The sequence below is a fragment of the Chenopodium album genome, chromosome 22 (assembly GCF_948465745.1).
Source record: "Chenopodium album chromosome 22, dcCheAlbu1.1, whole genome shotgun sequence".
In the NCBI taxonomy this organism is placed as follows: Eukaryota; Viridiplantae; Streptophyta; class Magnoliopsida; order Caryophyllales; family Amaranthaceae; genus Chenopodium; species Chenopodium album.
The window spans coordinates 28,939,847-29,011,510 of NC_137855.1; the positions used below are offsets into that span (position 1 = coordinate 28,939,847).

General features: G+C 40.0%; 1 protein-coding gene and 1 non-coding gene across 2 annotated transcripts; one reads left to right on the top strand and one right to left on the bottom strand.

Moving 5' to 3' along the window:
* Nucleotides 1-5,192: 5,192 nt before the first annotated feature.
* LOC145604506 (translation initiation factor IF-2, chloroplastic-like) lies at nt 5,193-19,513 on the bottom strand. The gene is made up of 12 exons (XM_081660392.1): nt 17,591-19,513; nt 17,466-17,498; nt 16,913-17,026; nt 16,553-16,702; nt 16,199-16,297; nt 15,486-15,548; nt 14,395-14,550; nt 14,251-14,316; nt 13,670-13,906; nt 10,721-10,996; nt 6,267-6,455; nt 5,193-5,712 (listed from the first exon to the last, which is right to left on the bottom strand). The coding sequence occupies exons 1-12, from the start codon at nt 19,082-19,084 to the stop codon at nt 5,551-5,553; spliced, it is 3,039 nt and encodes a 1,012-aa protein (XP_081516518.1). The 5' UTR covers nt 19,085-19,513; the 3' UTR covers nt 5,193-5,550.
* Nucleotides 19,514-40,870: 21,357 nt separating this feature from the next.
* LOC145606360 (small nucleolar RNA R71) lies at nt 40,871-40,976 on the top strand. The gene has a single exon (XR_014105259.1). It is a non-coding gene; the product is annotated as a small nucleolar RNA R71 (small nucleolar RNA).
* The last annotated feature ends 30,688 nt before the right edge of the window (nt 40,977-71,664 follow it).

Consider the following 71,664-nt stretch of genomic DNA (forward strand, 5'->3'; position numbering starts at 1 on the left):
TCATTTATAGATTTTAGATATGTTCGTTTAGTGAAAGGGTTTTGGTTTTGGACCGAGTCTAGTGTTTTGCTCATATCTTTATCGTTTTAAATCGAAATTGGGCTTATGATATACCGTTGAAAAGCTTAATGAAAGGCCTACCCAACCAAATAATATTTGGATCAAAATTATAGGGCCACAAAATCAGTTTAGCTCGGTTTTGTGATGTGGACACAAAAAGAGGAAAATAAGTTACAATTTGGGGAAATGCGCTAAGAATTGGGTTGGTTTATGAAATGTATTGAATAGAAATATGGATTAAGCACTCCAAAGATTAAATACTCAACCCGACCAATATTTGCGGTGAAAGGTTGCTCATCATCGGGTTTGGTTTTGGAAAGACATTTTTAGGTGTATACAGTTGGACACTTTAATTTTATGTATTTTATTTAATGTCCTTAATATTTATTTTTATTATGTTATTTATACATTTATTAAATAAAAACCCTCCCTTACAAGCCACCCCTTCTCCCTACCAAATCCCTTTTCCCCCACCTTTTGGACCTTCGGCAACCCCCTGCCGGCACCCCAGCCTCCTCTCCTACGCAGGCGACACCAACCCCTGCCTCCCTACCTCTCCTTCCCCTTTTCCCGACTCCTACCCACCACGTAATAATCAGCCGCACGAGTCACCGCCACGCGACTCGCTGTCGAAACTCAAATAAAAAAACGCCACGATGATAATGATTTCTTCGGCGACGATGATGATTTCCCCCTATGAAATCACAATAACCAATCATCGATACTCCAGCAAGTGAAAACCCTAACTCCGACAACGCTTCAATCACCATTACTCCAATTTTAGATTTCATTGGTGGTTTGAGGGGAGGGAAATGGGGTTTCGGTGATGGTGGTTTGAGGGAGAGGAGGGTGACGCTAACGGAGGTAAGAAAGGCCGGCGGGCCGGCGAGGTGATTGGGCTGGCGCCGCCGGGGGCTTGGGCCTTTGGGGAGAAGAGCTGTTGGTGGGGAACAAGAAGTGGCTGGTGGTGACTAGTGAGGGGGGGAAGGGTTTTTTAAAAAAAAATTTAATAATTTTATTGTTATTAATTAAAATTAATCTGTTTGAGTTAACTATTACTAAAGCTTTAATTATATGTTAATTAAACAATTTATCAAAAAAATAAAAAATGTTAACTGGTTAATTAGTTTCTAGGTAAAATAACCTGTTTATAGCGGATGCTTTCTGTAGGCGTCGCTCGAAGTGCGCCTACGTTAAGCATGTGTGAATATGCTTGGCACTCATAGGAAGTGGGAATTGACATATACAATTAGGGACAACGATTAGGGACAAGGAAAGTAGGGAGCTGCCAACAAGTTTTTAAGGAACTTGTAAACCGTTCACGGATCATTATAGGGCAACCACGAAAAGGGACAACGATAGGCAACAACGATTGACCCGTGAAGGTTACACTTCATTCATAATCCATGAGATTACTAACTCCATATGGTTCGAAACCATGAAAGGAGGATCGGGGATGATGGTACGAAGTGAGTCATGGAGTAGTCACATTCGCCCGTATTGGCCTCTACTCGATTCTTATAGTGAAAAGTAATTCTTGCGATCTCAAAGGCATGCAAACAAAGATTCAATTTGCTCCATACTATTATTATGCTAAATTGGATGAATATTAATGCAACATATAGTTCTAATTATTAGTGATCACTTGATTAAATAACAAGATTAAAGGAACCTAAACCGGTTGTCCAAATTATCTTATTAAGCGTTATATTCAATTACATATTCCCTTTAACATGCAATACTGTGATCATAATAACAATAGAATAAACATTAATATTGGAAGCAATTCAACAATAATAGCGTTAGTCAAATCAAATAATAATAAACCCTAATCATGATACTAGCAACATAAAATAAAATAAGTAATTAAATAAGTTAATTACTCACATTCCGCGCGTTCCTTTAAATTGCTACATCATGAATAAATTGTTAGTAACTTCAATAAAAATATTAATCAAATGAAATTAAATTAAATAAAGAGTAGAGTTGATTTGGTCCAAACCCTCAGTTAATTATACCTTTCACGCCTTATTTTAAGTATAGAACCTCGGGTCAAGTATGGACTCCTTGGAGTGCTTAAGGGAAATATTATGGAAGAATATGGTGGCTAGAGTTTAGGTTTAAGCAAGAGAGAGAGAGAGAGAGAGAGAGAGAGAGAGAGAAGAGAGAAGAGAAGGTTTTAGTGTATAAGAGAGAAAGAGAGAATGATTTGATGATCAAGCTTGTTGATGATTGAAAAAGGGGTGATATGACCTCTATTTATAGGGAAATAAGAGGATCGAAGAATCAAGAAAAGATCGAGTTCGAATCGGAATATAACTCTTGCGATAGACAGCAGTTTTTGCGGTTTTTGTTTTTATTATATCTTTTGATCCAGAAATCGGAATAAGATAAATAAGATATCTTTGGAAAGATCTTGAAGTCTACTTTCTAACCTAATTAGAATCAGATTAAAATATTTAGTAGAATAAAAGATATGACCGAAATAGTGAGACGGTGTTAGTTTTGGATAGAGTTTCGTATTTCACTCATATCTTTTTCGTTATAGCTCGGAATTAATATTATAATATATCATTGGAAAGAAAATTTCAAGGGCTATCCAACTATGAAGATAGAAAATAATATCTGACTATCTTTGAACATCTTTCAGTTCGAATAGTTATAGAACTTTCAAAAAGAAAAGTTTTATTCAATTTTAAACTCTTTAATTTTATCTAATCAAAGAGGATAATTAAGATATTTTTAGAAACTTGTAGAAGCTTCTAATTAATCGTAATTGGATTAGAAGTGGGATTAAATCCTTTGGACCCTCCACATGATCATTGGGTCGTAGGTAAGGTGGGCTTAGGTTCGGTTTGGACTCAGTTTAGTATTTTATCCATAACTTATTCGTTATTACTCGGATTTGGGTTTATAATATATCGTTGGAAAGCTCTTTTCAAGCCCCATCAAAGTATTCAATTATTGGACCCATATTATGGACCAAAATAAACAGGTCTAAACGTTTTATAAAAAGGACACTAAATGAATTATTTTAATGGACACGAAATGAATTATTTTGGGTTTAAAGGCACGAAAACAAGAAAATAAGTTATGGTTTGGGAAAATGGGCTATGAATTGGATTGTTTTATGAGATGTATTGGAAATGAACATGGATTTAAGCATTCCAAAGATTACATACTCAACCCGACCAATAATGGCGGTGAAAGGTTGTTCATCATCGGGTTTGGTTTTGGGGAGACATTTTAGGTGTCTACACTTTCTAAAGTTTGTATTATTCAAAAATAATTAAAAAATTGACTTGATTTTGGCGGACCGCTCAAAGTTTGTATTATTTTTGACAATTTTTCCAAAAAAAATAACGTTAATGTCTCGTTTTGCGTGTCAAAAAGTATCGATTTGCATGCAACTACTCTTTTCGTCGCGAATATTACTCGGGTAAGGTTTTAGGGATCATCTTTGTCTATAAAGATCCAAATTGAACTCGGAATTGCCAAAAAAAAGTTACTTAAATGTCTCATTTTACGTGTTTAATTACGTCAATGTCGAGCTTAATAATGGCGACTTAAACATGCAAAACGAGACACTTATGTTTTTTTTGTCAATTCTGGGCTTAATTTGGTCCCTCGTAAATTAAAATGACCCCTAAAATCTTACCTAAGCAATATGGCATAATTGCACGCAACTCGATGCATTTTTTACACGCAAAACGAGGTCCTTACTTTATTTTTTGCCAGTTCCAAGCTTCATTTGGTTCACCAAGGCCTAAAATGACCCTTTAAAACCTTAACGGAACATCTTTCGGCATGCAAAACGAGGAAAAATTTAGGGGCGTTTGGTTTGCGGAGTATAGGTATGAGGTACGGGTTTAGAATGACTAAAACCCATACCCTATGTTTGGTGGTCAAAAGTATGAATTTTAAACACTTATCTTAAACCCATGAGGTATGGGCTTTAGAAACCACATGATATTAAGAATCAAGTTCCAACCCGATACCACTTTAACCACATTCCCAATTCCAAACCCATACCACTCTCGGGCGTTTGGCAAGTGGGAATGGGAATTTGGGAAATATAAAGTGGAAGTGGGAATGGGAATTGGTAAGTGGGAGTTTGTCAAATATTCCCAATCTCTTGTTTGGCATATAACTTGGAATAAAATTAGGATTAAAAGTTGAAATTACAATTTTATCCTTATTGTCTTAAATCTCAAAGACTCAAATTTGATATGTATTATTAAGTTGAAAGCAATTATGTCTTTTACATAGTTAGAGAACTCCCACCATTTTATTACCTACCCCCCCTAAGTAATAAAATGGTGGGAATAGAAGGTAAATATTCCCAAGCTTATTCCCACTCCCTAAACTAATTCTCATCCAACAAACATGGGATTATGGAGCTTGGGATTAAATAATCCTATTCCCACCTCATAATCCCACTTTCCAAATACCCCCTCTGTGAACCAAACACCCCGCATTAACGAAAATTGTTAAGTAGTAACAAAATCTTTGTGTGTGTGTGTGTGTGTGTGTGTGTGTGTGTGTGTGTGTGTGTGTGTGTGTGTGTGAGAGAGAGAGAGAGAGAGAGAGAGAGAGTGTGTGTTTTCGGTGATAGTAAAATAAAATAAAAATTTAGATAAGTAGCAAAATTCAATTGGTGCTTTTGAGGAAAAAAGTGCATAAATTTGGTGTGTCAACTACAAAAATACCAAAAATCAAATAGAAAAATAAGTAGAAAGAGCTTGAAGTTTTAGTAAAAGATATCTTGTATAGAAATTCTCAAAAATTATGGTATAGCATCTATCTATTGGCTTTCGGACAGAACAGACTTTAGCGAGAATAAAATGTGAGATACTCCCTCCGTTTTTAAATACTTGCTCCATTTCGATTTTTTGCACTATTCATTTGTTCTACTTTGGCTAATGTTTGTGATTTATACATAAGAAAAATATAATCTTGTGGGTACTTGTTGGAATCATCTCAATGAATAGATGATTAATTTTCAATAGTTAGAATTTATACTTATTGATAATTAAAAATATTAGTGATCAAAGATTAGCATCGGCATGCGTGTCCAAGAGAAATGGAGCAAGTATTTAAAAACGGAGGGAGTATACAATTTGGAGAGATGGTTACTGAAGCAGGCAAATTTCACCTTCTTTCCTTTATGATTTTGAAGATCTTTTCCTTTACAAGGTGGATACTATAGCTGTTACAAAATGCTGTCAGCAAAAAAATATGGAGGAAATTTGACTACTACATTAGAGAGAAGCATATGGATGTGATTCACATATACCACTTATGTACAGCATGATCTCATACAGAATTGGCCAGACAGGTCATTGCACATCCGCAGAGGATTGAATGCTCTAAACAAATTGGTCATAGATTTCAGGATTTCAAGGATGCAGGAGCGAGCTGATATCTTCGCTGAAGTGAAATAACCAGTCTGGCCTTGATATTGTACAAGAGCACTATGTTCATTCATTTTCATCGAGCCATGCTAGTTCCTTCAAGTGCAGCTGTTACCTGAGCTGAAGCCTCCTCAAGGGTTCGTTTCTTTTGCACTGTATTGAATGCCTCAAGTCTATCACCAACCTCAAAATCATCATAGTCCACCAATCCAATTCCACACTCAAGCCCATTGTTTACCTGAAAGGTAATAAATTGTTAACTTCCACGGCAATATGTATATTCAATCAAAACAACGATGGGAGAGCCTATCCAATATAATAAAAAGAAAAGACTTTTAAATACTACGCTCAATACGAAATGAACATATTAGTAAGTGGTTACAAATTAGATTTCACTTAAAGGGAGATAGCATGCTTTAACAGCATGCTGAAGTGAGAGATCAACATTAAAAAAATTCCTAATGCCTCAAATAGGTTCCTACGGATCTTTCCCTGAAACAAGAAGGTTGTTTGAAAATGACCCTTCATCTAAAACACTACGTTTCAGTAAGCTCAGTTCACACAAGGCCTCATATCAGGAAGTAGAAATTGAGAATGGAGCTGTGTCCATTGAAGGAACTTCAAGTTTGAAAGACGCACTATTCTCATTTCTATACTATAAAAATATGATATGTAGAAATCGGGCTGAAAAGGTGACTAACCAATGCCAAAAGAAGAGGAAGAGACAAACCCCTACTAATTATACCAACATCAGTGATCTAAAAATATAGAGAGAACAAATTCGATACGTACCTCTTCTACGGTTTCCTTCACTCGACGCAAAGAATCAAGGGGTCCAACATGAACAGTTTTTCCCTTGCGTAAAACTCGAATCCCACAGCCTTTAGTAATTTTTCCCTCAGTCACCATGCATCCAGCAACACGACCACTGCCGCTGCTAAATGTGGCCCGGACTTCTGCTGCGCCAATTGTAACTTGTTCCTACATTCATATTCCACTGAACTATTGAGCGCTGAAATTTAAATTTCAAACATGGAAGCACAAACACAATTCTGAAAAAAAAAATTAATAGAAGCTTCAAGAAAAGAACACGTATATTCCAGGATGGAAACATAACAGTTCATGTAAACCATATATAACTAAAGTTGACATATATCAATATGCATGCTTACTTTCAACAAAACAACATTTCATCGTAAGCAATACAGCTTCAGGGAATCTTTTTGTTTAACAATACTCCATTCTTTTATAGCACTTATCAGAGCTTATTGGGCTGAGCAAACCCTTGAATAAGAGAATTTTATTTTATTTTTCCATTTCTTATGAGATTTCGAGTTAGTATTGTCACAAACTCACAACAGTCATAATGAAAACAGCAACAAAGCTTTAAATTTCATTACTAGATCTAATGCAGACAGGGAGTAGCAGGAACAAAGGTACTTTCATGGAATCTAATACAAGTATATCATCATGATTGTACAAATCGACACATACAAAATTGTGGCTAGTCTACATATACTATGTTCTTAGTTGAAAAGCATACGGGGCTTTTTGGTAATTTGTCTGTAAACAATGATTAGCTAAAATTTATTACTAATACATACCTTTATTAAAATACTCCTTCCATCCCAAAATATACCAACTTTACTGTACTATCTCGTTCTTTCCTCGCCTCATGTACAGATTTTTATTCTACTATTTTATCTACAAGCATACAGCAATTGTGAAACCTTCTGCCGAACCAACCATGAAGTTTAATTTGAGACAGAGGAAATAATGTTTAAGCACCAAAGACTTTTGGAAACATTTATTTAGTGCCATGTTCTTAAAAAAACTTATTTTAATTTTGAGATGCAGGCAATAAATCTTCTTATTTTTACTATATGTATCTATTTTTATCTCTCTCCGTCAACTTCTAATTTTTATTTTTATTTTATTTACATACATGCTAATACTCTTAAAACATGAGCCAAAATCAAAAAGTTAATTTTACGATAGAGCCCATAAAGAAAGCAATATTTAAGGACCTATATTTAACATGACTACTTGATAATATCATACAATTATCAAGTTGATGTAACATTCTCATGAAATATGACAGTTTGGTTCATGAGGTGCTGGGTATCACTGGGTTTGTAAAAGGTAACTTACCATTTAGATACTGGGGAGTACCTATATGCTCTAAGAGAATATCTGCAGATGAATGTGAACACCTGATTGATAAAATTAGTGCTAGGATTAAGACCTGGAGCACTAGGAATCTCTCTGCTGCTAGACTAGTCCTGGTAACTTCAGTGTTCATGAGTATCCAGGTTTATTGGTCTCAAATAATGGTACTGCCTAAATCCATTTTTGGGAATATCAATGCTTTATGCAGAAACTTTCTTTGGCATGGGAAAAATAGCAATACAATGGGTAAAAATGTTTGGGCTGTTGTCAAAAACAAGAGAACCTTTTGGGTTAAACGGGTGAACGCTGTCTATTTAAAGGGGCAGAATTGGATGAATTACAGGCATAATGCTGACTGCAGTTGGTATTGGAAGCAAGTATGTGAAGTAAAGGAGAAACTGAAGAGTGTTTATACTCCTGCCTCGATTGGCAGGGTAAATATGACATTAAAAAGAGTTATGATCTGCTCACTGCTGGAAATCAAAGATGCAGATGGGATATCTTGGTCTGGAAAAAGAAAGTTGTTCCTAAGCCCCAATTCATTGCTTGGTTGGCTATTCAGAAGAGATTAAAAACTCGAGACAGGTTACATATGAGCTTGCAGCAGGATGATAAGCTTTGTTTACTTTGTGCTGAAGGGAAGAAACTCATGAGCATTTATTCTGTAAATGCAGATATAGTAACACTAGAGATGGGTTGGGTTTGAGCCAAATAGTATTCAATACTATCACTAGAGATTGCACCAGGTTGAAGTCTAGATTTCAGAGAAGTGTTCTTAACACTTGCATTCTGGCTGTTTTTCACCAGATCTGGAAGGTGAAGAATACAGCTTATTGGGAGCAGAGGATTATGCACATTCTGTTGTAGCTAGACAGATAAAGAGTGAGGTTAAAGCTAGGCTGATAGGTGTGAATAATTAGAAAACAAATGTACAAAAAAGAGAGTGGATAGAAACTTTGATTGTATAATTGAGTTTGCTGTATAGTTTGTTGTATAGGATTGCTTTAGGCTGCTTTGGCCTAATTAGTTTGTATTCCTGGGAGCTTGATTGTTTCGCAATTTGGTGCAATAAAACTTACTTACCAAATAAAAAATTTTAAAAAAATAAACATTCTCATGAAATTTGATCAAAAATTATACTCTACACTCCATAATTGCCAACTCGACTTATTTTCTCATTTTATATAACCTACCACTAACTTTATCAATGCACAATTACTTCTTAGTTCAAATTACCAACTCAATGTATCTGGAAAGTTTAGGATACCAATGCATTTCCTAACAAAAAAAAAAACACAGACCCCATTGAAGACGAAGCATTCTTTGTAGAGGAAGACTAAATGCTTGTTGGCTGGGAGCTGTATGAGCGGTAGTTGTAAGACCCACATGACCACATCCACTGATTAACTTTTTCTATCTACTTTTTCCCTCCTTAAGTTTCTTGCCCTAATTCTGAGTTGGGATGAAGAGGGTAATAAACTACCAAGGCAATAGAAGGGTAATAAATTACCAAGGCAATAGAAGTTTCAACACGTAATTTTCATCAACTTCACTAAGCCTTAGATAACTGACTATTATTGTTTCAAATAAGGGAAAGCAAAGAGTAATACCTATGTTTGATAAACCAATGCCATACTTTTGATCAATGATGTCAATTTGTAGATAAGGTGGACTAATTCCTTATTATGTTATATACCTGACCCCTATCCATAATTAGTGTAAACTCTGCTTTTAGTAATGAGCTAGTGACACTTGATGACCCCACTCCTCACTGGTGAGCCTAACCTATGTACAAACACAGGGAGAGGGCTAGTAAACACCTAGGTTACTTTCACTCTTCAATATCTTGTGTCAAAATTCCACACATCAATGAGTATGAATTCCTTAGCCAAGAGTTATATCAACTAGATTCCTCAGTTATTTTGGAACCACAAGATGGAAGATAGGCTGACACATGAACATAGAAGAATTTTAACAAAAATTATAAAACTTCAAATGTTGATACTCCCTCCGTCCCTAAATTACATTCCTCTTTGGAAATTTACACGGAATTAAGGAGGGAAGAATAAGACAAATAACAATAATTAGATAATGCAATGGGAAGTACAAAGATAGATTAGTTATTACTCATGACAAGTCATCAATCCTTTGCAAAAAAAAGGACCAATCACATGCTTCTAATTAAAAAATTTAAACCAATCATATTCATTGTAATTTGGCACAAGGATATGAGTGAAATTAGGTAAGGATGAGTGAGAAAGCATTAAATATAAAACAAAAAAAGAGAGTTGATTTACTAAAAAAAAAAACTTACCAAAAATAGAAAGGAGGAATGTAATTTTGGAATACCAAAAATAGAAAGGAGGAATGTAATTTAGGGACGGAGGGAGTACAATTATATGTACAAGAAAGGCATATGAAAGAGATACTTATAATCAGATATATATTTCCACACTCATGTCAATTTTTAGGAGAGTAACCCTCGAAATTGACAGTACCACTTATAACTGAATAAGGGCACCATAGGTGTGCCAATATAATAGTTGAATTGACACCAATAAAATTAAATCGTTGATTTTCATTAGGAGCCTCTGTCCTTAATTAGTATGTTTATTATCATGAAATTTACAGGTGCATCCTATATCTATTCACCCAGAGGAGCTTTAATATAAAGCCAAACCAGTAATGTCTTATCTTTCCAGAATACTGGGCAATCATTACAACAGCTATGCATTGCAAGACCCTCACCCAACCACCATCTAGCACTCACAACTCCCCCCCCCCCCCCCCCACCCCCAACAAAAAAATAAAAAAAATAAAACTATAAATTAAATTAAGGGAAAAAATTGCCATGATTAATCCCTTTGCTCCGTCCGCCAATATTAATCCCAACTTTCGTTTATTTTTTATTAATCCCAACTTTATACCAAAGCCGCTCCCATCGCAAAGTTGGGATTAATATTGGCAGATGGAGCAAAGTTGGGATCAAACCAGATGTCTAACGAGATTTCCTACACCATGAATGTATATATCCGCAAAACGGATGTACCCCAATTAGCAGAGTTCAACAAAATTACCTCTACAGGATCCAACAATCCTTCCATTGCACGTCGCATATCATCAATTAGATCATAAATGACTTTGTATAGCCGAATCTCAACACCTCTGTTATCAGCATATTTTTGAACAGAACCAGGTGCCTTTACATTGAACCCCAAGATTATAGCTTGACTAGCAACTGCAAGATCAACATCACTAGTACTAACATCTCCTGTTGCTTGCAAGAGAAACTTCAAAGAAACATTAACCTGAGGAAGAACCTCCAGGGCCTGTCTCAGTGCTTCAATTGAGCCCTGTAATAGGTAGTGCAAAATAGAAAATGGATAAGAGAAACATCACGCAATGATTCTAAAAAATAAAAAATAAAAAATAAAAAAAAAATTCAAAAAAATTAAAAAAAAAAATAAATAAATAGAAAAAGAAGAAAGAAAGAAACCAAAAGCAGAAGTTTACTTATAACTAACAGACACATGCTCACTAATAGTTCTGCATCCTTGACAACCAAAAGTACATCAAGTCAACCAATAAATACACAATTCTCTAATCATGTCATCATGAAAATCAAGCTGTTACTATAACTAGACATGTTTCTGACAAAATCCCTTGGTCTCATTCTGAATATGAACATACATAAAAAGGTATATTCCACATATATATTCATCGTGATGTTACAATAAGAATCTCCAGATTTATAATCAATAAAACATTATTATGTTAAATTAATTAAAGCCTGTCAGCTCCAATTAAGCATGTCTTTAATCCAGATTTATTAGTAAACTAAAAGCTCTGCCTAAGGGTGAATGACTTACAGCAGCAGTTCATGATTTAAAGGGATAGAACTTCAATATCATATACGTAGTATCAATCAATCAATCCCATAAGTGGGGTCGACTAAATGAACCAAAAGTGATTATTCTGTATAGTCATCCACAAAAATCTTCCTCCTCCATCCCTTACGATCACGGCACGACAGTGCAAGGAAAGCAATATAACAAATAATAACCTCTAATCTGATTTAGATAGCCACTAATAGATGTCCTCTTTAAATAAAGAATTATCCAATTATGTTTCAGACAAAAAAAAAAAAAAAAAAAAAAAAAAAAAAGTAAAAAGTTCTATAGGTATGAAATTGGGTATACTCAACCAACTCGAGTCATCTAAAATGTACTGTCCACCAAAGAAGAGGGTCATAGCCTCTAAGATGCCTCAAGGAGCTTTCGACACATAAAGATGCCGTTTTTTTTGTAATATTATTTAAATTTTGAGACCTAAAAATGTTATTTTAATTTTTCTTAAGGCATTACAATAACTTAAAACCCACTATGAAGATTTGGTTGCAGTTAAGAACTCAAGGCTGGTTTAAGATTGAGTCCTCTGCAGAATAAAATAAGGAACGTTATAGATTCAATACAGCCCAGGAAGGGACTATATAAAGATGAAGAAAATAAACAAGGAATAATATAAATTCAATATAGCCCAGGAATATGGTTTGGATACCTATTGTAGTTAAATCTTTTCTGAGGGTAATTTAACATAGCTGGTAAATTAGCCCTTGTCTTTTTAGTATGTGATTCTAAGTAAGATACTTCCTCCATTTTTTTGCAACATGGCCTCATGGAACACACTTTGAGGAAGTAAATAGAAAAGATTAACAGATAACGTAATCAATATAATTTTGGACAAAATCTAGAGGAGCTTGTTGCAACATACTTCAGTCCCAGTTCGAATTTTGACATGTACCTGTGTTTCATACCCCTATTGAATATTGACAACTAGTTGACGTCATCTCTTTTAAGCATGACTGAAATACCTTTCTACATTGTTCAACAATGTTATAGAATCTCCAACACCCCTATCAAAGATTACAAAATTCGAGAGCTTTAGATATAATCTCTGTCTCTCTCTCCAAGTTATTCTAATCACTATGAGGGATCGTAACTGAAAAAAAAAAATTCAAAGGGTTATTTTACTATAGTGGCCTTCAAATCCATGATTGTAATATAATAGACGAACTACGAAGTATATTATCTAATGTGGTACCCCTGTATGTTTTCCTTTTTTACATATCATATAGCCATATACATGTTTTCTTCAAATGCATGAAGTGTGTCATTTGAAAATAAATCATCGTGTCACATGCCTAAATTTCTCCTTTCCTTTCCCTTCTCTCTCAAATAGCATGAAGTTAGTAGTTTAATATCCACAGTAACCAGAAAGTCAGTCAAATGCCAGCTCTAAATTTTAAAAGTGAAAGATAGATAAAGTTCATGGCTTAATCAAATACTCCCTAATATCTTTTAGAAATTGAACATCATCCTAAAAGAGATACGCAGATTATTGGTTCAGAAATATACAAATAAAAGGATCTTTCATCAGGTTATTATACTGTGGTGATGAAGTTGAACTTAAGTTTCGCATATAATGCTAGACAAGCAATACAAGTTGAATGACAACTTGTTTCCCATCTTAACAAGCAAAACACCATGCAATGGAATTATGGATCAACAACTAACTTATTCACATGAAACATATAATTAATCTTGCACAACCTATGCAGTTCAAACGTTATCAAGACTCGGCCAGTTTTTACCACACAAGAATTGCCATTTTCTATACCAAATTACCAAACCACGAGAGCCTATAGCATCCCAAAAATTTGATTAGGGAATTAACCATAGTACAGCCGGATTAAGCACTAAGGTGGAAATTAGGGGCAATGACAAACTAATGGCATATTAATTATTAAAAAAATAAATACCTAAATAAAAAGCTGAAGACCGTGTTGAAAACATACACACACTTCTTATAATTAGTTGGAAACAATAAACATATTAACTTACAAAAAAATTAAAATTAAAATTCAGTCCATCCCCTGAAACTCAAACCCCCAATCAGTTATGGAAATAAAAACCATCACGCATACATCATTAATAATTAGTACAGCAAGAAAAGCAATGACACCTTACCTGTAGATCAACCTTTAGAATAATATTTAGCTGGTGCAAGTCCAAACCAGCCATCTTCCCAGATGAAACTGCTGAAGCCAAAGATGACAAGGTAACCTTACCATCTCCAGCCTTAGTAGCTATGCGCTCATCCCTTATAGAGACTGCACGAGCCTCTGCCTTTTCACGAGCTATGTCAAGAGAACTCACTACTTCAAACTCATCACCAGCAAATGGAACATTATTCAATCCTATAACCTGATAAAAATTTGCTCGTAGGTAAGAAAATAATGTTGGAGAAGTGGTCCGTCCAATAAGCCACAAAGGTACATTATTAAATAGACTGGTTCAAAAGGACTATCAGTTAGTCTTTTGTGCACTAATGTCCTGTAGGCTAGGCAGTGATACATACTGGAAAATTGGTAATGGCATCATGGGAATCAACTAGAAATTAGTTAGCGTAGGCAAATTTGGCATACATTTTTAGATACCCAATTATTCTTATAATTGTGGGTGTTAATTACCATAGTTGGTTTAATTCATTGAAGATGGTAAAGCATCACCGGGAAGGAAAAAAAAAAAACAGCTACACATAAGCAAACCTGAACAGGGATAGATGGACCAGCTTCATCCACACGATTCCCTCCATGATCAAATAAGGCACGCACCTTCAATCAGAAAAATCAAGTGAGAAAATGTCTAACTTAACTCTTTAAGAACTAAAGTTCACAGCAATTGTTACCAACCTTCCCAAATGCTTCACCACAGACAATTGTATCCCCTTTTCTTAGGGTGCCTTTCTGCACAATAAAAGTGGCAATAGGTCCTTTTGATTTATCAAGACCAGCCTCAATTACAGTGCCCTTTGCACTCCTGTGAGGATTTGCCTTTAACTCTTGCAGCTATAAACATAACACAGAAAGAGAAAAGAACAATATAAGAAAGAGAGATAAAACTATGAAGTGACGGTGTGTAGGTAAGGGTGTAAGGATGCCTTTAAACATAGCTACAGGTTAATAAGCAAAAGAGTGCGTAAAGCTAGCAAGGTATTAACACAAGAACAATCAGGTGTAAGGGAAAAAAAAAACATATTTATGCATCCTGTAAGAAGACGAAGACCCCTCATCTGCATCAGAGTTGCATATACAGCAATACAGCACATTTTAAAAGGATAACCAAATTAAGGATACAACCTACAGGAAAGTAGGAAACTACCTAAAGAAACATATTCATTGTCTCATTGAATACCGTATACGACAACTCACAATATACATTGAAAATCCAAATAATTATCTTTTTTATATTAAATAATTAAAACTTTCCACTGTGTTAAACATGCATGATTGTCTCAACACATTCCCGCCATCATATTTCTCCTAATATCGTAAACCAAAAGTAATGAGTAACCTGTGGGACAGAGCGAGTAGACTTTTAGAGAGACAAGAGTATATGTAAGTAATGTAACTCTAAAATGCTCAGGATAATCGGCCTTGGTTTGCAACCTTGATATCTAGGTGACTGGGTGTAGTTCTGTTATGCAATGATTTTTAGAGACAATGAGTTCAACCTAATATAGAATTCCAATTCATATAATTTAAAAGAACTTGTGAAGAAATAACAGCTTCTACTAATCGATAGTGTACATTAGCAGATGAATATATTTGCCTCAAACTAAAATTCCTTTCCTTCAAAACTTGATAACAATATAGATGTGCAGAAAAGAGTAAGCCAGAAACAGTAAGAGCCCTTCAGAACTATAAGACATTGTAACTTACCATTAATATTGTAACCAAGAATTGAAATCAATCTTAAATAAGAACCATTAGCTTTATCTTACCTCTGCAACAAGCATGGCTGTCTCTAGTAATTCATCCACGTTTTCACCTTTCAGTGCACTGATCTGTAATATGGAGATACAAGGATGAGAATCCGCTCAAACCCCCCCCCCCCCCCCAAACCAACCCCCTTACACACCCCAACAATAGGGATTGGAAATATAAGGGGAAAAAAAAGTAGCTGCCAAAGGATATTCGTTGAAAAAATAATTTTTTTATACTCCCTTTTTTTTCTTTTTAAAAGTAACATTTGACTTTTGCATAATTTATACACTAACTTTGACTTGATTATTTTACTAATAACACAATGCACATGTTGTGTAATATGTTGTTGGATTGATCATGATGTATATTTCCATAATACTTCCTCCGTTTCTATTTAATTTTCCAATGAAACATTGTGTTTAAAATATCTTAGGCTATGTATTACAGACAAATATAAAAATAAAATATTTGGATATCAAAAATCGAGGAATCTAATAAGATCCCACATGACTATGTTTTAAAGTATGTATCTATCTATAAAATATTAGATTCCAAGTACTCCGCGGGACAAATAAAAAGGAACAAAAGAAGTATTAATTTTTTATAATAATTACTAATACAAAATTACGGATATTCATGGTCAAAGTTATGTCCCGCCAAATGTGCTGGTCAAATTGTTGCTGTAAATAAAAATTCAGGGAAATTATTTAAATTATTATTAAAAAAATACCTTGACCATTGGGATGTCACCACCCCAATCCTCTGCCATCAAACCAATTGATGAAAGGTCTTGCATGACACGATCAGGATTAGCCCCATCTTTGTCTATCTGTAACAACCAAAAAGAATTAGTTAAGATAAACTAACTAAAATTTAAGTGTGCATTTAAAAGCAAACATAACAAGTCAACCAATCTAATTCAAGCAATCCTCACCACAAGTTCACAACCTATGCCAATTCCAAGCTACATGGATACATAATTTTCAAGATAGTGTCCAACATCTATCCTTAGGTCTGGTTGAAATTTAGGGTATATTGTACTCAATAACTACCAAAAAAGAACTGCTATAGCAGAGTATGATACCTTATTAATTGCAACCACAATAGGTACACCAGCTGCTTTCGCATGAGCTATGGCTTCATTTGTTTGAGGACGGATCCCATCATCAGCAGCTACAACAATAATAGCTATATCTGTCACCCTTGCTCCACGAGCCCTCATTGCCCCAAAAGCCTACAGAAGGAAAATGTAAAATACATCAATTAACATGATTTATGCAACTGATTCATATCAATTAATTATTCGCAGACATATGTGCCACGAGATAAATTATCATATATTGTGCTTGTTAACAGAGCAGGTTTGGAGCATATATGAAAAAATAAGTATACATAATACCAAATTGACATATGAATTAAAATTAGAGTGGGGCCTTCAGTTAACCTCGTGACCAGGAGTGTCGAGAAAGACACAAGGTAGCAACTTGCCATCAACTGGTACGTTCACTTTATAAGCTCCAATCCCTTGTGTAATCCCTCCTGCTTCCGAAGCTGCAACCTGCAAAATAAAGTAAAATCTAATATCATATCCCACCAAATCCATGAATTTGAAACAAGGTTTGGCATAGATAATTTCTCAAAATTATTATATATTCAGCTGTGTCACACTTCATTGCAAACTTGCACAGCAAACCTAATTACGCAGTTATTAAACTCGAATGAAGTAAAGACATTAATAAATAATAGACTTATGGATAGACCAAATAGACATTCTATAAATATCACTTAATGCATATCATATGAGTAATTATTATAGGATACATAGCATAACAGAAAGAGTAATACTTCTGTACAGCTAAGAATATGCAACAGATAAGGGAAGGATGAAAGTAAAATGATCATCTGCTAGAACCAAAAACTCTTGTTTTGAGACATTATAAATACAGCTATAATGACAAAAATAAAAAACACAGTCAATGCTTTGGTTGAAAGTTTACCTTGCTCTTTCGTATATAATCCAGGAGGGTTGTCTGCCAAGATAGACCAACCATGTTAGATACTTACTTGTAAGAAATGACCAATCTTAGTTACTATTTTTTTAAGGAGATTGTCATTTACTCACCTTTCCATGATCAACATGACCCATGATAGTAAGCACGGGAGGCCTATCTTCAAGTTTGTCGAGGTCATCTTCATCAAAAGTTTCCGTTTTCCGAGCCATATCTCCCAATTCATCAGAAACGGCATCCAAAACTTCAACTTCATATCGTTCACAGATCATCTTTACCATTTCCTTATCGAGAGTTTGTACCCCATCAGGTTTAATCCCCTTGGAATATAGGTAACCAAGAATTTCACCTTCACTGATAGCCAAGTTGTCTGCCAATTCTTCTGTTGACATGCCCTTTTCTCCAACCTCTAAAATATCCACTTTGACAGGAGCTGCATCTCTCGCTGCTTGACGTCTAGCAGCTTTACGACTTGCCTTACTCCATTTCCTCCCTTTTCGAGCTGTAGCACCAGCAATGGATACTCCAAGTTCTGACGTATCTTCATGCATATCATCATCATTAACCATACGCCTCTTTGCTCCACCAGCTGTAACACCCTTCTTCTTGTAGTCATCTTTAAACTTTCCTGAAGGCATTTTCGCAGGTTTAGGTGGGGCAATTACAGCTTGGGCGATCATTGGATCAACAGCTGCTTTCTTTGAGGCAAATTTGTCAACCAAAATTGGTTTTCTCTCTTTCGATTTCACAGCCTGGTCCTTCCCATCAACTGCAGAGGACATTCCCACATCCTTCAAAACCGGCTTTTTCGGCACTGGTGGAGGAGCCACAGACGGCCTTGCCTGCAACTTGATATCAGGCCTCTGCGGTGGCAATGGAGGTCTCAAGGTCTGAGGTGATTGATTATCTAACTTCTCTTCTCCCTTAGTCCTATTTTCCGTTCTCTCAACCTTGTCAATCTTAGGAGGTTCTTTTACTACTTTTTGCACCGTGGCAACCGGATTCCCCTTTCGCCAAACACTCTTCCCACCGTTAGGCTTCCCTTTTCCCGAGCTATATACAGGTTTACCATTTGTTGAAGTACTTACACTGGGAGATGGTTTATTTACAGGTTTGCTCTCACTTTTACTATCTAATTCCGAGCTTCCGGTTTCTAGTCTCTCAGCCTTCTCTAATACCTCATCTAGTGATTCAATAACCTTCTTCCTCTCCTCCACATTCCCTAATTTCCCATTACTTGAGCCTGCATCAATTTTCGATTCCTCCCAACCTCCCGAACTTTCCCCCAATTTACGATTCCCATTAGACCCCGATTTTAGTACCGGTTTAGGAGAAGGCTTCAAGATAAGGTCCTCATCTTTACTCCCTTTATATGTATTCTCAAGAGAAACAGCATTTCCTTGCTCAGAAATGTAATCAGTAACAATCGAAAGCTTACACACCGATACATATTGCCATCTCCTCCCCCCTCCCAAATGCCGAAAATTACAACTACAAACCCTTCTAGGAATCGAAATTTTATTAACTAATGAAAAGGAAACCTCCAAATTTCCTGAACAACTCGTTCCAGAGCTTCCCAAAGTCACTAAGGAAGCCATTGTTGCCATAATTATTATTATTATTGTTCTTAAAGATTGAGGATTTTAATCATCAGAATTTGCATTCAATCAATCCCAAATGTAAGAATTTCACAACAACAGCACAAATTCTAGTAAACCCAACTATAAACTACTCAACAAAGTGGCATTAAAGTCCCAAAACAATCATACACTATTCACTGAACAAACAGATAAATATGAAAAATTTAAGGATAAATTGAACAACCCAGAATAAGAAAATGCTAAATTTATTGGACTATAAAGTGTTTGAATTGAGATATTACGTGAATTCATAAAAATAAAAATAAAACATATAATTGTCGTACCTTATTATGGCTAGAATGGAAGCAGGAAAATTTATGAGGTCAGAAAAATAAGAAGAAGAAAATAGGGAGATGTTAAGAAAGAAGGTGAGGTGAGTTGAGCGGTATTTGGCTAAGAGAGGTCTACAAAAGCTTGTGTGGCTCTTTCTCTACCTGTCAAATTGAATTTTCGTGATAAGGCTTTTTATTTTCATCTTCGATTTCTTTTGTTTTTTTTTCTCTCTATCCATATAATTTTTCCCAAATCTAAGTTTAATAACCTAATCTAGAGATCATACTCATTAATAGACATTTAGCATTGTTTAAACGGTTTGACAGTATAGTTCGGTGTGGTTTGAAACAAGTCGGTTTCGGTTCACTCCAAATTATTATCGGTTCGGTTCTGTTTCAGCCTAGATTTGTACGGTTTTAGTTCGGTTCGGGTAGTAAATGGTTCAAGTTATAAACGGATCAGTTTGGGAACGGGTTTACCCAGGTTCATAGAATTCAAATTCATATCGGTTCGGATAATAAACAATATAGATTATAAACGGTTTAAATAATAAATGGATCGGATCATAATCATATCAGTTTAAAACGGGTCAGTTTGGGTTGTAAACGGTTCAGGTCATAATCAGGTTGGTTTGATGAGTCGGTTTTTGAATGGGTTCACCTAGATTGATATTGGTTCAAATTAAATTGGGTTGGGTTAAGATGATTCATTCCATAACAAGTCGGTTTGGGTTGGTTTAAAAAGTTAATGAGCTGGTTTACTTCAATTTATTTTGCATTTGGTTGAAATTTAGCTCTAAGCTTTTATCAGTTAGCAGGTTTTATATTATATCAAGTCAAGACTTCGTCACTTCGTTTTTTAAGAATCATATTATATACAAATCCTCATTGATTCTATTTATATCATGTTATGTTTCAAGTTTTGATATACGTACTCGTCTTGGTAGTTTATTAGATTTTAAAAATTTATAGGGTATTAATATATTATTGTTTCATTATCAGATTATTATATATCCACTTCTTGTTTAATCGTTTTAGTGATAGCATAAAATAAATTAACAGTGAACTAATTACTAACTTGATCGATGCTCTAGTAGTAATGTACTCCATAGTAAACAGGTGTGCATAATTAGATTTCATTTAAAATTCCTTTTTAATGTGATTATAATCGTTTTAGTGATAGCGTAAAATAAATTAACAATGAACTAATTACTAACTTGATCGATTCTCTAGTAGTAATGTACTCCGTAGTAAAAAAGTGTGCATAATTAGATTTCATTTAATTCCTTTTTAATGTGAATTTAATTATCCTTACTTTATAGTTCTTATGTTTAGATTAAGATGACAAGATTAATTAATTCTACTAAGGTTACAAATTTATTAAAGTAATTAAGCGGTATGTAAACGGTTCGGTTTATAAGCGGTTTATTATGTAAATGGTTCGGTTAATAAGTGGTTCAGTGTTGTAGACACCTAAAAATGTCTCCCCAAAACCAAACCCGATAATAAACAACGTTTCACCGCCGCTATTGGTCGGGTCAAGTATTTAATCTTTGGAGTGCTTAAATGCATATTCAATCCCAATACATTTCATGAACCAACCCAATTCTTAGCCTATTTCTCCAAACCATAACTTATTTTCCTCTTTTTCGTGTTCACATCACAAAACCGAGCTAATATGATATTGTGGCCCTATAATTTTGATCCAAAAATTATTTTTTTGGATAGGCCTTTCAATAAGCTTTCCAACGGTAGGTATATCATAAGCCCAATTCCAATTTAAAACGAAGAAGATATGAGCAAAACAATAAATTCGGCCCAAAACCGACACCCTTTTACTAAAAAATCCATATCTCTAACTCTAAAAATGATTTTTACCTAATTCTCTTTGGGTTGGAAAAAAGACTTGATAATCTTTCCAACGATATATTATATGCTTCATTCCGAGTTACGGATCAAAAGCTATCATAGCTTTAAAAACGCGTGAAAACTGGAAATACCGCGTAACGATATAATATCGTGCCACGGTGGATTGTGACGTGCCACGGCACCCTATACCGTGTCACGGTTTTTTGCACCGTGATAATGTATATTTTCTGGGTTTTCTTTGCGGCCCTTCACTTCTAGGGTTCCATGCTTCACCCTACTTATTTTCTCTATAAATACGAAGTTGATTTCCTCAGTTCCGGAGCACCAAAAATCATTCTCTCTCCCTCTACACCAAAAATCATTCTCTTTCTCCCTATACCAAAAATCATTCTCATCTCCCTCTTTAGACTAAGCCCTAGCCTCCCTATTCTCTCATAATACTTCCCCTAAGCACTCCAAGGAGTCCATAATTGACCCGAAGTTCTATACTTAAACCAAGGCGTGAAAGGTAGAATTAACTGAGGGTTTAGACCAAATCAACTCTACTTTTCATTTAATTAAATTATTTAAATTTGATTTATATTTTTATTGAAGTTACTAACAATTTATTCATAATGTAGCAATTCAAGGAAACCCGAAAAGTGAGTAATTAAAATGTTTTGGGTGTTTTTGTCCCTCGGGAGAGTTACAACTCAAAGACTGGTCCGGTGCGGCATGTACCTGCAAAACAAACGGAGACACCGGTTGGGTGGTGCTCCGCCTCCAACGATCAAGTTAGTAACTTGAAGGGAGAGAAAGAGGTGCGGAAATTTAGGTGAGTATCTGCTCGGATTCCAAGCTCAGATGTCTCTATCAAAGAGACAATGTGTAATAAATGGTAAAACGTGCCCTCCAAAAGCGGGGAATCTCCCTATTTATAGGGTCCTTAGGATTTGTGCCCCTGATTAGGTCAGTGAACCCTAATCATTAGTGGGCTGCGCTGCATTGCGACTTTCTCGGGATTTGGGCCTGAAGGCCGCCTTTTCCCCCATGCTTCAGGAGTGCCACGTGTCAAGTAGGGATAGGTCCACTTTGGGCCATTCTGAGGGCTGACACGTGTCATCCTTTGGTTGGACCACGTGGCGGGGTAAAATTACCCTAAACATTTGCCCCTCACAGATGTGACGTGGCATCTGTGACACGCGTCACGCTCCGGTTGGTGGTAATTTTACCGCCAAAAAGTAACTGTTCACCTTCTGAGTAAATTACAGGAATGCCCCCGGATTTAACCTCTATATATAGTCGTTTACCCCTCATAATTTTGTACGTTTACAAAAATATTCAAGAGAGAAAACTTTGAGAGAGCAGAAGTCATCCGTCTGAGTCAAGCGCAAGCCAGAAAGCTCGTTCTCGTCGACACGGCCGGTTTGGTCTACCTTAAAGCCAGAAAGCTCGTTCTCGTCGACACAGTCGCTCGAAGTGCGCCTACGTTAAAAGCATGTTGTGAATATGCTTGGCACTCTTAGGAAGTGGGAATTGACATATACGATTAGGGACACGATTAGGGACAAGGAAAGTAGGGAGCCGCCAACAAGTTTTTAAGGAACTTGTAAACCGTTCACAGATCATAAAAGGCAACCACGATTAAGGGACAATGATAGGCAACAACGATTGACCCGTGAAGGTTACACCCCATTCATAATCCATGAGATTACTAACTCCATATGGTTCGGAACCACGAAAGGAGGATCGGGGATGATGGTACGAAGTGAGTCATGGAGTCACATTCGCCCGTATTGGCCTCTACTCGATTCTTATTGTAAAAAGTATTCCTGTGATCTCAAAGGCATACAAATAAAATATTTAATTCGCTCCAAACTATTAATTATGCTAAATTGGTTGAATATTAATGCACACATTATTCTAAAATATTGGTGTCACTTGATTAAACAACAAGATTAAAGGAACCTAAACCGGTTGTCCAAATTATCTTATTAGGCGTGATTTTCAATTACATATTCCCTTTAAACATGCAATATGGTGATCATAAAAATAATAGAATCAACATTAATATTGGAAGCAATCTAACAATAATAGCGTTAGTCCAAATCAAATAAAAATAACCCTAATCATGATACTAGCAATAAGAAAATAAAATAATAAGAGTAATTAAGTGATTAATTACTCACTTTCCACATTTCCTTGAATTGCTACATCATAAATAAACTGTTAGTAACTTCAATAAAAATAAATCAAATGGAAATTAAATTAAATAAAAAGTAGAGTTGATTTGGTCCAAACCCTCAGTTAATTCTACCTTTCACGCCTTAGTTTAAATATAAAACTTCGGGTATTGTATGGACTCCTTAGAGTGTTTAAGGGAAGAATAGTGTTTAAGAATATAGGTTAAAGGCTTAGAATATGAGAGAGAGGAGAGAATATTTTTGGTGTAGGGAGAGAGGAAGAGAGAAGGATTTGATGATCAAGCTTGTTGATGATTGAAAAGGGGGAGATATGACCTCTATTTATAGGGAAAAAAGAGGGGTCAAATCAAGAGAAGATAAGAATTCAAATCGGATAAAACTCTTGCGATAGACAACAGTTTTTGCGGTTTTTGTTTTTATCATATCTTTTGATCCAGAAATCGGAATAAAGTGAATAAGATGTCGTTGGTTAGCTCTTGAAGTATAATTTCTAACCCAATTGGAATCAGATTAAAATATTTTGTGGAATAAAAGATATGGCCGAAATAGAGGGACGGTGTCAGTTTTGGATAGAGTTTCGTATTTCTTTTATATCTTTTTCTTTATAGCTCGGAATTAATATTATAATATATCATTGGAAAGATAATTTCAAGAGCTATCCAACCATCTAAGAATCAGATAAAAACAGTGACGAACGAAAAAAATATCTGTCAATCTTTGAACGTCTTTCAATTCGAATTAAATTACTAGAGGAGTTTTATTCTATTTCAAACTCTTTAATCTTATCTTTTCAAAAAGGATAATTAAGATCTTTTAAAAACTTATAGATGCTTCCAATTAATCCTAATTGGATTAGGAGTGGGATTAAATCCTTTGGACCCTCCACATGATCATTGGGTCGTAGGTAAGGTGGGCTTAGGTTCGATTTAGACTCAGTTTAGTATTTTAGCCATAACTTATTCGTTATAACTCGGATTTGGGCTTATAATATATCGTTGGAAAGCTCTTTTCAAGCCCCATCCAACCATTTAACAATTGGAGCCAGATTATGGACCAAAATAAACTGGTCTAAACGTTTTTTTTAAAAAGGACACGAAATGAATGATTTTAATTGACACGAAATGAATTATTTTGGGTTAAAGACACAAAATGAGGAAAATAAGTTATGGTTTGGGAAAATGGGCTAGGAATTGGGTTGTTTTAAGAAATGTATTGAATATGAACCTGGATTTAAGCACTCTAAAGATTACATACTCAACCCGACCAATAATGGCGGTGAAAAGTTGTTCATCATCGGGTTTGGTTTTGGGGAGACATTTTTAGGTGTCTACAGAAGCCCCCACTTTGACTGAGTTTGTAGAAACGTCAGTTTCGAAAACGATAGTCAAAGTAGTCGATAGGGACGGAGAATGATTTAAGACGTTCTGCGATCCTAAATCACTCTATATACGCCGATACCTGCAGAAAAATGTTAATTCTACAGATAAAAGAGTAAAGGGATAGAATGCGTATCTGACACCAGTGTATCGGTGACAAATGTGTTTGGTAGCTTCCTATGCTTGAAGGAATCCACCGGATGATACTTTCCATGCTTGAGGAAAGTCGACAGATGATGTTGGTAGTTTTCTATGCTTGAAGAAACCCACCGATTGAGATACTTTCCATGCTTGAGGAAAGTCGATAGATGACAATTTTCCATGCTTGAGGAAAAACTTGTCGGATGATGAAATTGCAAGTCTCTGTGTATCGAGAACCTTGCGCTGTGAATCGTCTTCGCTTGGGAGATGATCACTAAAATGGTGATGGTTCGATTGTCCCCGAACGTGGGCTGTAGTTGGTTCGCTTGTCCCCGAACGTGGGCTGTAAAAGGTTCGCTTGTCCTCGAACGTGGGATGTAATTGGTTCGCTTGTCCCTGAACGTAGGATGTAGATGATCCGCTTGTCCCCGGACGTGGGCTGTAGATGGTCCGCTTGTCCCCGGACGTGGGCTGTAGATGGTCCGCTTGTCCCCGGACGTGGGCTATAAATGGTCCGCTTGTCTCCGGACGTGGGCTTTAGATGAGACCTGCAAAATAAAATTTGCCAAGGGACTCGTCTAGACTATGATTGACTCAACCAATTGACTTGACCAATGACTTGACCAAGTTTGACTTGACATGTGTACGACTTGTGATTGTGTGTGTGTGTGTATGATTTGAGTGTGTGTGCAGACACAAGCAAACGAAGATGCAAAACAAAAATTTTCCGTCATTTTTGTCATGAGTGGAGGGTACCAACTTTCTCCCGAAAAAGAAAGACATGAAAAAGATTTTATTTTCGAACTTCCCAAAAGAAAATAATGAAAAAGGGGAAGAAGTTTTGAACTTCCTCCTTAAGCAAGACGAAATGAATCGTATGAGTTGAATTGCTTGTCTTGAAAACAGTTTATGCATGATGCATGCTCTTTGGTCAGGAGGCTAAGGACAATTACATCATGTGACACGATAGATGAATGAACTTAGGTTATGGAGCTAAGCATCATATATGGTGTAAGAAACGATCTTGAACGTCACTTAGGTCTAGAAGCTAAGCACGTATATAGACAAAGTGATTATTGCATAATGAACGTTGCTTAAGTCAAGGAGATAAGCACGATATGCTTTTTATGATTAAAAATCACAGATATATAAATGTAACTCAGCGCATTATGCAATGCATGAAACAATGAATATTGCTCAGGTCAGGAAGCTAAGCAAGTATACAATGTTTTGAATGTTGTCTTGAAAGATGATGACATGCACAGTGTTGAAACAAGATTTCATGATAGAGGGTTCTTAAAGGGAAGGATGATATGGCTATGTATGTGTGAGTGAAGTGTGTGAAAGTGATACTAAGGTTGGCTGCAAAGGTTGTGGTGATGGAAATAGATGTGAGAAGAGTCAAAGATAATGACTCTTGTTGGGCTGGTAAAGCTACGTGATGTGGGTTCAAGCCCCCAAGTCTAGCTCTAAATGGTATGGGATAAGCATTGGATATTATTTGACTCAATCATGCATAGATATGAATATGAATGTGGCCGCATCTCAATGCGAGGTTGCCTACGTATCCGTTAGAAATCAGGCCGAACGTAGCTCTAACCGAACTTTGCACAAGTTGTACACCTCAAAGAGGTCTTTCAAGGGTTGTAATGTGGTTAAGTTGATGGTTTAAGGAAGAAAGGGATAAAAGGCTCAAGACCCGAGAGAAACCTCCAAGATATGCAATTGTGTATTCGAAAATTTTAAATTCGCAAATTTTATTTTTCACTTTTTTTTTTTTTTTTTTTTTTTTTTTTTTTTTTGCTCTTTTGAATCAATGTAGGCAATCCCGGATCATGCGGTCCATCACTCACTTAGCATTCATGTTTCTCAGGCACGGTACCAAGCACTCGATGAGAGACGCAATTCGAGACGTGTTCATATCAAAGACATTGGAACACTTGCCTTTAGACATTGTTTTTTTTATTTACTTATTCTTTTTTTTTTCATTTGAACTTGCTTTTTGAATGTTACACAAATTGCACATCTTCCCATCCCATGGGTAGGTGAATGTGGGTTGAAGAAATTAAGGCCAAACGTTAGATGAGGCTCAAAGTGTTTGATGAAGAAATGGATATGTGATTGAAATGATTTAAGGGGAATGACAGGGTTGCAAAGGTGCCTCAAATCATTGGTGTACCTTGTGTTTAGTTCGGCGATTTTTTTTTTTGTTTTTGTTTTTGCGAATGACATGATCGAATGCAAAGGAAATAGAGACATAAGGATAAGGAGAACCTATGCTAGACTTATTAGGGAAAAAGGGTTGGAACGAAAGAAGAAAAAAAACATGAAATCTTGTATGGAAACTTGTCTTGTGCTTCGTCTTCAAAGATGCTTATGAATTACTTGTTACTGCCAAGAGGGACAAAAAATTTGTTATTGCTGATGCTTTGATTAGAAGAAAATAAGGAAGGAATGACGTTCCCCTTATTCTTCCAACTCTTGCCTAATGATTCTTGAACTCGAGTACTATATATGGAACAAAATGAGCTCACTTAATGCATTGACTCAATACTCGGATTGGAAAGGAAGAGTGTATGAAAAATTTTTCAAAACCAATGTGAAATACTCTATTCATTCCTATTACGACAAAAAACGACGCATGCATGGTCCTAGTATACGATTATAAGCAATATAGTGCATAACTCGAAGACAAAGTATGTGCAACGACTCAACATGTATGATTAGGTGAGTTTATAAGACTCGTGGTATGATTGCATGACTAGACATGAGGACATTGTGAAAAACAAAGGATCAAGGACCAAATAGCACGGAAGACTAAAAGACAAACTAACTTGATTAATTTTGCCCAATTTTAATGCTTATGCTATTTACTAGGTGAAAACGGTCCATTGGAAATCGTTAGTCATAAATAAGATCAACCAAAATCATAGACAAAGAACACATGTTAAGATTAGCACAATAAAACACAAGAAACTAGGAAGACGAGTGGAATTCTAGAAGAGTTAGGACTCATGGGTATAAATAAATAAATAAATAAATAAAAATCTATATTACTATGTTCTATGAGTTGACACGGATTAAAGGACTTGGCTAAGACTAGCTTGACACGAAAAGATATAAAAATAAATTAAAAAGAAAGAAAGTTGACGCTAAAAAGACGCCTAAACTGGACAGGCTGTAATATATCGGTTATAACTTTATATCTGTGACTCTGATTGGGACGAAACCAACTCCAAATGAAAGAGAAAACTCGGGGCTACAGATCCATAGGTGGCACGACACGTAACTCTTTCTAGAACTCTGGATATGACCAAAACAAGTTGACTCTTATACAGGATACGGGAATAAAAATCCGGGTTGACTCAAAATAAATAAAAAAAGTCTATGACTCGACTCTAATAAAAAAAAGAAGGTTTGATAAGAGGAAAAAAAAAGAAGAAAAAATAAAAATATGCACACATAAGCACATTGTCACGAATGATGCAATGAAGTTCGCAACCTAAAGTCAAGATCTATGTTCCACTATGGTCAAGCTTATTTGGGTGTCAACGGGTACCATGGTTAAGAGTTTGGACGCGTTAGCAAGGTAGCCTCCCTTGAGGGTGTATGCCAACGGGCGGCTCCGCGAGTTCGTGATGAAATCGAACTCGACTCCATGGTTTGGGTGGATTTAAAAACTCGGATGAACCCTTATTGTCATGAACGTTTTTGGGTTGATAGAGCTTAAATCCCCCGGGCTAGCCACGTACGTAGAACACGTACTATTGTGGAAAAATAGGTAACCTAATATGCATATGCATATGTGACAATGCCAATTAAATCGCAGGAATACAATTCAAGAATCTTTCAAGTCTCATCCACTCATCTCAATTAAATACCGATCACTCAAATCGATAAATAACCAAGAATCCTCCCCAGTGGAGTCGCCAAATTGTAGGCGTCGCTCGAAGTGCGCCTACGTTAAAAGCATAGTGGTGAATATGCTTGGCACTCATAGGAAGTGGGAATTGACATATACGATTAGGGACACGATTAGGGACAAAGAAAGTAGGGAGCCGCCAACAAGTTTTTAAGGAACTTGTAAACCGTTCACAGATCATAAAAGGCAACCACGATTAAGGGACAACGATAGGCAACAACGATTGACCCGTGAAGGTTACACCCCATTCATAATCCATGAGATTACTAACTCCATATGGTTCGGAACCATGAAAGGAGGATCGGGGATGATGGTACGAAGTGAGTCATGGAGTCACATTCGCCCGTATTGGCCTCTACTCGATTCTTATTGTGAAAAGTATTCCTGTGATCTCAAAGGCATACAAATAAAATATTTAATTCGCTCCAAACTATCAATTATGCTAAATTGGTTGAATATTAATGCACACATTATTCTAAAATATTGGTGATCACTTGATTAAACAACAAAATTAAAGGAATCTAAACCGGTTGTCCAAAATATCTTATTAGGCGTGATTTTCAATTACATATTCCCTTTAAACATGAAATATGGTGATCATAAAAATAATAGAATCAACATTAATATTGGAAGCAATCTAACAATAATAGCGTTAGTCCAAATCAAATAAAAATAACCCTAATCATGATACTAGCAATAAGAAAATAAAATAATAAGAGTAATTAAGTGATTAATTACTCACTTTCCACGTTTCCTTGAATTGCTACATCATGAATAAACAGTTAGTAACTTCAATAAAAATAAATCAAATGGAAATTAAATTAAATAAAAAGTAGAGTTGATTTGGTCCAAACCCTCAGTTAATTCTACCTTTCACGCCTTAGTTTAAGTATAAAACTTCGGGTATTGTATGGACTCCTTAGAGTGTTTAAGGGAAGAATAGTGTTTAAGAATATAGGTTAAAGGCTTAGAATATGAGAGAGAGGAGAGAATATTTTTGGTGTAGGGAGAGAGGAAGAGAGAAGGATTTGATGATCAAGCTTGTTGATGATTGAAAAGGGGGAGATATGACCTCTATTTATAGGGAATAAAGAGGGGTCGAATCAAGAGAAGATAAGAATTCAAATCGGATAAAACTCTTGCGATAGACAGCAGTTTTTGCGGTTTTTGTTTTTATCATATCTTTTGATCCAGAAATCGGAATAGAGTGAATAAGATGTCGTTGGTAAGCTCTTGAAGTATACTTTCTAACCCAATTGGAATCAGATTAAAATATTTTGTGGAATAAAAGATATGGCCGAAATAGAGGGACGGTGTCAGTTTTGGATAGAGTTTCGTATTTCTTTTATATCTTTTTCGTTATAGCTCGGAATTAATATTATAATATATCATTGGAAAGATAATTTCAAGAGATATCCAACCATCTAAGAATCAGATAAAAACAGTGACGAAAGAAAAAAATATCTGTCAATCTTTGAACGTCTTTCAATTCGAATTAAATTACTAGAGGAGTTTTATTCTGTTTCAAACTCTTTAATCTTATCTTTTCAAAAAGGATAATTAAGATCTTTTAAAAACTTATAGAAGCTTCCAATTAATCCTAATTGGATTAGGAGTGGGATTAAATCCTTTGGACCCTCCACATGATCATTGGGTCGTAGGTAAGGTGGGCTTAGGTTCGATTTAGACTCAGTTTAGTATTTTAGCCATAACTTATTCGTTATAACTCGGATTTGGGCTTATAATATATCGTTGGAAAGCTCTTTTCAAGCCCCATCCAACCATTTAACAATTGGAGCCAGATTATGGACCAAAATAAACTGGTATAAACGTTTTTTTAAAAAGGACACGAAATGAATGATTTTAATGGACACGAAATGAATTATTTTGGGTTAAAGGCACAAAATGAGGAAAATAAGTTATGGTTTGGGAAAATGGGCTAGGAATTGGGTTGTTTTAAGAAATGTATTGAATATGAACCTGGATTTAAGCACTCTAAAGATTACATACTCAACCCGACCAATAATGGCGGGGAAAAGTTGTTCATCATCGGGTTTGGTTTTGGGGAGACATTTTTAGGTGTCTACAGGTGGTTTTCCTAATAGTGAAGCAAAGATTGCGCAATTCTTTACACCAAAACTAAGTTATCACAAAACAAAAACAACACCCCCAAGCTTACTTGAAGCTATACTCACAAAGAAATATATACAAAAAGCGTACACGCTTCTCCCCCAAGCTAAAATGAAGCATTGTCCTCAATGCTTAGAAGGAGAAAAGAATACATCAAATTTTTTTTGAATTTTTCACTTTTTCACTTTTTTCTTTCTTTTTTGTTTTTATTGAATTTGCAATGTCCTTGCCTTTTACTTAATTCGAACGACATTTTCTCAAATATTTGCCATTATTCACAAAGAAAATGATATCACAAACTTGCATTCATAAAAACCGAAACTCCAACTTATCCACCACAAACTCCATCTCAAACGATCATATTGCTTCACAAAAACCAAGAGAATATAGAAAATTAAACAAAAGGTCAAATAACTAAAGATGTGGCTTGAAAAGAAGGGATAAGGCTCAAATGGTTGCAAGAAGGCAAATGTAAACCCAAAAATAAAGAAAATAACAAAATATAACAAAAAAGAAAAATACCACCCCGAAAAATGTGCCTTTGTCCTTCCTAGATAGTTCGGTCTCGTGTTTGAGAATCATACATCAAGCTTTATTAGATTAGGTTTGCATAGTCAAGGATCCACGCCGCTCATACAAGGAATGTTGAAGGCTAGAAAAACAAGTAACCTCACAAGGTTGTGGCAAAAACTCACTAGTGGTGTCAAATTAACTATAGGGAGCAACTACCAACATGCCACAAACAAGTAGAATCCGGCTTCATGATCATCCTAGTTCAAACCAACTACCCTAGCATACACCTATCCTAGAGTCAACCGAACATAGTCTCAAACCGTGCATACCTTTACAACCTAGGAAGAAAATCATGCAAAAGACAAGTCCAATGTACAATGTTCAATCCATAAGAAAAATGAAAAAATAATGCCTCAAAATCACATCAAAAATGGAAAGAAAAATAAAGGAAAGCAAAAGAAAAGGAAAATAATAGAAAACAAAGTAAAAGAAAGAGAGACATAGAAAAGGAAATATAGAAGAAATAATATGAAATGGACTAGAAGGCAAGTGAAACACATAAGAATCCCAATCGTCAAACAAGTGATCGATCGACATCAACGTCATCGATCCCAAACACATTATGTGTTAACAAGCATCCATCCTCGAACCATTCAACTCCCCCTAAACTAATCCTATTCTATGCAACCAAGAAAAATAAAGAGAAAAATAAGAAAGATCTCACCGGGCTTCCAAGCTTAGCAAAAATAAACGAAGTAAGTAGAAACCACCTCGTTGCATTCCATAAACAAAAGCTTCTTCAAGAAACCAAGTGAGAAAAAGAAAATAAAAGAATCTATATACAAAGAAAATTATTAGTAACTTCCAAATGAAAACAGCCGAAAATTCGGCAGCATAACGACAGGAAATGAAAAAAATATATATCAGAGACAGGGAAACATCAGGAAACATCATCAGCAACAAGAATCGTCAGAATAACAGCAGAGCAGATAGAAAGGGAACGTATGAAGTCATCATCAGAGAAATCAGCAGATAAAACATCACAGAGACATCAGAACAGACAGAGGACATGGAGGCTAAGAAGGATAAATGCTAAATGAACCATTAGCAAGGAGGAAGACATGCAAACCACAACCAACCTAAACCAACTCCCCCAAGCTAGAAATGAGCTACCCTTCCCCCAAGCTAAACCCAACCATAGGGCAAACATGAAACACAATCACAAAGCATGCATACGGAGAGGGGTAGCCAACATGGCTCACTCGGCACTAAAGTAGGGGGTAGAACTAGGACTCCCCCCACCCGTAGAAACAACCTCCTTCCCTTTAGCCCTACCTAACCTCCTAAGGGCATCAACAGCAAAAACTCAGACCAATCATCCAAAACAGGGGGCCCGAACGACCCCACCTCCCCTCAGTCTCAGGGGAAGGGAAAGGAGCAGGGTTAGCTGGATCATAAGTCCAGTCACACCCTCCCGGCCTCTTGTAATCATAATCCCCTCTAGAGGTCCCACGAATGGCACTATGTGCCACATGTGGGCCCTCCCAATATGGATAGCAGGGACGGGGCCCCACCGCCTTGTCAAAAGGCTCCCACTGTGGGATAGGGCCCTCTTGGACCGGAAGGTACGGGTAATTCACATAAGGCTCAATATCCCCCCTAGAAACATGATAGTCATACACCCTCCTAGCATGATATTCATAGCTACCCTCCAAACAACCATTCCCCATAGAAGAGGAAGAAGACAAAGCAAAAGTAAGGGCATCAATCTTTTCATGCAAGCTAGACAAGTCATGCAAGGAAGGAGATGAAGGAGAAACAGGAGTAGGAGAAGAAGTACTAGGGTTACCTCCCTTAGATGATGAGGCCTTAGACCTTGGATGAGCATTTCCCGAAGAAGGCATGGAAACCCGACGAAAAGAACTTGGAATATCTCTCTTGGGCGGCTTCCAAGGGTAGGATGAATTTTTGTCTCTCACCATCGACCCTTCGTAGGGGATAAGGCACCAATCGGTAGTCCTCGACACTTTCCAAATGAATAAATCGTCCATGATGGTGCGCTCAATGAACTTTTGGTTGATCAAGGCAAACGTGCCCAACAAACAAGATGAAGACTTCTCTCTTGGGTCCTTAATCTCCTTAAGATCCCCAATCTTGGATGCATACTTTTTGTTAAGTGACAACACAATGATGGTAATCATACCCCCTATTTGTATGCTCCCCGAGAGAAAGAAGCCGTCCCTAATGTCGATGAAACGGTCGAGCAAGTGCCTTGCAAAGTCGATCACCTCCACTTCATCATCCTTGGGCCGACTAGCCAACCATAGCCAACTTAATTGTTCTTGAGACATGGATCCAAGAGATTCCTTGGAGAAAAATGCATAAGTAAGGATGCGGCTAAAATAGCGCATCGCTCCATGGACTATTGAGGCCGACTTTGAAGATTGAGCACAATAAGCGTCTGCAATAGAAATGTCATCCCACCAATCATTCTCATCGTACTTATGGTCGCGATGAAGAGTTTCATAGGCTGGATAAATCAAAGGCACACCCTCGATGGGCTCCGGAAAATTGAACATCTTGTTTAGGAATGAAAGGGGAAAAGAATAATCGTCATTGAATACTTGGAAAGATAGTGTTGGACATTCATTGTCGTTGCTACTCTTGTGCACATCGAGCGATGATAGAAATTCATATGTGAGCCTTGCAAAGGTGGGAGCACTAAGATCGATGAATTTCTCAAGGCCCAAATTCCGAGCTAACATCCGTACATCATCGTCGATCCCTAGAAGAGTAGTGGTGTCATGATCATAAAATCTCGTAGAATATAATTTCCTTGATGATAGACTCTCGAATCGGTCCCAATGCTTTTGGACCGTGAACTTGATGCCGTATGTTTCTTTGATGGTGGAAGGTGGATCAATAGTTCTTCTTGAATTTGTAACCTTGGTGCGCTTTGCTTGCCTTGAACCACCCATCTACAAAATAATGGACAAAGAGAATGGTTTCAAAAATAGGAATAGTATGCCAAAAAAAAAAACAATCATGAATATGGGGAAAAATAAAGTGTACAATATTTCATGAGTTAAGAAAAAATTCAATAGAGGTGAATAATGCATAATCAAAGCATCACAATTGACACAAATATTACCCTAAATCACAATTAATAAAAACAACAATATACCATGCTACCAACAACCATTATCTCCATTATCACCATCAACATCAACAAAATACCCTAAAACTAATCATATGAAAATCCAACAAGATTCATGCCAAAATTCATAATATGCTTAAATAATATCATCATCATAATTAAATTTCACAAAACCAACATCAACATTTCCATAGTCATCAACAATAGAACAAGTAGTGGTAGTAATGGTGGTGAGAGTGAGGGTAGTACTAGTCATGCTCAAATTCTCATGAGGTATAAAAATTGAAACTTTATCACATAAAACATGCAATTATACTCTCAATTGATAGGAAATCACAAGATTTAAGCAAGAAAAACACTACTACACATAAACATCTCCAACAATCATACCAACAAGTTCCAATTGAAAAGTACATAAAATTTTTAAACTAGGAGTGAGAAAATTACCTTTAAAGATGTAGAGTGAAGACTTGGGTAATAAAGTAGTGAGAATTATGGAGATTTTGATGTAGAAAGATGAAAAACAATATGATGAAGATGAAGGATAACTATGAGCAACCCCAATAGATCTAAGAAGGAAGTAGAATGAAGTAGGAGAGAGAGAGAGAAGGAAAATCGGGTTAAAAGAGGAGGGAAAACACGCCCTCGTACACCCAGCTAGGTGCGGCCGCACACGGGAGATGTGCGCCCGCACAGAGTTCGTGTGCGGCCGCACATTGCTGATGTGCGGGCGCACACATGCTGGAGTTTATTTCCGAGTTTCTTCCTCCCTCATCTTGTGCGCACACCCTTATGATGGTCATGGGGAACCATATAGGCAGTAGCTACACTTCATATTGGAGAGTGAAAAACATGAAAATCATGAAAATAAACACAAGTACTCACCATCCTCCATACTTACCCACTTTTCCAACTTAAGAATTGGGACAAGTTTACCTCAAAATTGGCATCAAAATTGTTGGAAATCAACTCAAACCAACCTACAACATCAAACACAACAAGATTAAACCACAAAAACACCATCAAAACACAAAGAAAAATCAAAAGAAAAAGGAAGAAAAAGTTAGAAAACACGGGTTGCCTCCCGTGAAGCGCTTATTTTAGAGTCTTAAGCTAGACATCCTCCACCTCTTTCAAGGTGGATCATAGAGAGTCATGTCATGGATGACCCCCACAAATACTCCATCATAATACCGCTTGAGCCTATGCCCGTTGACCTTAAAAGTCCTCGAAAAATCCAAAGGAGAAATTTCAATGGAGCCATTTGAGAACACCTCTTGAACAACAAAAGGACCGGTCCAACGAGACATCAATTTTCCGGGAAAAAGCCTCATTTTGGAATTGAAAAGGAGCACCTTATCCCCCGGAACAAACTCTTTCTTCTCAATGAGCTTATCATGCACCTCCTTAGTTCTAGGTTTATACAAGCTAGCACAATCATACGCATCCAACCAAAGCTCTTCGAACTCATGTAGGTCCAACCAACGTTGCTCACCCGCACTAGCTAAATCAAAATTGATCTTCTTAATAGCCCAATGAGTGCGGTGCTCAAGCTCAACCGGAAGGTGACAAGACTTCCCATAAACCAAGCGATAAGGAGTGGTACCAATAGGAGTCTTGAAAGCCGTTCTATATGCCCACAAGGCATCATCAAGCTTGTTTGCCCAAGCTTTCCTACTCCTTGCAACCGTCTTCTCAAGAATCAACTTAATTTGACGATTTGATACCTCAACTTGCCCATTGGTTTGAGGATGATAAGGAAGACCAAATCTTTGGTTCACTCCATGCTTCTTCAACATCTTCCGGAAAGCATAGTGTACAAAATGGGAGCCATTATCACTTATAACCGCTTTGGGGATGCGAAACCTAGGGAATATTATCTTTTTGAACAATTTCATCACCACTTTATGGTCATTAGTTGGAGAAGCAATGGCTTCCACCCACTTTGACACATAATCAACGGTAACAAGAATATATTGATTCCCATAAGAAGATGAAAAAGGACCCATAAAATCTATACCCCAAACATCAAATATTTCCAACTCAAGTATTGGTTGTTGGGGCATCTCATTCCTTCTTGAAATATTCCCGGTCCTTTGGCATTGATCACAACTTTTGACATACTCTCAAGCATTCTTGAAAAGGTTAGGCCACCATAATCCACATTGAAGCACCTTAGAGGCCGTTCTTGAAACACCCATATGACCACCACTAGGATCCGAGTGGCACATCTTCAAAACATTTGGTATTTCCTCATTTGGCATACACCGGCGCAACAATCCATCCACACCTCTTTTGTACAAGATTGGCTCATCCCAAACATAGTGCCTAGCTTCTCTCTTGAGCTTCCTCCTTTGATTGTTGGAAAAGGAAGGAGGGAACTCCCCACAAGCAAGAAAATTCACCAAATCGGAAAACCAAGGGAGCTCCTTTACATTGATAACATATAATGAATCATCCAACATCCGGTCCTCTATAGGAGACCCATCATCTTGAACTTGAAAATCCTCAAGTCTAGACAAATGATCCGCAACAACATTTTCCGCACCTTTTTTATCCCGGATCTCAAGATCAAAAGATTGAAGCTCAAGGACCCAACGAATCAACCTCGGTTTGGATTCCTTTTTTCCAAAGAGATACTTCAAAGCCGCATGATCGGTGAAGACTATAGTCTTAGACCCCAACAAATAACAACGGAATTTCTCAAAAGAATGAACAATAGCCAAGAATTCCTTTTCCGTTGTTGTGTAATTTCTTTGAGCACCATTGAGGGTCTTTGACATATAATAGATGACATGGAGCTTTTTGTCGATTCTTTGACCCAACACACCTCCTATGGCCGTATCACTTGCATCACACATAAGCTCAAATGGCAAATCCCATCTAGGGGCTTGGACAATAGGAGTAGAAGTCAAAGCTTTCTTCAATCTATTAAAAGCTTCCAAACAAGCATCATCAAAGACAAAATCAACATCTTTTTGGAGAAGATCATTTAAGGGCTTAGCAATGAGAGAAAAGTCTTTGATAAACCTTCTATAAAATCCGACATGACCCAAAAATGATCTTACCCCTTTCACATTGACCGGAGGGGGCAACTTCTCTATCACCTCAATCTTAGCTTTGTCAACTTCAATGCCTTTATGAGAAATCTTATGGCTTAGAACAATACCTTCTTCCACCATGAAGTGGCATTTTTCCCAATTTAGCACCAAATTGACCTTTTCACATCTCTCAAGGCATTTTTCAAGATTTTTGAGGCAATCCTCAAATGAAACACCTCCCACGGAAAAATCATCCATGAAGACTTTCATTTCCTCTTCAAGCATGTCCCCAAAAATGCTCATCATACACCTTTGAAAGGTCGCCGGAGCATTACACAATCCAAAGGGCATTCTTCTATATGCAAAAGTACCATAGCGGCATGTGAAGGTTGTCTTTTCTTGATCCTCGGGATGAATAGGAATTTGAAAGAATCCCGAATATCCATCAAGGAAGCAATAGAATTTGTGCCTAGTCAACCTTTCAAGCATTTGGTCAATAAAAGGGAGAGGGAAGTGATCCTTTTTGGTTGATGTGTTTAGACGTCTATAGTCTATACACATCCTCCAACCGGTGACCGTTCTAGTTGGAATGAGCTCACCTTTCTCATTCTCAACTACGGTCATACCCCCCTTTTTAGGAACGACATGCACGGGGGAGACCCACCTTGAGCTTGAGATGGGGAATATGATTCCCGCATCCAAAAGCTTGGTGATCTCTTTCTTGACTACTTCTCCCATTTGGGGATGTAGCTTCCTTTGTCGTTCAATAGAAGGTAGGGTGCCCTCCTCAAGTGTTATGTTGTGTGTACACAAGGCGGGGCTTATGCCTTTAAGATCATCAATTGTGTACCCCAAAGCACCTTGGTGCTTTCTCAAAACACCACATAACGCTTGGGCTTGGCTCTCACTCAAGGATGCACTAACAATAATGGGATATGTAGAATTAGGGCCTAAGAATTCATACCTAAGATGTGATGGTAGAGGTTTTAGCTTTGCCATGGGAACACCTTTACCTTCTTTGGTTGAGGACACTTGCAAAGCATCTTGACTTGATATCCCCATACAAGTTTCTTCTTCACTCCCTATATTGCCTCCATCAAGCAAATCTTCATACAATTGCACTTCCTTGGTTGGGATACCTATCTTTTCCTTATTCAACAAGACACACTCAAGAGGATCGTTAGATGTGAGCAAGTGCTCATGCATGGAATTCACAATATTATCAAGCACTTCAACTCTCATGCAATTTTCTAAAGAAGAAGAGGGATATTTCATTCCTTCATTCAAATCAAATTCAACTACCTCCTCTACAATCTTAAGAGAAATTTTAGCACTTTTAACATCTATCATAGCCCCCGATGTAGCAAGGAAAGGTCTACCTAAGATGATAGGTATTGTAGCATCTTCATCCATATCCAACACTACAAAATCAAACGGAATAACAAATTTCCCAACCCTTAAAGGTACATCTTCTACCTTTCCCTTAGGAATCTTGATCGACCTATCGGCTAATTGCAAAGTAATCTTGGAAGGTAGAAGTTCTCCTAGACCTAATCTTTGATAAACCGAATATGGTATAAGGCTAACACTAGCTCCTAGGTCACATAAGGCATTATCAATTTGGGTCTTGTTAATGGCACAAGGGATGGAAAAATTTCCGGGATCCTTCAACTTAGGAGGCATCTTGTTCATGATAATTGCACTACAATGCTCGGTAAGGGTAATTGTCTCCATCGTATCACAAGTCTTTTTTCCACTCAAAATCTCCTTTAGGAACTTAGCATAGTTTGGCATTTGTTCAACAACATCGGTGAAAGGAAGAGTTAGATGAAGTTGCTTAAGCATCTCTACATATTTCCCAAATTGCTCATCCAACTTATATATTTTATATATTTGGGGATAGGGAAGCCTTGGTTTGCAAACCTCTTTCTCTTTCTCTTTCTCTATCACCTTCTCTACTTGTTCCTCATCAACATTTTCACTCAAAAAACATTCATCACCTTCAACTTCAATGGGATTCTTACTAGTGGTCTCACTAGCAACACTCTTCTTAGGCACACCTCCCTCAAGGACCTTACCACTTATAGTAACAATGGCATCCATAGGGTTCCTAGAATCTAGGCTAGGTGGAGTCAAAGAAGAAGAGTTTGCATATTCCTTGAACACACTAGTTAATTGAGAAAGTTTTTCACTCAAATCCTTGTTATAAGCCAACATATAATTAAACTTCTCTTCATTCAAAACCACACATTTCCAAAGTTTTGGCTTGTTTCTCAATGACACTTTCCAAAAATTCCCTAGAAGAAAATGATTGATCATAGGAATTATCATTTGAACTTTGAGCATTTTGAACTAAATCAATTGGGGAACCATCTTGAAAATTTGCTTGAAAATATCCCCTAGTTTGATTATTCCAATTACCCCTAGTTTGATTTTGGCTCCTTTGTTGACCATGGTTATCATAACCTTGATTATGATCCCCATGTCTATGGCCATGACCATGACCATTACAACCATGATGGTTATAGTTACCATGAACCCCTTGGTATCCATGATTTCTACAACCTCCATTTTGGTAATAATCATCATGATTCACATGATAATTCCTATTTCCAACATTCCTTTGAACATCAATTCTAGGTTCACAAGCATGATTATTGACATAATTCACATGTTCCATTTCACTTCCATCACATTCACTACAAGGAACATTTGGGCACATAGAAGCATTGTGATAATTCATTCCACATAATTCACATGGCCAACATTCCAGAATCATGCAACAAGAAGAAAGATTGGAGTTAGAGTGAGAAGATGTACCTCTCCCCTTAATTTGGGAGGGAAGAATTGGAGCTTGGGAAGGGGGCTTCTGAAGCTTTTCTTTGAGAGACATAACTTCTTTCCCCAAATCCGCAATCAAAGTAGTCAAATCATTGATGGCACTAAGTTGTTCGATTGAGTAACCCTTGCTTATTGGTTCTCTCTCCGCTTCTTGCCAATTCATGTAATGACGAACCACTTCATCAATTGCATCAACCACTTCTTCTTCCGTTTTGTTCATGATTGGGCCTCCGGCTCCGGCATCCAAACTTGCTCTCCCATGAGAACTCAACCCACCATAGAAGATATGTATGATTTAATAGGTAGGAATCCCATGGTGTGGACACTCCCTTTGATAATCTTTAAATCTTTCCCATGCTTCATAGAGACTTTCATTTGGCTTTTGCTTGAACCCTTGAATCAAAGCTCTTGCCTCCGCCGTCTTCTTTTGAGGATAGAAACGGAACAAGAAAGCTTTGGTGACATCATCCCAAGTTCTCAAAGAATTGGGCTTCACTTCCTTATCTATCCATTCCAAAGATCTTCCTATGAGAGAGAAAGGGAACAACTTAAGGCAGATAATCTCTTGAGATACTCCTTTGACCTTGATTGTGTTACAATATTTTTCAAACTCCTTAAGATGGTTAATGGGGCTCTCGTTCTTTGCCCCACTATATTGTCTCCTCTCAATTAGGTTGATCATTGCCGGCCTAATTTCAAAATCGTTTGCCGGTGTTGTAGGTGGAGCTATGCCGCTCTCATACCTATATGCACCGGGTACTCCAAGTTCCTTCAAGGCAACTTTTGAATTTCCTCCCATGGCTTGGGATCTATGCAGACAAAACTCAAAGAAAATATTAGTAGCACGGCTACAAGTGTAGCCTAAAGTGTAAAATCTTTTTGTATTTTGCAAATAGAGTGGAATAGACTCAACAACAACATGCACTCAAAGCACCACTCCCCGGCAATGGCGCCATTTTGATGGGATGAAGAACGGTAGGTCGTTGGGCTACCACCCCACCCAATCAAACAAAATTTGTAACTCAACTAACCCCTATAAAGTGTAGTGGTAAGTCAAGGTCGAACCCAAAGGAATAGAGGTCGAATGCACGATGCCTAAGTCAAGCTATTCCGAAATCTAGTAGGGGTTTATGGTAGAAGCTAGAACTAAGCTAGGCAATGCAAAAAGCTAGTACTAATTGAATGCTAAAGCACTAGGGGAATGGATCCACATGCATCAACAATGAAGTTCAATCAACTTGGGGAATCAACCAATCAAGTCAAGCAATGTGAGGGAAAACCGAAATTGCAACCAAGAGAGTACATCAAGCTATTCTCCTAGAGGTCTAATTAGCGTCAACTACATCAAACACTAGCTAGGAAACATCACAAGATATCTCAATCGAGTAATTATAAGACACAAATCAATGGTCCGTATCAATGTGAACTCACAATGCAATCTAGTGTGAATAACAAGGGTGATCAAGCCTAATCAAGCACACACATGCACAAAATCAATCAACCAATTTAATCACATTATCAACTCAATCAATTTCCCCCAAATTAATCTCAATTCATCATCAATACATGCTTCACCACTACCCTAGCAATAAACTACTCACAATCCATGAAGAACATCAAAACCAAAGCTAAACTAATCATCATTCCCAAATTCATCAATTGAAATCAAATTGAAACCAACAAATTCAATCAAAATCAATCAAACTATCAATTAACCAAATCAAACAACAATACTAATGAAATCAAACATTAAATTGGATTAAAGAGTAAAGAATCCTTACAAACTTGATAGAAATCAAATCAAATGTAGCAATATTCAATCATCAATCATCAAACCCACACTTTCTTTCTCTAAAAATGCTAAGAACTAGTGTTTTTCTCTCTCTAGAATCTAATCTAATCTAATTCTTACTTAATGAAGATCTAATTCTCCCCCTATAAAAGGAAAGAAATAACTATCAAATACAAAGAGGAAGTTGAGAAAGTCGTCCAAAAATAGACCCACGCCGGTGCGGGCGCTCGGAGGAGAGAGAATGGTGCGTACGGGAGCACACCCAGACAGGTGCGCCCGCACGCACCTGGTGTACTGTGCGGCCGCACTCGACAGATGTGCGGCCGCACACTCCTCGAGTGCGCCCGCACATGGCTGCTGCTCCTTCTCTTCTTCTTCGTCCTAGCTCATGCGGTGCACACATCCTAGATGATGGTGATGGAGGACAAAGTAGGCAGGAACTTTCTTGAATTTCTTGAAGGGTATAAGCCATGAGGAAGGCATATACAAGACCTTGAAGCATGCTCCTTAGACATCCCTTTGACTTGAGACTTCTTGCACAAGCTTTAGGCATGAAAATCAATGGAGAACTATGGAGAGGAAGCTCGGGAATCCTTGGACAATCAATCACAACCTACAATCAAAGGATAAAAAGCAAGTAAAAAGGGAAAAATAGCAAGTAAACTAGGAAATGCATAAAATAGAGAAACTAACTACAAAAAGCATAAAATGAAGAAAACTAGAATAAAACTAAGGAAAACTTAAGAAAAGAGTAATAAAATGAAAAAAAATTCATCCAAAAAGGGACCAAATGAGTGCCATAAATGTCACTCATCAAATTCATTTTGATGGGAAGGAGAACGGTAGGTCGTTGGGCTACCTCCCCACCCAATCAAACAAAATTTGTAACTTAACAAACCCCTATTTAGTGTTGTGGTAAGTCAAGGTCGAACGTAAGGGAATGAAGGTCGAATGCACAATGCCTAAGTTAAGCTATTTCGAAGTCAAGTAAAGGGGTTTATAAAGGAAACTAGAGCTAGAGCTAAATGATGCAAGAACTTGTATGAAATCAATCTAAAGACACTAGGGCAATGGATCCACATGAAATTGTGATGGAAAATGGTAATTTGGGAGGTCAAACCGACTAAGTCAAGTGATATGAAGGAAGATCATCATGTATCCAAAAGAGCATACCAAGTTAGTTCATCTAGAGGTCTAACTAGCGTCAACTATGCTAAACACTACCTAGGGAACGTCACAAAACACCTCAATCGTGAAATTGCAAGTTACTAATCAATGGTACGTATCATAGCAAGCTCACAATGCAATCTAGTGCAATAATCAAAGATGGCCAAACTTCAATCAATCACACACATGCACATGAATTATCAACCAAATTTAATCATATCATCAACTCCATCAATTATCCCCAAATTACTCTAATCCATCACTCAAACATGCTTCACCATTTCCCTAGCCAGAAAACTACTCACTAGCCATAGGAATCAAGGTCAAAACTACAACAATCATCAATTTCATCATCAACATAATTGAAATCAAAGATCAAACCAACAATCAATCAAAAATCAATAAAACTACAATCAATCATCAAACAAGCTTCAATCAATCAACAATAACATGGAAAACAAATGAAATCAACTAGAATCAAACTTGTATTGAAATCAAGAAGAAGATCCTTACAAAACTTTGATCTAAAGATCAATAACAATGAAGAATTCTTGAGCAATCACCAAAAATCATGAGTTTCTCTCTCTAAAGTTCTTGAGTTTCTTTCTCTAAAATTCTCTCAAAAACTAACTATCAAAATCCAATCTAAAAAAAACTTCTTTCTAAAAATAGGAAGAAATAACTATATATACAAGGAGGAGGTCGGTATTGACGCCCAAAAATAGACCCACGTAGGTGCGGGCGCTCGGAGGAGAGAGAATGGTGCGCACGGGACACACCCAGATTGGTGCGCCCGCACGCACCAGGTGTGCGGCCGCACTCGACCAATGTGCGGCCGCACACCACCTTGGTGCGCCCGCACCTGGCTGGGTATTCCCCCTTCATCTCTTCGTCCTAGCTCAAGCGGTGCACACATCCTAGATGATGATGATGGAGGACAAAGTAGGCAGAAACTTTCTTGAATTTCTTGAAGAGTATAAGCCATGAGGAAGGCATATACAAAGCTTTGAAGCTTGCCCCTTGGATCCACCTTTGACTTGAAGCTTCTTGCACCATCTTTAGGCATGAAAACAATGAAAGATCATAGAGAGGAAGCTCGGGAATTCTTGGACAATCAATTACCACCTACAAACAAATGATAAAAAGCAAGTAAAAGAGAAAAATAACAAGTAAACTAGAAAATGCATGAAATAGAGAAACTAACTACAAAAAGCATAAAATGAAGAAAACTAGAATAAAACTAAGGAAAACTTAAGAAAAGAGTAATAAAATGAAATAAAATTCATCCAAAAAGGGACCAAATGAGTGCCATAAATGTCACTCATCAAATTCCCCCAAGCTAAACTTTTGCTCGTCCTCGAGCAAAACAAAGCAAGAAAGAATAAGGATGAAAATTTTATTGAAAACGAAAAAGAAAGACTCAAGATAAGAATATACACTAAAATTCACTGTCGTAGGAATCACGGTTGTTTTTAGCTACAACAAGCCCTTTAAACCCCAAGGTCGCCTATGAGGACGAGTGAGGTATCGTAAGGATATCCTAAGAGTTTGACCCATAACTCTCCACCAAACATCAATGAGGCAAACCATAAAAAGAAAAGGAAAATAAAATGAAAACAAACCTTTGCGAAATGAACTAACATAAAGACTATAATGCAAATGAATGACAATCTTTCTCAAGTAGTTAAGATATGCACGTTTCAAGATATCCAAGGTTGATTGAAACATAGGGTATGCTAGGCATAGGAACTAGTTATCACAATCCACTTTCATCCCAAACAATCTTACCGCGTTCTCCCCACTAGTCTCAAATCTCCCCTTAGTGAGTGTCCCAATGATTCCTCGAAGGAGCCGGAAAAAGAATTATTTTAAGGCTACTCTACAATCTTGACTATGCATCCCCTTTCCTTATGCAATGACCCATGATGCCCTCCCCCGAATAGTGACTCAACTATCTAGGTCGAAAGGTCTTTCCCCAAGGTTGTAACGTAAGGCATAAAGGGTGAAGGTAGGCTAAAATTTAAAAATTTGGTGATTTTCCTAAAAAGTAAAGCAAAAGGGTGATTAATCCTTAACACCACAATCAAGAAATTACCAAATGAAAACAACACCCCCAAGCTTACTTGAAGCTATACTCACAAAAATATAAACAAAAAGCGTACACGCTTCTTCCCCAAGCTAAAATGAAGCATTGTCCTCAATGCTTAGAAGGATTAAAGAATACATAAAAATATTTTTGAAATTTTCACTTTTTCAACTTTTTTTTTCTTTTTTTATTGAACTTGCAATGTCCATGCCTTTTACTTAATCCGGACGGCTTTTCCTATATGCAACTTATTAGTCCATGCCTTTTCGAAGTAGGACGGCTTTTTCACAAATATTTGCCATTATTCACAAAGAAAATGAAATCACAAACTTGCATTCATAGAAACCAAAAGTCCAACTTATCCACCACAAACTCCATCTCAAATGATCATATTGCTTCATAAAAACCGGGAAAATATAGAAAATGAAACAAACGGTCAAATAACTAAAGATGTGGCTTGAAAAGAAGGGATAAGGCTCAAATGGTTGCAAGAAGGAAAATGTAAACCCAAAAATAAAGAAAATAACAAAATATAACAAAAATGAAAAATACCACCCCGAAAAATGTGCCTTTGTCCTTCCTAGATAGTTCGGTCTCGTGTTTGAGAATCATACATCAAGCTTTATTAGATTAGGTTTGCATAGTCAAGGATCCACGCCGCTCATACAAGGAATGTTGAAGGCTAGAAAAACAAGTAACCTCACAAGGTTGTGGCAAAAACTCATTAGTGGTGTCAAATTGACTATAGGGAGCAACTACCAACATGCCACAAACAAGTAGAATCCGGCTTCATGATCCTCCTAGTTCAAACCAACTACCCTAGCATACACTATCCTAGAGTCAACAGAACATAGTCTCAAACCGTGCATACCTTTACAACCTAGGAAGAAAATCATGCAAACGACAAGTCCAATGTACAAGGTTCATTCCAAAAGAAAAATGAAAAAATAATGCCTCAAAATCATACAAAAATGAAAAGAAAAATAAAGGAAAGTAAAAGAAAAAGAAAAATAAAAGAAAGTAAAAGAAAAGAGATGGAAACATAGAAAAGGAAATATAGGAGAAATAGCATGCAATGGACTAGAAAGCAAGTTAAACACATAAAATTCCCAATCGACAAACAAGTGATCGATCGACATCAATGTCATCGATCCCAAACACATTACGTGTTAACAAGCATCCATCCTCGAACCATTCAACTTCTCCTAAACTAATCCTATTCTATGCAACCAAGGAAAATAAAGAGAAAATAAGAAAGGTCTCACCGGGCTTCCAAGCTTAGCAAAAATAAACGAAGCAATTAGAAACCACCTCGTAGCATTCCATATCCATAAGCTCTTCAAGGAACCAAGTGAGAAAAAAAGAAATAAAAGAAACTATGAACAAAGAAAATGGTTAGTAACTTCAAGACAAATAAAAAAAAACAACAAATAAAAAGAAACTAATCCAAACAAAAAGTATATACACCCAAAGAAAATAAAGGCTAAACTAATCAAAGGATAGAAAGAATAAAAGAAATAAAACTAAGGAAACAAGAAAGTCTAAACTAACTAAAGAACTACACTAAACTACAAGATTTGGATTTAAGGGATTTGGATCAAAGGGTTTTGGATTAAGGGGATTTGGATATTAGGGATCAACAACAACAACATGCCAAGCGAAACATCATCACAAACAACAAGCATCCAAGCAAATAGGGAAAACAAGCTAGCTACAAGGAAGGTAGCCTAGAGATCAAGAAAATGAGGAAATCAAACAAGAGGAATAAAAACAAACATGCAAACAACTAAGGTATGTACACAACAACAAAATTGGTCACTGAGCAAAATATTAGTTCCCCCAAGCTAGATAAAAATACATCTCAACATCCCAATCAAAACAAAACATGCATCAAAAATATAAGGGATGGAGGCAAAAAGCATGAGAAGCTAAAGGGAACTAATAACTACTACCATCACCACCACCAATCCCACTCGGCCCGGCCCCATCGGGGTCCTTGTTGCGCTCGGGGTCATCGAAGGGATGAGGGTAAGGCTCCCATCCTCCGGTGTACCCCTCGGGCCACCCATAATGCCCCTTGAAAAGATCTTGTTGCGAAGGAGCAAGAGGGGTGAAGTTATCGGGCAAAGTGAGTTCGAAGGGGTGGTTGGGATGGACATGGGGGTAGTTAGGATCACCCATATAGTCACTACCACCCGGAGCCTTGTAATCATAGTTACCGTGCTCGTCCGGATAGTAGCGACGCTCGGTGTCGAGGTTAGAAGGCCCCGACCAATAAGGATGCCCAAACGAAGGTAGAGGACCTTGTTGGGGCGGGAAGTACGGATAGTTAACCGGGGGAGTAATGTGGGATGAAGAACGGTAGGTTGTTGGGATTTTAAAATTCAACACTCTCTTCTCTCTCAACTCCTTCACCATCACTCATATTCTCACCAAAGGTATCCTCACACACTATTGGTTGCTCAAAATCACCATCATCATCCTCAACACACACATTGGATTTGTTATTTTCACACACAAGCATCAAAGATGACAATTGGTTTTCTAGCTCTTCATTTCTCCTTCTTCCATCCTCAAGACGCTCCTCACTCTTTTTCATCTCCAATTGACTTCTCAAACGATTAAGAGTAGACTTCATTTTAGGCCCAAGATTATCACTAAGCTCAACATGCCTAATTTGAGTTTCCAAGGTAGCAATAAGAGATTCAAAGGATGTAGGAGATTGAGGCTCAACAAAAGAAGAAGAAGTACAACCAAGATTGGAAGAATCAACATTGAAATCATGAGCATGTACATCACATTGGGGGGCGGGGGCAAAATCAAGAACATGAGATTCATAATCAAGGGAACGAAGCACATCACAGGAAGGCATGGTAAATAATGAAGAATATTAAAACACACCATTAGCATCAACTTGAGCATGTACTTCATCATCATGAACAAAAGGGGAAATAGAGTTGAAATCATGTGTTCTAGGTTCACTAATGGGATCATGTGACAAATCATGGGAAATCATGCTAACATTAGAAGAATCAAGACATTGCACATCAATATTAGGAACATGATTATCCCTATTATAGACATCCCTAGCAAACCAAACATAAAAATCCCAAGCATCATCAATTGACAATGCTCTAAATTCACCATTATGCATGCATTCAACTTCATCCCTAGTTTGCTCATTCAAACCAAAATAACAAATCTCACAAGCCTCCCAAAGGCTACTACAATTACAATCAAGAAATCCCTCTAGTCTATTAAAATATTCACAAAAAGGCTCATTGTCAAATTGAGGAAATGAGAGACATGCCATTTTATATAAAGCAAACAAAAGAAATCAAATAAAAGAAAATTATAAACAAAGACCTAGACTCAAGCAATCAAAAACACTCAAACATAGACACTGTTCCCCGGCAACGGCGCCATTATGACGTGGGGAAAACTAGGTCGTTGGGATAATTCTCCCTAAGCCAAACAAAATTTATAAACACTCAACAAACCTAAATACAAGTATAGAGGTAAGTCAAGGGTCGAACCCAAAGGAATGGTAATGCCTAAGTGCTTCCAATTATATGCCTAAGCTAGGTCGAAGACAAGAGATAAAAGGTGACTCTAACAACTACTAAAACGAAGAAACCAAACAAATATAAGAGCTAGGGATTAGGATCCACTTATAATAGCAATGAACAATGCAAATTGGAATAGGAAAGTCGACTAAGTCAAGCAATGTGAGGGAAAGTCAATCACGCAACCAAAAGAGCATATCAAGCTATTCTCCTAGAGGTCTAACTAGCGTCAACTACATCAAACACTAACTAGGAAACATCACAAGACACCTCAATCGTGTAAATGCAAGCCACAAATCAATGGTCCGTATCAATGTGAACTTACAATACAATCTAGTGCAATAATCAAAGTTAGCTACTCTTTAATTAATCACACACATGCACATGATCAATCAACCAAGTTTAATCACATCATCAACTCCATCAATTATCCCCAATTTACATCAATTCATTACATCATAAGCTTCACCAAATCCCTAACTAAACAACTACTCAAACATGATCATCAATTCAACCAACAACTAAAGAGAATCTACAAACAACAATCTAAGAAGAACAAATCCACCAATCAAAGATCAAATATCAATATAAAACCAAAGAAACATGAATATCCAATATCAATCATCAAATTCCAATCAAAATCAAACAATCAAAACAATGAATATTAAACAAAGCAATAAATGAGATAGAGTTTAGAAATGCTCTTTGATAATAGAGTAGATCTCCAATACAATTGTCACATTTGGATCTTCAATCTCTCAATCACCATTGAAATTCCTCACTTTCTCTCTCTAAAATCTACTCCTAAAATTAACCCTAAAAACTAGAGAGAGAAGCTCTCAACTACGCTAGAAAATGATCTAAAAATCTACTTAATCTATTTGTCTAATTGTTTCTCTCTCTACCCAAAAATGGGTATTTATAAATACAAGGATTAAAGAAATAAAAGAGAAAAGAAAATAAAAGAAAAAGGAAAAGAAAAGAAAAGAAAAGAAAAGAAAAGAAAAATAAAATAAGAAAAGAAAATTAAAGGAATTAAAAAGGAAAATAAAATTAAAGAAATAAAAAGGAAAGGGAATCGGCTTGCTGCTCCAATTCATCAAAAGGAAATCATCCCCTGCTTCGCACTATCCTCAAGCACGCAGCACACCATCACAGCCACTCATCAACATCAATCAACGACTCAAGTAAAACCCAGCTGGGTGCGGCCGCACTCGTTGAATGTGCGCCCGCACCTGCTGAGGTTCGAGGCTGCTCTGCTGGAGGTTCGATTGGAGGCGGTGCTGCGGCGGCGATGCTGCTCGGAGTTGCTTCGAGGGAGGTTGATTTTGGGTGAAGACGGGGCTGCTAGGAGGTGCTGCTATTGGTGTTCGAATTGGGGAAATAAGGGAGTTGTGCTAGTGGTTGCGGGAATTGTTGGCTGCGGTTGAGGAGGTAAAAGGGGCAGCAGTTGCGGGATGATTGGTGGTGTTTGTGTGGGGTGATGGTTAATTGCGGTTGTTGGTGGTGTAATTGGAGGTGTTGCGGGAGCAGGGAAAGTGGCGAAGGCTGCTGGTGGAAATAGAGTGCGAAGGTGGTGGTGGTTGGAGTATGCGGTAGTGGTGTCCCAATCCACTTTCATCCCAAACACCCAGACAGGTGCGCCCGCACGCACCTGGTGTGCGGCCGCACACTCCTCGAGTGCGCCCGCACATGGCTGTTGCTCCTTCTCTTCTTCTTCGTCCTAGCTCATGCGGTGCACACATCCTAGATGATGGTGATGGAGGACAAAGTAGGCAGGAACTTTCTTGAATTTCTTGAAGGGTATAAGCCATGAGGAAGACATATACAAGACCTTGAAGCATGCTCCTTAGACCTCCCTTTGACTTGAGACTTCTTGCACAAGCTTTAGGCATGAAAATCAATGGAGAACTATGGAGAGGAAGCTCGGGAATCCTTGGACAATCAATCACAACCTACAATCAAAGGATAAAAAGCAAGTAAAAAGGGAAAAATAGCAAGTAAACTAGGAAATGCATAAAATAGAGAAACTAACTACAAAAAGCATAAAATGAAGAAAACTAGAATAAAACTAAGATAAACATAAGAAAAGAGTAATAAAATGAAATAAAATTCATCCAAAAAGGGACCAAATGAGTGCCATAAATGTCACTCATCAGACAGGCGGCACATGGAGGACAACTTGGAGAAGTTTAAACTCATGCACCCGTTAGGAGACGGGTACAAAATCAGAGTGCCGCCTGAGGACGGCACCATCGCCTGGGAAGACGATCAACAGAACGCCAACGGCTACTTCAGCTGTTACGAGGCGGTGTTCAAGGCAGGTTTCCGCTTTCCCCTTCACCAGGCGGTGAAGGCAATCTTAAGAGGCTACGGCCTCGGAGTCTGGCAACTTACCCCCAATTATTGGGCAAATATTTTGGGGTACGTTGCTGCCTGCGAATTTCAGGGGCTCCATCCCGGCTGGGAAGCTTTTGCTAAGATGCATTATCTTTGCCGCAACCCAGGCGGCTGGAGGGCGTGGTACACTTTAACCACGTATCCCCAATACATGATGACCTTGGAAAAGGTCTCTAAATTTGACGGCTGGAAGCACAGGTTCTACCTGCTGACGGCTCCCAGCAGGCGGGAGAACTATGAGCTCCGCCAATACAATAAGAAGCCTGAGCTGATGGGCCGGAAGTGCTGTCTTCCCCGGATTCCGGATGAGGATTTCGACAAAATAATTGAGGCAGACTTTTTTGGCCTCACAGACGCAACCCTGTCAACCGGGGAGACATTAAAAGTCCCCAAGAACTGGATCCCTAAGAGCGCCTGGCTTAGGGATGAGTGTTTCTTAGTTGCCTGTGGGCTAGGAAACATGTTTACCAAACGTATGCGCCTGTGTTCACATCCGTATGTAGTGCTTTTGTATCAAAATTGTTTGATGATGTACTGATTAACTTTTTCCTTTTTACAGAAGAAGCTTTAAACATGTTGCCTGATGAGAAGACACCTAGGCGGTCCTCTACAACCATCCGCAAGGAGTTGGCGGAGAAACAGGCGGCCGAGCTCAGGGCCAAGGTAGAAAACGCCCGACTCTTTCTTAGGTTGGCTTCAAATTTTACTTTCTCCGAATGCTAACTTTAACTTTGTTTTTTCGAAAATTTCATGAAATGCCCCTGAGTAATTTTTTTATTCACCAAATACCCATCAAAACTTACAAATTCACCAAATACACTTGAGTTTAAAAAAATGTCACCAAATGCCCTTAATGACTAACGGCGGTTAACACCGTTAGTCATTAATGACTAATATGCCATGTGGCAGCCTCTAATTGGTTGTTGTAATATTAGTTAATTAATTATTAAAAAAAACTTTTAAAAATATAAAAAAAATAAAAAAAATTCCCCAACCACCCAAGACCCACCCCACCCCTAACGGCCGACCACCAGCCACCAACGCCACCACTGCCAGATCCCATCCCCCCCCTACGCCGGTGGTCCATTTTCGCCGGCGAGGGCAGCCCCCCCACCCTCTGACACCGCCTCCCCTACCCCCAGCCCCCTCTCCCTCCGTTTCCCCTCCCCTTAAACCCCTCCCCATCCCTCGAAAACCCCCCTTCTTTGCGGCCGGCGTCCAAACCCCCTCTCCGGCGCCGGCGAACATTTTCCGCCCCACCCCCCACCATCCCCACCCCCTTTCCCCCCTAAACCACCACCATAAAAACCGAAAAACCCCCAAATCGAAACCCTAATTTTCGATTTGGGGTTTTTTCGATTAAAGGGTTTTTTCGGTTTTTTGGGTGGTGGTTTGGGGGGAAAGGGGGTGGGGATGGTGGGGGGTGGGGCGGAAAATGTTCGCCGGCGTCGGGGAAGGGGTTTGGACGCCGGCCGCGAAGGAGGGGGGTTTTTCGAGGGATGGGGAGGGGGTTTAAGGGGAGGGGAAACGGAGGAAGAGAGGACTGGGGGTAGGGGAGGGGGTGTCGACGGTGGGGGGGCTTCCCTCGCCGGCGACCGGCGCTAGTTCTGGCTGGGAGCTGGTGGCCGGCGCCGGCACCGTCTGGCAGGGGCTGGTGGTGGGTCGAGGTGGGTCTTGAGGGTGGTGGGTTTTTTTTTTTTGTTTTTTTATTATATTTTAAAAGTTTTTTTTTAATAATTAATTTATTTATGTTACAACGACCAATTAGAGGCTGTCACGTGGCATATTAGTCATTAATGACTAACGGTGTTAACCGCCGTTAGTCATTAAGGGCATTTGGTGACATTTTTTTAAACTCAAGTGTATTTGGTGAATTTGAAAGTTTTGATGGGTATTTGGTGAATAAAAAAATTACTCAGGGGCATTTCATGAAATTTCCGTTGTTTTTTTCACAGGGAGGTGAAGTAGGAAAGACGTTTGAGAAGAAGCTTAAACGGGCGAGGGAGGAGTCCGCCTCCACCACCATCAAGACAAAAAAATCCAGCTCTACAATGACTCCTGGCGCCCCAGCCGGGAAACATCAGATGCGGATAGGGGGGAGAAACGAGAGGGTAGGCGGCAGTTTGGGCCTTGACCTCGCCAACCCCCTATCAGCGACCGGGGGGTTCACCACGCCTGCAAGCGGCTCTCGCTTAGCCGGCTCTGAAGGTAAGAACCCATTTGAATCTCCGCCTGAGCTGGGGTGGCCTTTGCGAGTGAAATCCCATTCCCAACAGACGTTATCCTCAGACGGTCGGCAACAGATAGGTGCCGCCTTAATTTCGCACTCATCACCTGTTGATTATGGTGCGGATCAATCTCTTCGCTGGCCAGACGTCCAAAGGCATGCCAAGGCCATGCTGGAGGCGGTGAGCAAGAAGGATAAAGATGCTATCCCTGGGATAGAGACGTTCAACCTAGAACGAATCTTGTCCCTTCTGGCTGAGGTAAGATACTTGAATAAATTTTTCTAAGTGCTTTACTCCGCCTGCAGTACCAACTTGATTTGCTTTTGCAGGCTCTGTTGCGGGTAGACGGGCTAAAGCGTCCTTACACCCGCAAACGGGAAGAGGTAAAAAGGGCCAAGAAGTCAGCCACAGACGCTGATAATGTTGCTTTATACTCCACTATCATAAATGACCTTGTAACTAAAGCAACCACCATGACAAAGGCGTCGAAAATCCAGAAGCTGGAGGCGGATCTAAAGACGGCCAAGCAGCAGGTGAGTGACGCGGAGGCAGCTCAAAAGAAGGCGGAGGAGGACCTCAAGAAAGCTGAGGATGCGCTCAAAAAGGCCCAGGCGGACCTTGGCAAACTCCAAGGTGTTTCTGAAAAGAAAACTGATTTAAAAGCCAAGGTTCAGAAGCTTGAGGATGAGGCGGCCAAGGCTCATACGAACTTCTTAGCAACCCTGGAGGTGGAGCAAAACCGCCTGGCTGAAAGTGACGCTGACAATGATGCCAGAATGAGGATCGCCTGGGCTGCCTTGTACCCAGACAAGGATTACGGCGTTTGGGCACTGGCTCACAAGTACGCCGAGGAGGTCGTGTACTTGAGAGAGAAGGGCGAGCCGGAGCCTGAGTCCTTCGCCGTCTGGGCCACACTGAACTTCCCGAGCCTGAACATCCTGGTCCTAGTCAAGCGCATGTGATTCCCTTAAATGATGAGGAAGAAGGGCAAAAGGACCAGGAGGAGCCACCTGTGGCCTCATGATTTCAGTGGCAGTATGCCATCTCTTTTTATATTTTTTTTATCTGTGGCAGTATGCCAACTCTTGCTTTTCCGGCCTGCGTGCCGAGTATTCTTGTATTTACCGGCTGAGGAGCCGGGTTAATCAACATTTATCTCTCTTCTCCCGGACGGGATCCGGTTAACATTTGTTCCACAACAACCGTTTGGTTGAGTGGACTTTAATGAATGTACCGAATGAGTCGGTTTTGATCATTTTGCGTTTGAGTTTAGATTTCAATTTTTGCATTTTCAATTTTGCGTATATGCCTGAATTTTTCCTAACTTATCAAAAGCATGCGGCGATTTCAATTCGGCTGTCCTTGCCCTTGGACGGCTGTGTGGTTGATTTCAAATAGAGTTGGTTGATTGACTTGGAAACGTATGATGTTGCAAAGAGCATGATACGTTTGTAAGTCAATCAATCACAGTAGTGATTGCCCCAAACCAAGTGCACAGCCGTACACAAAAAGGCGTTCCAGTCACTAACCAGACGGTGTTTGACTGTCTAGGTAGAGATTGCATAGCCATTGCACAACTCTTTTACCCCAAAAGGGAGAATGTGTGCAATTTAAAAACGAAAAAATGCTAAGTAAGAACTTCAGTCGGTCACCGACTGATGTCGCAGGACGCCCGGGTTCCGAAACTTGGTCGTTCCTTAGACTGTTCAGGTCAGACGGCTATGGATGGACCGATTCGGCCGTCCAATTGTGGCCGTCTGCATTGGTACGTAGAGTAAGCAGGTTGGCTTCTCTCTGCGACGATCGCACCCGGAGAGGTGTCGCCGGACGCCTTTGTCCATGTTGGGACAGACGAATTTGTGAAAAAGCAGCCATCCGGCTATTGGCCTCTGGTCTAGGTTGAGACCGGCAGTATAACCACTAAGCGGTTTTGTGCTTAGCTTAATTATCTGGCCATTGGCCTCTCGTCATACAGACGTTGATTTCGCTTCCAAGTTTCAAATTCAGAAGGTTTAACAAATGACCCGTCTGAGCAATGCTTCAGGCGGCGTACAAAACTTAAAATAGACAATCATAACTGAAAACAAAAAGCAATTTCTCATTAATGTACTTCTTGTTTACAAACATTACAAATCTCAGAAGTAGTACTTTTTCAAATTGTCTACATTCCAAGTTCTAGGCAGGTGCCTGCCGTTTGGAGTTTCCAGGCGGTAGGTGCCGTCTCTTACTTCTTCATAAATCCGGTAAGGGCCTTCCCAATTTGGAGTTAGCTTTCCAAGCTCATTGGCCCTACCGGTTGCCTCCATTTTCCGTAACACTAAGTCGTCAACTTTTAAAGGACGCTTGTGTACTCTCTTGTTGTAGGCTCTGGTCATTCTCAGACGGTAAATCTCATGACGCAAGGCGGCATTGCCCCTGCCTTCTGGGGGTGAGTCCAATGCTAGGCGCATTGCTTCCCAGTTTGCCTCTTCATCATATAGCATGGCTCTGAGAGTCGACTCATAATGTTTAATGGGCAAGACAGCTTCAGCACCGTAAACCATAAGAAATGGGGTTTCACCGGTTGCCCCCTTTACTGTTGTACGGATGGCCCATAGGACATGGATTAACTCTTCTGCCCATAAACCACCGGCTATTTCAATTTTCTTCTTAATGCCGTTTGAGATCAATTTGTTAAAGGCTTCAACTTGGTCGTTTGCTTGGGGTCGGCCGGCTGATGCAAAATAACTTGAGATCCCTTGATCTCCCAACCAAGTTTTGATCTGAGGCGTCTCAAACTGAGGACCATTATCGAACACCATAGACATAGGTACCCCATACCAGGTGATGATGTTCTTCCAGATGAAGGAAATTACGTCCGCTGTCTTGATGTTCTTAACCGCTTTGGCCTCCACCCACTTGGTGAAATAATCCACAGCCACCAAGATGTAGCGCTTTCCGCCTGGTGCAGGCGTGTAAGGAACTAAGATGTCCATGCCCCATTTTGCAAACGGGATTGGGCCGTCCCAGGGATTTTTTGGGTAATCTGCTCCCAGGATGGCCGTCAGATCAGTTGCTGGACGGTGAATAAGTTTGCCAAAATTTTGGCACTTGTCACATTTCTTCACAACTCCTTGGCGTCTGCCTCAAGGGTGGGCCAAAAATAATATCGTCTGGCTCTGACGGCTACGGACCTGCCGCCTATGTAAGAGGCGCAGAATCCCAAGTGCAAGTCTTTGAGAACTTTCTTCCCCTTTTCTGGGGTGACACACTTCAACAGAGGCTTCAGAAACACCGCCTTGAAGAGTTCTCCGTTTCTCAACTCGAAGCTTGCAGCTCGTTTCTTTAGGACGGCTGCCTCCTGTGGCGAATCAGGAAGTGTACCGTTTGAAAGGTATGGCCGGATGCCATCCATCCAAGTAGAGCTTTGGTCCAGAATTCCAATGGGATCTTCATAGATGCTTCTCTTTTTAAGAACTTCCTAAAAAACTGACCGAGGCATATCATGGCAGGCGGAAGATGCCAGTTTTGACAATGCATCCGCCTAGTTGTTGTCTGACCTGGGTACTTGACTCAAGTGGAACTCTTCAAGTGACCCAGCCTCCTCTTTGACCGCCTGAAGATACTTGATCATAGCCGGATGAGTTGCTTCAAATCTTCCCTCATATTGGCTAACGACCAACTGTGAATCAGAGTAGGCGTCAATTTTTGTTTCCTCTGCCGCCTTACACATACGAATTCCGGCTAGTAGGGCTTCATATTCCGCCTCATTGTTAGAGGCCTGAAACTTGAACCGTAGTGCATACTCATATCTGTCCCCTTCAGGAGACTCGTAGATTACGCCTGCACCACAACCGTTCTTTGTAGAGCTCCCGTCTACATACACTTTCCAAACCTGGTCAAGATTATCCGGAGCCACCAAACGGGTCATTTCAACGATGAAGTCGGCAAACGCCTGACCTTTCACTGCCTTTCTTGGTTCGTAAGTGATTTCAAGACTTTGCATTTCAATAGCCCATTTCAACATTCTACCGGATGACTCCAAGGTGGACATTGGCCGCTTGAGTGGCTGGCTGGTGTAAATCACCACCGGATGTGCCAGAAAGTAAGGCTTCAGCTTTTTGAATGCCATATACAAAGCAAGGCCAAATTTTTCAACCATGGGGTACCGGAGTTCAGCATTTTTGAGAACATGGCTAATGAAGTAAACCGGGAGCTAAATGCCGTCTCGCTCGGCAAGGAGAACGACACTGAGAGCATGATCTGAGACGGCTAAATACATGTACAATGTCTCCCTAGGCAAAGGACTGACCAGCCTAGGTAGAGAATGCAAGTGTTCTTTTAACTTCTGAAATGTCGTCTCAGCATCATCTCCCCATTCAAACCTTGTCTTCTTCCTGATTGCTTGGAAGAAGTAAAGGCATTTGTCGCCTGACCGGCTGAGGGACCTCCCCAAGGCGGCCAGGCAACCTGTGAGTCTCTGAACTTCCTTGACAGAACGGGGTGACTTCATGTCAATCACCGCCTGTATCTTTTCGGGGTTAGCCTCTATCCCCCTTTGATTAATCAGGAATCCGAGAAACTTCCCAAACTCAACACCAAAGACGTATTTCTTGGGGTTTAACATGACCTTATGCCACCTGAGGGTGGTGAATGTTTCTCGGAGATTAGTAAGGTGATCCGCCTGTTGCTTGGATTTGACTATCATGTCATCAATGTACGCCTCCACATTCCTCCCAATTTGATTAATGAAGACCGTATTAATCATCCGTTGGAAAGTGGCAGGCGCATTCTTCAAGCCAAACGACATCACAGTATAACAGAATAACCCCAAATCAGTGCTGAAGGCCGTCTTCTCTTGATCTTTCTTCCAGAGGGGTATCTGATGGAAGCCGGAATAGGCATCCATAAAGCTCATCAAGGCGTGACCGGCTGTAGAGTCGACCAGACTGTTGATCTTTGGAAGCGGATAACTGTCCTTTGGACACGCCTTGTTGAGGTTTGTGTAATCAACACACATGCGCCAGGTCCCATTCGGTTTCTTAACAAGGACCACATTGGCCACCTAGTCGGGAAAATTACAAGGCCGAATGAACCTGGCGTCTAGCAGCTTTTTGACTTCGGCAGCTGCCGGCTGACTTCTTTCCTCGCCGTGATTTCTTTTCTTTTGCCGGATGGGCTTCTTTTTGGGATCCACGGCGAGTTTGTGGACAGCGAGATCCGGGCTGACGCCTGACATCTCTCCCACTTCAAAGGTAAAAATGTCTTTGAATTCTTTCAGCAGAATGTGCAAACTTGCACCTAGAGTAGCATAAGCAACCGTCCCAACCCCTAATGTTTTCATCAGTCGGTTGGGGACGGAGCTCATCTGACCGTTCCCCGATCAGTGATTGCTATTTTTTCTCTTTCTTCACCTCCACCAGCAGAGGTGCTTTTCTTTTCTTTTCCAACGGCTGGTGGGGCGGGATTGGCATCCTTGACATTGTCAAGGTCTATTGGTTCCTGTTCTTGGCCGTTTGAGGCCACAATGTCTTTGACGGCTGAGAGGTAGCCACTCCCGGGCCTTCTTCTGATCCCCGTTCAGGGAACCAACAGAGCCATCATCCCGCTCATACTTGATGAGCATGAGAGACGGGATGATTACCGCCTTGGCTTCGTTGAGGGTTGGCCTGCCAAGAATAATGTTGTAGGCGGTCAACTCCTCAACGACCAAGAATCTGACGACAATATGTCGTCCCTGGCCTTTTTCTCCCAGCCGGATGGGTAAGTCAATTCTTCCGGCTGGGTAGACCATCCCACCCCCAAAACCAACCAAGGGGTGGGTGACCGGATGCATGCTGCTGACATTGTATTTCAGCTTCTACAAGCACCGGAGGCTGATAATGTCCGACGAGCTGCAGGTGTCAATAAGGATCCGCCCAACCAGTTGGTTGGCGACCTTACATTCAATGATGACCGAGTCGTCATGCGGACGGTGGACGTTGCCCCGGTCCTTCTCAGTTATGAGGACGTCTGGGAAGGTGGAACTGGAAGACGCCTACTCATCATCATCCTTGTCCATCTTTCGAAGATGGCTCTTGGTGCCCCGGATTGTAGGGCCACCACATGAAAATCCGCCTGCTATAGTGTAGACCAGATCCTTGTCAGTATCCGAACTACTACTAGGCTGGTGGGTAGTTTTGGAGGACTGACCCTTATTCTTCTTCTTTGCCCCGGCTGGGGACTTAGAGATGTAAGACTTCAACAGCCCTTTGTCAGCCAAACGGTCCAACGCTTGCTGAAGACTGAAGCAGTCGTTGGTGTCATGGCCAACCTCCTCATGGAACTGACAGAATTTATTTTTGTTCCGTGACTGGACGGAACTCTTCATTGGATTCGGCTTCTCAATGGACAGCCGATCCTTTACCTCCATGAGGATGGAATTGCAGTCTTTGTTAAACTCGTACTTGGGGACATACGGTTTAAACTCTCTCTTTTTCTTCTGGGATGGCTGGTCAGAATCACTAACCGCCCAGACTTCTTTTCTCTTTTTGCTCTCTTCTTTCTTGTTGGCCGGTTGAGCAGACCGGCTTTCTTTTTGTTTGTCAGACTTCTTGGAGTCTGACTGACTACTAGGCGTGTAGAGGTCGGTAGCCTGAATGTAGCTCTCCGCCTCCCTTAGGGCCGCATGTAGCGTGAATGCCCCTTTTCTGACGAACCCGTCTCTTAGACTTTTGAAAAAGTCTGTAAATGCTACCTCGTCAGACAGTCCCTGGATTAGGATTCTGACCAAGTTGAACCGCTTGACATATGAGCGTAGCCCTTCTCTCTCACCCTGCTTAACGGTGCTCAAATCAAGGCTCGTTTTCTTAGCAGGGATGTTCATGGAGAAGTTGGTGGCAAACAAGAAGGCTAGCTTCTAAAAGTAGTCAATTGAACCGGCTGGCAAGTTGTCAAACCATTGTTGGGCAATGCCCTTCAATGTAGCCGGGAAACATCGACACCAGGTGGCATCGTTCCAACCTTGTAAACACATGAGGTTGGTGTATGCCATCAAGTAGTTTTCTAGGTTGGTGGTACCATCATAAGTGCCCACCAACACATTCTTAACCTTGAACGGCTGAGCCACCTCGGTTATATTCTTGGCAAACGCAGAGGGTTGTTCACCAAGCTTGAGCAACCGGTGCTGCCAGTCCAAGGTTGGACACTGTTAAATGCCGCCTGACCCCCAAAAGGAGGAGGTTGCATGAACTGTAGGCCGTATTTCCCATACTGCGCCTGAGGGGCGTATAGGACTGACCCAAGCATAAGCTGAGGTTCGGTGTTGACGGTCTTGCCGCCTGTCTGACTCTCAAGTAAGGACTGTGAGTTCCTTACAGAAGTTTATTAGAAGCTGTCTGGAAAGCTCGGAGTGGAGGCTGACTAAGACAGCTGCTGATTTCTCCTTCGCTCAATGATGTGCCAAGCGTCGAAGGTTGTTTTCTTGCTGGTCCCCGGCTGTTCTTGCCAGGGCTGCCTCTGAGGACCAGTAGGCAGTAGAATTTTCAACCAGTCAAGTCTTGAGGCTAACTTCTCCTTCTCCCTTTCTTTTTCTTTTTCTTTGGGATTGGGAGTTGGTCGCCTGTCCTTGACTGGCTTTTTCTTCCCAAGAGTGGGAGTCTTTTTAGCCGGCGGACTCTTGCTAGAACCTGCCTTATTTTTGTTGATCATGGCCTTGATTTCACCCTTAAAAGAGTTCATGAATTTCATGAGCTCATCCCGAGTGACTGGGTTTGACCTTTAGCCTTCTGGGTTTCCCCTTCTGGCCTTCCAATGGGCCGCCTGCTTGGGCTCGCCTGGTCAGAGTTGCGCTCCAATTGATCTTTGGAACGCTTGTACTTGGACATGAAGGACCCATCCTTGGTTGTATAGGTCTCCACATCATCATCTTCGTCATCAGCTTCATCCTTAGTGACGACCTCAGGCGGAGGCCGATTCAACAACTGAGGGATTCCAGAACCTCCCGGCTGAGACACCGATTGAGGGTTTTCTTGGTTTTCCGGTTGTATAGCCGGTTGTAGGTTTGTAGGATCAGGAAGGGGTACAGACTCTCCAACCATCTTTGAGGTACTCTCCCCACAGACGGCGCCAAATGTTTTGGGTGTTTTTGTCCCTCGGGAGAGTTACAACTCGAAAACTGGTTCGGTACGGCCTATACCTGCAAAACGAACGGAGACACCGGTTGGGTGGTGCTCCGCTCCAACGATCAAGTTAGTAACTTGAAGGGAGAGAAAGAGGTGCGGAAATTTAGGTGAGCATCTGCTCGGATTCCAAGCTCAGATGTCTCTATCAAAGAGACAATGTGTAATAAATGGTAAAACGTGCCCTCCAAAAGAGGGGAATCTCCCTATTTATAGGGTCCTCGGGATTTGTGCCCCTGATTAGGTCAGTAAACTCTAATCATTGGTGGCTCGCGCCGCATTGCGGCTTTCTCGGGATTTGGGCCTGAAGGCCGCCTAGCTTTTCCCCCATGCTTCAGGAGTGCCACGTGTCAAGCAGGGATAGGTCCACTTTGGGCCATCCTGAGGGCTGACACGTGTCATCATTTGGTTGGACCACGTGGCGGGGTAAAATTACCCTAAACAATCAAGATTAGGGTTATTATTAATTTATTATGATTTGATTTGACTAACGATATATGGTTAAATTGCTTCCAATGTTAATGTTATTCTATTGTTATTATGATCACCATAATGTATGTTTAAAGAAAATATGTAATTGAAAATCACGCCTACTAAGATAATTTGGACGACCGGTTTTGGTTCCTATTTAATTTTGTTGTTTAATTTAAGTGATCACAATATTTAAGAATTATATGTTGCATTAATATTCAACCAATTTAGCCTAATATTAGTTTGGAGCAATTTGAATCTTTGTTTGCATGCCTTTGAGATCGTAGGAATTACTTTTCAATATAGGAATCGAGTAGAGGCCAATACGGGCGAATGTGACTCCATGACTCACTTCGTACCATCATCCCCGATCCTCCTTTCGTGGTTCCTAACCATATGGAGTTAGTAATCTCATGGATTTTGAATGGGGTGTAACCTTGACGGGTCAATCATTGTTGCCTTTCATTGTCCCTTAATCATGGTTGCCTTTTATGATCCATGAACGGTTTATAAGTTCTTTAAAAACTTGTTGGCGGCTCCCTAATTTTCTTGTCCCTAATCCTTCTCCCTAATCGTTGTCCCTAATCTTATATGTCAACTCCCACTTCCTATAAGTGCCAAGCATAATCACAACATGCTTAACGTAGGCGCACTTCAAACGACGCCTACAATTTGGCGACTCCACTGGAGAGGATCTTGGTTATTCATCGATTTGCGTGATCGGTATTTAATTGAGATGAGTGGATGAGACTTGAAAGATTCTTGAACTGTATTCCTGCGATTTAATTGGCATTGTCACATATGCATATGCATTTTATCTACTTATTTAGCCACAATAGTACGTGTTCTACGTATGTGGCTAGCCTAGGGAATTTAAGCTCTATCAACCCGAAAATGTTCATGACAATAAGGGTTCATCCGAGTTTTTAAATCTACCCAAACCATGGAGTCGAGTTCGATTTCATCACTAACTCACGGAGCCGCCCGTTGGCATACACCCTCAAGGTAGGCTGCCTTGCAAACGCGTCCAAACTCTTAACCATGGTACACTTCTGACACCCAAATAAGCTTGACCATAGTCGAACATAGAACTTGACTTTAGGTTGCGAACTTCATTGCATTATGTGTGACAATGTGCTTATGTGTGCTTATTTTTATTGACTTTTTATTTTTATTTTTATTTCCTTATCTAACCCTTTTTTTTATTAGAGTCGAGTCATAGTTTTTTTTTATTTATTTATTATTTTGAGGCAACCCGGATTTTTATTCTCGTATCTTGCGTAAGAGTTAACTTGTTTTGCTCATAGCCGGAGTTCTAGAAAGGGTTACGTGTCGCGCAACCTATGGATCTGTAGCCCAGAGTTTTATGTTTCATTTGGCGTTGGTTTCGCCATAATCAAAGCCACAGATCAAAACTTATAATCGATATACTACAGCCTGTCCAATTTAAGTGTCTTTTTAGTGTGCAACCTTTTATTTATTCTAAGTCAAGTCTTTTAATCCGTGTCAACTCGTGTAACATAGGATTATAGATTTTACTTTTATTTATTTATTTATACCCATGAGTCCTAACTCTTCTAGAATTACAGTCCTCTTCCTTGTTTCTTGTGATTTTGTGCTATTCTTAACATGTGTTCTTTGTCTTTGATTGTGATTGACTCATTTATGACTAAAGATTGCCAATGGACCATTTTCACCTAGTAAATAGCATAAACATTAAAATTAAACAAAATTAATTAAGTTAGTTTGTCTTTTAGTCTTCCGTGCTATTTGGTCCTTGCGTCCTTCGTTTTTTCATGACGTCCTCATGTCTAGCCATGCGATCATACCACGAGTCTTATAATCACCTAATCACTCATGAGTCAAGTATAGTCCACACACATTCTTTATTTTTTGACTCGAGTCGTGCACCATGTCGTTTATGATCGTATACTAAGTTCATGCACCCCCTTTTCAGTCATAATAAGAATGAGTGGAGTTTTTCTCACCTGTTTTCAAATGTCTATTTTTCCCCCTTCCTTCCTGTTTTGGGTGTTTTTGTCCCTTGGGAGAGTTACAACTCGAAGACTGGTCCGGAGGGCTTCTGTACCTGCAAAATCAACAAAGACACCGTTTGGGTGGTGCTCCGCCTCCAACGCTCAAGTTAGTAACTTGAAGGAGAGTAAAAAGTGCGGAATTTAAGGTGGGGATCTGCTTGGATTCCAAGCTCAGGAGTTCTCTGATGAGAGAGAAAATAGGGTGTAATAAATGTTTGGTAAATTTTCTGAATGTCCCCCATTTTGGGGGAATATCTCCCTATTTATAGGGTCCTTGGGAAAGGTGCCCTCCCCTAAGTCATCTGACCTAGGACAGATGGGCTGTGCCGCAATCAATGCATTTGGGAAATTGAGCCTCTGAAAGCCGCCATTCTGAGAATGTATCTGGGGAGGCCACGTGTCAGTTGGGGATAGGTCAGAGGTGACCTGCCAGCCATTGACACGTGGCAGCCCCTCATTGGTCCACGTAGCTAGGGTAAAAAATCCCCTAATCATTTGCCCCTCACAGGTGCCACGTGGCAGGCCACGTGGTGCCTGTGACACATGTCGCCCTGTGAGAGGTGAACAGTAAAAACGGCTAGGGTTAACGGTCATTTTTCCGTTTACCTTGCCTATAAATAGGAGTTTACCCCCCCCCCCCCTTCTCTCCTCTCACTTCATTCATCATTTTCATTTTCTAGAGAGAGAAAGAGAAGTTTTTAGAGAGAGGTGCTCTGACTCCGACTGTGTACTTGCCATTTCAAGATACCCGCGTGCTCACTAAAGAACACCCGGTCACCGGCTGTAGCTGTTTTCAGATTTTCCAGAGCTTTTTCAAAGTAAGGTAACTATCCGTTTCCTTCCTTCAGTTTTCCTTTACTTGTATACATTCTTTTTTCCGCCTGTATACATTCGTTTTTCAAAACAAAATAAATGGACTCTTCATCTACACACACGGCACGGCCTAGGACGCTAAGCCGGTCTCTTGGTACGGCTGAGTCTAGAACCGGGGGTGCCCTTTCCAGACAATCAGATCTCCTTTGCTCATCCCCAAATCCCTCCCTCTCTGTGTCTGTGCAGGACACAATGGCCAGAGTTAAACAAACGGCTATCAAGCCGAGACACCGGCGCGCTAAAAGAGTGCGCGCTGACGAGGTTTCTAGGGAGGAGGGCTATGAGAGTCCGGATGAGCCGGAGGTTTCTGAAAGTGGCGCCTCCTCACAAGAAGTGAGTGAGTCAGGCGGCAAAGAGGCCGCCTCATCCTCTGAGCCAGAAGAAGGAGATGGGTCAGGCGGCGAAGAGGCTGCTGAGAGATCAGGGTCGAAAGCTTCCGGCTCTGCACAAGAGAACTTCGCGGCTGACTATCAAGTGCCAGCGAAGACTGCAGATAAGCCTGACCCCAGAAAAATAAGAATGTTGCCGGCTGACAGGGCCCTACTAAAGAGCAGCTTTAAAGCCTTTAAAGAAAAGCACCCATTTGGGAACGGGTGGTATATGACGGTTCCGCCTGCGGACGCCGTTATGGCTTGGAAGGATGATATCCCAAATGCAGACAACTACTTCGTCTGCTACGAGGCGGTCATCGAAGCCGGCCTCCGATTCCCCCTCCATACTAGGATCAGGAAGATCCTCAAGGGGTATGATCTGGGGGTCTGGCAGTTAACTCCGAATTCGTGGGGGAATATACTCGGATATATCGCCGCCTGCGAATTTCAAGATATAGAGCCTAGTTTCTCGGCCTTTGCTCATATGCACTATTTGAGCGGGGCCCCAGGCGGTCATGGGGCTTGGTATACTCTCACAACCTTGCCCCAATATCAAATAACTTTGGACAAGGTGTCCAAATGGGCTGGATGGAGTGAAAGGTTTTATTTGATTTCCTCTCCATCCCTTGCACACAACCGGACACTGCGCCGGTACAATCAAGAGCCGGCACTCCTAGGCAGAAAATGCGCTCTCCCGGAGCTTTCTGCACGAGCTCGCCGGCAGATCATTGATCCTGGTTTCTTTGAAACCACCACTGCGCACATGGACGATGGGACTAAGATAATTGTCCCTAAGAACTGGATCCCCCATCCGGATTTTTTAAAGGATGAGAGATTCCTATCCGCCTGTGGGCTTAGCACAATGTTTCCCCAGGGTAGATCCCTATACTTGAAAAACTTTGCCTTGCTTTCAATAATAATTTTTCTCTTATGTTTTTCTGTGACTGATATTCCGTCTGACTTTGCAGCCGAAGCTAAAAGGATGGTGGATCCGACGAAGACTCCGGCTAAGCCTGCTGCCCAGCTGCGCAAGGAGCAGCTGATGGCTAAGAAAGCGTCCTTGGAGGCCAAGGATGCAAAGAAAGGCGGGGTAAGGCCGCCTGCCCCAATGTTCATTTTAATGAATTTGCTTAAGTACTTTGCCGGCTACTAACATTTTGTTTTCCTTGCTGCAGGGCACCAACAAAGTCATTCCTCGCTCCTTCTCCAAACACGTAAAAAGGACTGGAGAGGAGCTCAAGACTCCGGCTGCCAAGGTCAGACGGACCCCTTCCCAGACAACCTCCACTGCCAAACCAGATCGTCCCACGACTGGTGGCAAGTCCCCCTCAAAAGTGCAAGCTTTGAGCGAAAGCTCAAAGAAGACGGAGGAGAAAATGTCGAATGCCTCAGAGGAGGCATCAAAGAGTGGCGTTTCACTCAATGCTGCAGCCGGCACTGCGGCGGCTGGGGAGGGTTCAACTCCACAGCCCAGAACTCAAGGTAAGGCTACCATTGAAATCCCTTACCCACTTGACTTTATGAGGGTCAAGACTAAGGTAGACCCATCTGGTGGCTCAGTGAGTAGCTGGGGACGGATGAATGCTGCCTATGCTGCTTCCCTCTCACCAAGTACTTCTTTTGGTGCAGATGCTACCTACGGGGCACCTGACTTTCCGGGCTTTGCCAAACAGATGGTGAGGACCCTCACCCGGACAGAGAAAGCTTCAGTACCTGATTTACAGGTAGTGGACTTTGACCGAATAATGGGCCAGCTGGCGGAGGTAAACTGTCTTAACTCTTAGGCTTATATTTTCGTTTCATTGTGTTAAGTGCTAACTTTCCCGGCTGGCTTACTCAGGTAATGCTGAAAGTAGACGGGCTCCGAGTGCCCTTCAGGCGGAAGCAAGAAGAGGTAAATGACGCCAAAAGAAGGGCAATTGAAAATCTCAACTCTGCTGAACATGCATATTATATGTCTGAACTTTCAATTAAAGCAGTGGAGTTGAAACAGGAGGAGTTGATTCAGACCCTGACGGCTGCTAACGAGGCTGCGAACAACCGGGCCAACGACCTTGAGCAGAAATTGAAGACTGCTGAATCTAGCCTTAAGGCGTTGGAAGGTGCTGATACTGAAAATACCCAACTCCGGGCTGATAACTCCTGGTTGGTGGTGGCGCTGGCTAACCAGAAGACTGAGCACCAGGATGAGCTTGCCAAGGAGATTGCCAAGGAGCAAGCCCGTCTGGTCCAGGAGAATGAGAAAGATACAGAAGCCCGCCTGCGGCTAGCCTGGAAACTCCTCAACCCAGAAGTGGACTTCGAATATTACAAGCTGAGGTACGATTATGCCACGGCTGTGTATGATGCTCAAATTCTGGGAAAGGAAGCACCGCCTCGCTTCAAGATCTGGGCTGATGAGCAAGGATATGATGTCTCCGATGAGGAAGAGGAGCAGGCAGAAGGTCAAATCAAAGGAAACCAGCCTGAAGAGGCTGTGAATGCTGAAGCAGACCTTCCCCCGGCGCAGGACCAGCCGGAACTCCAGCAGCCAGAGCAGCAACCAGAACAATAAACTCCCCAAGAGTAATCAGACTCTTAGATTCAGCGGCAGTATGCCAACCAATCAAACTTGTCTTCTTAATTTTCTTTTGAATTTCCGGCCTGCGTGCCGAGTAACTGATGTATCCTTTACCGACCATGGGGTCGGGTAACAATGGTTTCCTTTCCGGATGTATTTCCGGGTAACAATTATTTTGGCCTTTTGAGCCAATTTCTATTTATGAAGTATACCGACTCAGTCGGTTTTTCTTATACTTGCAATTTTTCAATTTTTTCAATTTTTCACTTTTGCATATATGCTCAATATATACTTGTGAATTTGCTTAACTTATAAAAAGCATGCGGTAGGTACATATCCGGCTGTCCTTGCCCCTGGACGGCTGTGTGGTTGGTTTAATCCAAAAAAAAAGAGGATTGATTGCCTTGGAAACTTCTCATACTTAAGAGTATGGGATGTTTGTAAGGCAATCAATCACAATGGTGATTGCCCCAAACCAAGTACACAGCCAGCCATATAACAGGCATGCAACCTCTGCCCCAGTCGGTATCAAACCGTCTGAGTATGCTTTATAGCCATTACGCAAAAAAGGGGTTTGCCCCAAAAGTACGCAACTTGAGGAAAATTTCTCTAAGTAAAAGACTTTCGATGTTACTCCGGCTGATACTTGTAGACAGCCGGAAAATTCTTAACCAAAAATTACTTAAGAGAAGTAATATGGGCAGACAGCTATGAGTTGACTGTTTTAGCCACTCAATTGTTGCCGCCTGCATGGGCTTATAGAACAAGCATGTGGCTGTTCTCTACGACGATTGCACCCGGAGGGGTGTCGCCGAACGCCTATAGCCATATTGGAATAGACGAATTTTGAGAAAATGGACAACCATCTGGCCCTTGGCCTCAGGTCTAGCTGTTAGACCGACTGATAGCTACTAAACGGTTTTGTGCTTAGTTTTAGGATCCGGCTGTTAGCCTCTTGTCACTATGGACTTTTGATTTCATATACTAAGTATCAAACTTAGTTTTTATCTGGCCATTGGCCTCAAGTTATTCACACGTTAAATTTACTACTGTACTTTTCAACATTAGCATGGGTAAACCCAGACGGAAATAAAAAGACAATAAATGAAACAAAAGCATTTCTCATTAATACTTCTTGTTACAAAAAACTTACAATACTCAGAAGTAGTACTTTTTTAAGTTGTCTACATTCCAAGTTCTAGGCAGGCGTCTACCGTCTGGAGTTTCCAGGCGGTATGTGCCATCCCTAACTTCTTCATAGATCCGGTAGGGGCCTTCCCAATTAGGAGTTAGCTTTCCAAGCTCATTGGCCCTACCGGTTGCCTCCATTTTTCGTAACACAAAATCGTCCACTTTTAAAGGACGTTTGTGCACTCTTTTGTTGTAGGCTCGCATCATTCTCAGACGGTACATCTCATGTCGTAGGGCAGCATTGCCCCTGCGTTCCGGGAGGGAGTCCAATGCCAGCCGCATGGCCTCCCAATTTGCATCTTCATCATAGAGCATCACTCTGAGCGTAGGCTCATAGTGTTCAATGGGTAGAACGGCTTCAGCCCCGTATACCATGAGAAACGGGGTTTCTCCGGTTGACCCTTTAGCAGTTGTCCGGATGGCCCACAAGACATGAATTAACTCTTCAGCCCATAGACCACCGGCTCTTTCAATTTTCTTTTTGATGCCGTCTGAGATGAGTTTGTTGAATGCCTCAACCTGACCATTTGCTTGAGGACGGCCGACTGAGGCAAAGTAACTTGAGATGCCCTGATCTCCTAACCAAGTCTTGAGCTGAGGCGTTTCAAACCGAGGGCCATTATCAAACACCATAGACATAGGTACCCCAAACCGGGTGATAATATTCTTCCATATGAAAGAGATGACATCCTTTGTCTTGATATTCTTAACTGCCTCCGCCTCCACCCATTTGGTGAAATAATCCACAGCCACCAAAATATAGTGCTTTCCGCCTGGAGCAGGCGTATATGGACCCAATATGTCCATGCCCCATTTAGCAAACGGGACTGGACTGTGGATTGCCGTCAGATCAGTAGCCGGGCGATGTATTAGCTTGCCAAACCTCTGGCATTTATCACATTTCTTCACAAATTCCTTGGCATCTGCCTCAAGGGTAGGCCAAAAATAATGCCGCCTGGCTCTAACGGCTAGGGACTTGCCGCCTATATGGGAGGCGCAAAATCCCGCATGCAGCTCTTCGAGTACCTCCTTCCCCTTTTCTGGGGTAACACATTTCAACAAGGGCTTGAGAAAACCAGCCTTGAAGAATTCTCCGTTTCTCAACTCAGAGTTTGCTGCTCTCTTTTTCACGACGGCTGCTTCCTGAGGTGAATCAGGGAGCGTGCCGTCTGCAAGATACGCCCGGATGCCATCAATCCAAGTAGAACTTCGATCCAGGATTCCAATGGGCTCTTCATATATACTTCTTTTTTCAAGAACTTCCCAAAAGACTGACCGAGGCGTATCATGGCAGGCGGACGATGCCAATTTTGACAGTGCATCCGCCGGGTGGTTATCTGACCGGGGCACTTGATTCAATCTGAATTCCTCAAGTGTCCCAGCCTCATCTTTGACAGCCTGAAGATATTTGATCATTGCCGGATGGGTCGCTTCATGAGTGCCCTCATACTGGCTAACAACCAACTGAGAATCAGAGTGGGCGTCAATCTTTGTTGCCCCTGCTGCCTTACACATGCGGATTCCGGCTAGCAGGGCTTCATACTCTGCCTCATTATTTAAGGCCTGAAACTTGAACCGTAGTGCATACTCATATATATCTCCCTCTGGACATTCACAAACTATGCCTGCACCACAGCCGTTCTTTGTAGAGCTCCCGTCTACATACACCTTCCAAACCTGATCAACATTATCCTGGAGAACCGGACGAGTCATTTCAACAATGAAGTCGGCAAACGCCTGACCTTTCACTACTTTCCTTGGTTCGTAGGAGATTTCAAGACTTTGCATTTCAATAGCCCATTTCAACATTCTGCCGGATGACTCCAAAGTGGACATTGGCCGCTTGAGGGGTTGATCGGTGTAGATTACCACCGGATGTGCCAGAAAGTATGGCTTCAACTTTTTGAAGGCCATATATAGAGCAAGGCCAAATTTTTCCACCATGGGGTACCGGAGTTCAGCATTTTTTAACACATGGCTAATGAAATATACCGGGAGCTGTGTACCGTCTCGTTCAGCAAGGAGAACGGCACTGAGAGCATGGTCTGAGACGGCTAGGTACATGTACAACTTCTCTCTTGGCAAAGGACTAACAAGCCGTGGCAAAGAGTGCAAGTGTTCTTTCAGCTTTTGGAATGCCGCCTCAGCATCATCCCCCCATTCAAATCTAGTCTTCTTCCTGATTTCTTGGAAGAAGTAAAGGCATTTGTCACTTGACCGGCT

Bases quoted from the DNA above. Each gene is read 5' to 3' on its own strand.
- LOC145604506 (XM_081660392.1), bottom strand. From the start codon at position 19,084: ATGGCAACAATGGCTTCCTTAGTGACTTTGGGAAGCTCTGGAACGAGT. The intron at 16,298-16,552 runs GTATCATACTCT...TGGTTGTTACAG, and splicing joins TTGTGGTTGCAATTAATAAG to ATAGACAAAGATGGGGCTAA. The intron at 10,997-13,669 runs GTAAGGTGTCAT...TACCTATTACAG, and splicing joins TTCTAAAGGTTGATCTACAG to GGCTCAATTGAAGCACTGAG.